Raw genomic sequence first — 72,089 nt, forward strand, 5'->3', positions numbered from 1 at the left:
TTGCCTTAGGGCTCGCCTTTGGCTTGGGTACCTGACTCTCAGTCAGACCCGGTGTCACCTGAAACCTAGTGACAGCAGCAGCAGTCATGGGGAGACCATCCGAGATCAACCCCAACTCTACTAGATCGTAGCCTAACAAAATGTTAGCAGGAACAGTGTCCTGAACCAGGACAGGAAGCTTTACTGTCTAGTCTCCAATTGTAATGTTGACTAAGGCTACAGGTGATAGTTTGGGAGCCCCACCAGCTAACCTGAGGAGCACCTACATAGTCCTCTGGCTAGAGCAGGGTCCTGTCCACCACCGTCATGCTTGCCCCAGTGTCTCTCAAGCCAGTAGAAGGCTGGCCATTCAAGAAGACACTTCTCAAAACCAATGGTTGTTCTGTGGGATTATCGCCAGCACTTCTGCGTACTGGTCCCCAGCCCCAAGGGACACTAGGGAAATCTCTCCAGGAGCACCGAATGTGATTCCTGTATAAGAGGAGAGGACAGTGGCCTCCACCTCAGACATGGGGTAAGGGTAGGTCAGGCTGACAGCCGGGACTCCAAGTGCCTCACCTTTACACTTGGGGTCACCCTTTTTGTGATCCAGAGCCCCACAGTCCCAACAAGTGCCAGGAATGTGGTGTACGGTACTGGGACCACTGGGAGCCTGCTTTGTAGAAGGTGGACCACTACTCTTATTCCCACCCACATAGGACTTATCCCCACTAGATTTGTGGGTCTTCGGAGAGGAAGGTTTTTGTTTATTTGACTGTGGCTGCTCCTGTGACTCCTCAGCCTTCTGAGAGGTCCCCTTTTCTTTTCCTTGTCCTTCCCACTGGAGTCCTTAGGGGACACCCGGTGAGAGACCCACTTGTCAGCCAGCCTGGCCAGCTTAAAGGGATCTAAAATGTTCTGGTCAGCAACATACTGACGCAGCTCTGGTGAATAGGCTTCAGAAAAATGCTCAAAAAATAAAAGGTGGGACAATTCAACAAATGTTTTCATCTCTGTAACCAACAATCCACCCCATCATGTTCATATGTTCAACACTTTCCCAGTCAACCCAAGACACATGGGGCCTCATTACGAGTTTGCCGGTAAAACCGTGTTCATTACCGGCATGCCGGAATGAGCGGGTCCGTGCACGTATGAACCCGCCAATAGCGGGTGACTACGAGTGCGCGAGCACGTGCGTTCCCCCATGCCGGTAGTGGCAATACCGCCATGCCGGTAAAGGGCCTCCAAGCCCCCTATACCGACATCGCGGGGCCCGCCCATTGCGCTACAGCCTCACACTAACCCGTAAATACCGGCACGGTAATACCGGCGTGGTATTACCGTGTTCGCAAAAAATGGACCCGGAAATTACATCATCGCACAGGAACGGGAAATGGGCCGGCGGCCATCTTTAAAAACACAATCCATTGCAATCCTCCACAACCAACACTCCTCCCATGTCGTCGTGTGTCAGGAGAGCATCACCATGTCCAAGGCCAGCAGGAAATCCACCCAGAGGAAGAGGAAGCAGCGGTTCTCGGACGCTGAGCTCACCATGCTCGCCAACACACTGGAAGAGCATGCGGACGTAATACGCTGCACAGACCTCAAGCATGCGGCCCAAACCCGCAAAAAAGAGGTCTGGCTCGAGTTAGCGCAGAGGGTGACAGCAGTGGGGTGCGCCCCAAGGAGTGTGCGCGACTGCCGGAAGCGGTGGGACGACCTCCGCCTCCGTGTCCGGAGGACCCTGTCCGAAAATCGGAGAGCCGCAAGGGCGACAGGCGGTGAGCCACACTCCCCAGTCCAATTGATGCCATGGGAGGAGACGGCAAGTCGCTTCATCAACACCGAAAGCATTGAGGGGATCGGAGATCAGGAGGTCGGGCGGCAATCACCACAGAGGAAGGTGAGTGTACCATCACAACCACGTATCACGACACATGATGTGGCCCAACTGATGGGGAAGTTAGAGTGGGCAAGGCGATGCATCAACATACCCATAGATCAATCATCGTCACTTCCCGCACCACATGGACGCAGAGTGACGACCCCAATCCCAACAGAGGTGCCACATGACCCAACCATGCCCATGCACCCACCACACAGAGACCAAACTAATGCTACACCACCAGCCATGCATTGATCCCCCACATACCCCCTCAGTACACCCAAAGCAACAAACCAGAAATGAAATGATGGCTGAATGCATGGACACATCCCACCACAATACATCACAGCCGCCAATTGACCACATCACTGATGACCCGCATCTCTTCTATCCCCCAGGCACTTAGGATGAAGGTAGACCAGTGGACAGGGGTGCGAGCACGTCCAGTGCACAAAAGGGGTCCAGGGACACCCCAACACAACCGTCCAAGGAGAAGTCATCTGCCAAAGCCAGCATGCCACACAAGGCACCAACCCTGCAGGGAACACCTGCACCCACTGACCAACAACCAAAAACCACAACAGTGGTAGCCCTGCCGCAAGCCACCAAGGACGTTGTGTCCACAGAGGTGGAAGAGGAATCAGACATGATGCCTGGCACACCCACCCCAAGCCCAATTGCCAGCCCCCAACCTCTAGCAGAGTCTGAGTGCCTCGACAATCCGTGCCTGCATGATTCAGACCTCGGTGAATCAGACACTGCGCTGTTCGAGGACAGTGCCCCGGAGGATGGCTCCGCGCAGCCGCCTACCACCACCCTGCAAGGCACGACTCTGCCCTCCTCCACTCTGCCCTCCTCCACTCTGCCCTCCTCCACTCTGCCCTCCTCCACCCTGCCAGCAACCTGCAGACCTGTGGACGTCACATCATTCGAGACCCGCCTAACAAGGGTCGAGGCCCGGCAGGAGTCCATGCTCCAGATCATGCAGCAGCAGGTAGAAGCAAGCAGAGAGGCCATGAGTGCCATCGTGAGGGCAATAGCAGCCAATACTGCAGCAGTGGAGGCATCCACGCGTGCCTTCCAGGAGTGCATGGGGACACTCACGGAGGCCATCCGTGCAGGTAATGCTCCAATGCAGCGGCCACACCTTGACACAGGCAGTCCATTGAGAATTGACACTTCCGCCACAACTACCCCTGCCACCTCGGCCCAATCCAGTCCGGTGCGTCACATGAGGAGGAGCGCACGACGGCCGGCCATGGCACCACCCAACACCAAGATGCAAAAGAAATGAATGCACGGACAATGACATTGTGGCAGGACACATTGTGGAAGGGAGCACTGTATGATGCACAGATGGGGACACTTAGCATCTGTGTGGAGGGAGAGGGATTTCACTGGGGTGTTTGGAGGGTTTGTGGGGTGGGAGGGGGGGTTCACTGGGGTGTTTGGAGGGGAATGTTAATATTATCACATGTATGTGAATAATACACCCGTTGTTTGCAAGCAATTCAATGGCTGGACATTCTTAATTTTGTGAATGTACATTCAATGTGTGATAGCGTACGGTTGTGAACTGCTAAGTATACAAGTGTGCATGCCCACATGCAGCCAGTGTGTCACTGGAACATTCCTTTCATGGTCCGTGCGTTTCAGATGTACACGTGGATTAGTGCTTGGCGTACAGCATGGCCATCCCGTGCATCATGTACTGGCAGGGGGGCTCCTTCGCCTCCGTCTCTATCCCCTTCATGGTCACCCGGCCCATGCATGTCTATGTCAGTTGGCAGTGGTACATTCCTCCGGACGCACATGTTGTGCAGCATGACACAGGCCATGGTGATATTTGCCACCCCCTCAGGCCTATATAGGAGTGCACCACCAGAACTGCATTGGCATCGTAACCGCGCTTTCACAGGCCAAAGGTATGCTCAGGCAGAACACGGGTACGAGTGTGCACGCGATTGTACTCCTATCCATGCCAGTTCAGCGGTTACGCATTGGGGTAAGTAGCCACGGCCTGAAGGTATATCCTCCATCACCTGCAGGCAGATTGGAATAGTTGTGTGTCACTCTGACTTGCCAACTTTCAGGGCACTCAGTCATGGCGGCAGCTATTTGCTGTGTGCATGCACATGTCCCTGTACGTATACGCAATAGTCACATAGATGCTATGGATACTGTAATGAGGTGTGGGACACTGGATGTGGTTTGATAGATGATGCAGGGTGTAAACATGCATGCTGAGGCAGATGTGCTGTGTTAGTGCGGCAATGTTTGGCCTCCAATTCATGATGTGTATTCTATGCATGCTCACAATTATGCATGCTCACACTGGCCACATTGCCAGGGTTACCATCCTGTTCAGTCCTGCATTGCTTGACATTGCCATGGTGGCCTGGTTGTGGCTCTTACTTGTCGTCATCCATATGCATAGTTTGGCATTTGTGGCCCAGTGATGTGTCGGGTTCGGTTTGGCTAGTTCAGGTCTGGAGTGTTTGGCTCGGCATGCACTCTCCACTCACTGGCTACTGCCACCCAGGTGCACTATTCCCCCCTTGCCACCCAGGTGCAGTAGCCTCCCCCTTCTGCATCTGCACTGATCAGGTCCCCACAGCACAGCCATGGGACAGTTGTGCAACTCACCAGGCTGCCAGGCACGTGGTCCAGCATGCGTGAGAGTAGTGGTTGTGAAATGCCATGCAGCTGGTCCACTGTGTGTTGGTAGGTGCCTGGGGCCAGGAAGTGTTGCACAGTAACCACCTTTATTGGTGGGGGGATGGCAGTGCGTATCTCGATGTGGCTGGCAATGTCATTCTGTGTCATGTGGTGGTGATGGTGTCACGGTCCAACCGGTCCAGGGTGTGCGTCTGCTCAGGGGTTGGTTTACATGGGCTGGGTCTGGTGCAAGGGATTGGTGGCTGCCTACATGGCACTGATGGCTGCGCTGGTGGTGATTGCTGGCCATGTCTCGCCCTCCTTCTCCTCCTGCGTCTCCTCTGTGCTGCCTGTTGTTGCTGCTGTGGTTGTATCACTATGGGCGGGTCCTCCTGCACCATGTTTGATGGTGCTAGTGGTGGCATTTTGTTGTGGGAAGGGGTGTGGTGTTTCATTGTGTGCCTTTTGTGATGGCCAACTCTGCATTGGCTACGCCGGGGGGGGTTGCGGTGTGTGGGTGTGCTCAGTTCATACTGGCACAGCCTCCTTTGACTCCACCTGTGGGCATTGTGTGCACCTGTGGCAGCTGCCTTGTATCTTGGTTGCTGTTTGCGGGTGGTCCGCGATGCCTGTTTTTCCGGCATCATGCAGCCCGTTATTACCGTGTTCACGATGCCGGTATTTGCATGTTTGCGTGGGTTGTGATTGCCCCCTATTACCGGCATGCCGGTATTTACTACCTGAGGAGGCGCGTGTACGCGCCTATGCCGCTATTAGCGGCACCGTAAATAACGGTGCCGTTAATACCGGGTTTGTGGGTCAGAATGCTACGGAACGTTAAATGATGCCGGTATTTACATACCGGCATCATTTTTCCCTTACCGGCATAACTCGTAATGAGGCCCATGGTCTCTTTTCTTAAAACTTTTCTTAAATTCCCTGAACGTTTTATGGTATTGGGTAGGTGTCGTGCCAAACTTGGCAATCAAAGCAGACTTCATGCACTCATACTGACCCCTTTCTTCCACACTATGTTTCAGAATACAGTCATATCCAGTCTGATGCACTCTGCTTAACAAACACTAGCCTAATCTCTCTTATCAACATCATAGATTCCACAAACCATCTCAAATGCAATGCTTCAATCCATAGGAGGATATCAGAACCCTCCACATACACACCAACCAAAGCTTTCATAAACTTGGTGGCTGGGGACCTGGCACTCTCAACTGGTTTTGCTGGAGTCTCCACTCTAGCTTTCTCTAGCTGGATTTTCTGACATTCAGTGTCCTTGTTTGTAAGTTCAAGATCTGTATCTTTGAGTAACACTTGCTGTGCCAACACCTATTTATTAAGTTCAGCTTCAGTTTCCAACTTTCTATATTCAAAGGCCGATTTCATCCTTAATAAATCAAGCTGCAAGGAATTCCCTGAAGAAACATTGCTGGAGGTTGGAACAGAGGCAGCAGAAATGGTGGCATTCCCAAAATCAGATTCAACAACACCCCAAGGGGTTGGGGTTACATCCCCTACTTCAAGAGCTTCACAATCAGTCTGGTAGTCCACCAGCGCAGCTATCAGCTCAGCCATAGATTTATCCTCAAAGTCTAACTCCCTGGCTTCACAAGCACTCTGGAGAGCCTCTAAGCTCGTCCGAGTCAATTTACCATTTGCAATAGATCCCATTGCTTGTAATGTAGTTACCTTGTACACAACTAAACCTCAGTTTAACAAAGTGTACATATTTTGTAAGTGGCAAGGTCACACACTGATTCTTAAAACCATAAGGCTGGCAGCCTTTCGAGTGTCTGACATCCAGGTAGCTTTGGCAAAAATCAGCTGGTGCACGATGGTCGCTCATAGCTCGGAAAGAGGTCTCCTGGCCAGGTCCTCTCTTGGATCAGTTCCTTGAAGGCAAAGGACTGCAGCAGCGGTTCTTGTTCTTCAAGTGGGCTTCAAAGTTAAGCATCAGTTTCAACTTCAGCTTCTGAACGATTTCTAGCAGTGAGAGGTCCCCAGATATACTGTTTGGACTCTCATCCATTCTGCTGGGTCACACTCAGGCAACCAATCACTGAGAAGGGTATTAAGCAGGCGGGCAGTCAATCAGGCTCACAGGGCATTCAGGGCATTTTCCTCCCTCTCAGACACTCACAACAAGGAATGTGTATTGCGACAAGTACCCAGCCATTCAGCCCTACACACTGCATTCATACCAGTTTCGGGCAGTGCTGCCTCAGTCTTTGTGTCACATACCAGAAACTAGACATCCATAATAAGAAGTGCATATTGGTCATCCACTCCATTCACCCAGGTCCCACCCACAGGGTGTACCTACAACATGCAGTCACTGGGAAGGCTCCAGCAACCTGGCCTGGACTTCCCCACAATACAATGTATGGAACTTCCTCCCAACACCAATCAGGGGAAGAGACAGAGGCAGGGCTTCCCAGGACTTTGGGAAGAACAAGGTAACAGGCAATAGAAAGCAAGAGGCCACAGGGGTCATCTTGTTTCCTATAAAGAATCAACTGATTCCAATGGCAGGGCCTGTGTATACCAAAAATGAAGGATATTCAGAGCACCTGTCAAATTCAGCATGGAGCTACAATTAGCCCATACCCTGCTCGGTGGGCCACACACAGGTGCCCAAAAACATACACTAGGGGCACAGGGTTGTACCCCCACCCTTGGGTGCCATATGTGATCATACATACACTAAGGGAACTACCACTGCTAGACACTTGGGATCTGAGCAAGTGTATCCCCTCTCATTACAGCCTCCAGAGACACACCACCACGTCACAAGAATGAAAAGGTTCTGGTCACACATGGAGGGATGGAGAACGTAACATACACACCCTATTCCCCTCATTGGGTCCTCCAGTGCCAGTATACTTATCAGATTCCGGAGAGATTGGACATGGAGGTGGTGGACTCACAACAATCCTGTTGGTTCCGGCAGGTAAGGCAGCATGACAAAGACATAAAACACTTGATAACCAACGTGTTGCTGAGTGCCACTTAGAACTTAGAAGCAACTGCCTTACTCTTGTGAGAGCACGTATCCTCACTAAATTGTAATGCTGCAACATTCTACTTATGGGCACCTTTGCTTCGAACCTGGCCAAACTACAACTTTTGCAGAACAAAGCCTTGCGCACCACCCTAGGCCTACAATGACCACATTTCAGCAACCAGGCTAGAGGCCCACTGGCAACCTATCAAAGCTTGTACCGTCTTTAAAACACTGACTATTGCCCTCGTTGCATCTAAAAAGAGGCTCCACTCTATCTCTTTATCATAAGCATAAGTAGAGACAGCTGAGGACTTAGAAAGACACACAGATTCACCCACTAACCGATTGCTGCTGGAGCACCCTGCAAGAAAACCATCCATCTTCCTTGCTCCAGACTCCAGAAACTTGGCAGGCAGAAAGGCCCATTCCATTAGTTGAACCATTTTCAACTAGGCCTTGAATTTCCAGAACCAGAAAGAATCCCACAAAACCTAACGGGAACAAAAGAAACAGCTAAAAGAATGATTACCAGAACCAAAAGATCCAATCCCGTTGTGCTGTGCTGTGACCAGAGAACCATTGCAGACCCGATCCAGTCCTGTGCCGAGCTGTGACCAGAACCATTGCAGACCCAGTCCAATTCGGTGTGCCCAGCAGTCTGTCCCAGAACCAGAATCCCTGACCAGAATCCCTGACGGTTCCGTTTGAAACCCATATAGTTAATATCCATAGATAGAACTGTGTCACTAGCATATGTACTGTCCATAGTAATCCCTGTCTTAAACCCATCCTCTCTTGTATTCAGAACCGGTAGGTTTAGGAGTATTTTTGAATTGTCAGAGTGTTTTCTGGCGCTAAGTTTCTCTCATTTGTTTTCTAAAATCATAAATCATTAGTATTGTGAATAAATAAATTGAATCCCAGAAAGAAAGTGAGTATCCACCACATGAAGGGTCTGTAGCCAGGTTCTGCAGATTCATGTGTGGCATTCTCTTTTTCTATAGTCATAATCTAGTATAAGAAATCCCATTTGTCTTTTAAAAGTGCATCCCTGTTTTCCCATTCTTGCGCCTACCTCAGAAAAACGACCTCCATTAAAACATCCATAACTTTTTTTATGCTAGAAACCAAATTTCAACTTCTGCTTGTAGCTAACATCCACGGTTTTCCATAGAACCAAAAACCGCATTCCAAATCCATATAGTTCTCCCGTAATCGCGATTACCGCACGCGGAAAAGTTTGCCGCAAATTTTCATTTTGGCAAAATATTAAATGTGTAAAACAGCTTTAGATTGCACCCTAGCTCAATTTTAAGATTTCACATTCCTTATTAGTATTAAATCATTGCTAGTCTTTGCCTGTAACTATCTAAAGCGGCTCCCATAAGAATTTAAACAATTTCAGCAATTTAAACCATATTTAGTGTTTTACCCAATCCATTCTCAAGATAACTTTAAAACCAATTTATCAATTCTGTTTCTCTCTTGTGTTTGCTGGGGGGAAATTGGGATTGACATTCTGTTTGAATTCTGCATTCCTGAATACGTGCTCTCTCTACTCCTATCTCTTTACATTGCAGTAACCACATTGCTAGTTGATTTGAACAGACACACACAAAAGTATTATTTCTGTGCTGAATTGTTTTGCTCACTATTGCTCCTTATGATTAAAAAGATTGCTTAGTGATACATCACCCCATTGGTGATTATTGTATATCCATTAAACATAGAGTGATTATATTGTGAATACATAAATAAATATTTTAACTTTGCAAACCAGCCTGATTCCTGTTTCAGTGTGACCAGGGGGGGGGTATGTTCCAAGAGAGGGGTGTGATAGAAGTGGTACAGCATTCACAATAAAAGAACTTTTAGACACAATATAAATAAGGATTTCAGTTGTGCATTACACGCTAGGCGTTGACTTAGGCGAAATGCCAGATTGAAATCACTTACAGAACCACAAAACATACACAGTCTGTTATTTATTCATCACTTTCTTTCCGCTTCCCTCAAGGGTCCTATTGCAGTACCAATCAGTTTGGAGGACTCATTAGGTACGGTGAGAGGTTGGAGTGTAGGCATGACTCTGGGCAAAACAGAGCGATGAATCCACTTCTCCATTCTTCGCTCTTGTAAATGAAAGTCGATTTGTAAGACCAATTGTATGAACTGACCTAACGTTGCATGGTCTTGGAACATGGGAGAGTTCATCTTTAAGTTTGTCTACAAACCCTTTGCGGTACAATGTGAAGCAAGCCTCCTCTGACTAAGTGGCTTGTAAGGCCATTTGTTTAAACTTGGTCGTATAGAGGAGGAGGTCCAACATTCCTTGTTGGAAGGGCAGCAATTCTTCCCAAGCAGTATATGTCTATTGTTCTGCACCAGATGAGGAAATGTGCAATCCACCCTAGAGTGAGTCAGCAGTGTACCCCGACTTGGCAGAGCAAGACAAACTGCAGACAGGCAAACCTAACACTGAAGACCGCCTAACCCCACTGGACTCTTACTGATAACAGTTAGCTGCATTGCCAACAAGAATAACCTACCCTCCTGGTAGTTCTTTTAAGTAATTTGTTCAGCCTTGAAAAAGACCTGAATTCAGATTGAAACACGATGTTTGCATTTTGATTATTTCAGTTTGATAAAATATTAAATCACATTTTCTGTTTAAAACATCTCTATCACGTGCATATTTGGCTTGGATATTTGGTTTCTTTTTCATGGTCTTGCTTGGGCCTCTAGGATGCAGGTCCTTCTTCCAGACGCATGCTGTGGAAGGTATTCTTACAAACCACTAGTAACATTAGACTTAGCACAGGAGATCCTTCAGTTCATCGCCCACTCTCTAGTTTAATACCTAAATAAGAACTGAAATGTACTCTTTTTGTTGTGGACTATCATTACAAAACTCTGTCCGGTGCATGTTTGAGGAGGTGGCAGGGCTTGAGAGGTACTTTAAAGCCTCACTTCTGTATGACCCGACCCTGTGGATCGAGTAAAACAGACAGACAGGTGGGTGCCAGAACCAATGGGATGGGCATGAGGGGCATGGGTAGAATAAAAGGGAACAGAGGAGTATGGGATGTTCTAGTGAGGTCAAGAGAGGAGAAGGTGGGCCGAAAGACCAGACAGACGAACAAAAGTGCAGCAGAGCATGGAAGGGAATTTCTGAGAGGGTGTGCAAGGTAAGGCATTGCCTGGAGAGCGAAAGTGATCCTTGTGTGTGAGAGTGCATATATGGTGAACAAAGAGAGTGACTGAGGTTAAGTGTAAAAGTAGGGGCTGTACATGAAATACATGAGATTGAGTGAAGCAGGTGAATGAGATAGTAAAAAAAGGGTACTGGTCGAGAGCAGTAGGGAGAGAAGTGGAGAGTAGTGGAGAGGGAGTTGAGAGGGGAGTGGGAAGTAGCAGAGGAGGCAAAGAGTAGGAATAGATTTGAGAAGGAAGTACATCAGAGGGATAAAGACGGGAAGAGAGAGTGATAGACAAAAGAGAGTGGGAGAAAGAGAAGGGGGGAGAAGGAGGACATACAATCAGGATGAGCATTAGAAGACCATGATATGAAACGACTGAGTGGGACTTGCTTGACTGGAAAACACCACTTTATAAGATGATTTTACTTATGGGACCCCAGTTTAGGATCTACCTAGAGGATCCCCTAGTCAGTAAGAGTGATAAGGTAGATGCCTTTAGTTCCTCAACATCAGCCAGCTAGATCTCAGACAGTAGGGGTTACCAATCCCTAGTAATCAACTTAGGATCTAGGGAGGTCTGGGCTAGTGTGGATGGAGACCATGGCAAGATGTGAAAGAGGGTTGGCCCTTAGCAAGACCCTACTCAAACAGCAAGTAAAAATCCTTGAACTTTCTTCAAGAGTTGGTGTGTTCTTGAAGCCATCTGTGAATGCACAATCACTTAACCATGATCCTTCAGCCCTCTACTCCCCACTGACCCACTCTTAGCTCACTTAACTACCACCCACCTGCAACAGCCCACCCACATTTATCCCCACTGATATACCCTACCTCATCCCACTCTACCACCAACCACCTACCCTCCCATGGCCCTTCCCCACCTCTCACAACTCCCAACCACCAACCAGCCTTAATACACCCTTCTTTAAAATGTCACACTTCTCTACCACACACACATGTCCTACCCGCCCTCTCTACTTCATCCACCCACTGTACATTACCCCTCTCATCTTCACTCACTATAACTCAAGCAACATTCCCTAACCCCCTTTCTACCCTATGCAATGTACCCTCACCCATCAAACAGCCAATCAAACTACCTTACCCCTCACTACCCACTCCATCCCTACTCCTACTTGATCACCCTCCTTGCCTCGAAACCGCAGCGCTTACTTTAAAAGTTCCAAACATGTCTGCAAGTTAATGTATGCTGATCCATAACATTAGTAATATACATACTAAAAACATTACTTTACACCAGAGTGAAGAGAAATCTTTCTCCCATGTCCAGTACTAATGCTATACTTGGAATTACTACGTAAGTATAGTCCAAGAATTAAGTGCCTTCTTATACAGAAAATGTAAAATACCAACTACATTATGTACGTCTTGTTTCCATGCATCCTCTATTGTGCTCATTATTGGCAGGAGGGGACTTCTCCACTGCTTTGCACCTCCCCTTCCCTCCCCACTGCTCCGTCCATAATGGCTCTGCTTCACTCGTATTGTTGAGCTCCTGCTCTGCCAGCTGTGTTCCCACAGAATGAGGAACCAGAGAATGGTGCCCGTGTAAAAATGCACCTGAGCCCCATAAACAAGTGCAAATGCCAAAATTACAGCCTTTGCCAATCCTAGCTGTACTAGGCTGAGCTTCGACTCACCAAATAGTATGATACAATCTTGTTTCCTATGGCCTCACCATGATTCCGCATAAATATGGGGGTCTGTACAACTAGTATTGTAAGAAGATGTTGACAAGAAGACTGGACATGAAAAAGCCATCATAGCGTCTGCAGCTCCCTCTGATGGCATAGTGCTCACTGAGACCTGTGGTAACCAGACACTTCTCTAGTACAGGACAACACTCACTAACCCATCTCACCAGGTGCATCCTGGGTGCTACACCTTGACTCCTTTGCACCCTGAATGTCTTAATGGATTCACTGTTGACCTGACATAGACTCTCAAGAGGAGACATCACTGGAGTATATACGCATTAGCAGCTGACAGAGCCTGAAGACCTGCATCTGCCTAAAATTCTTGAATCTTGAGCTGGCCTGCCCCTGGTGCACACCCTCAAGGATTGCCACTCGTGTCTTACTTGCTGGAGTTCTCCTGTCCGCGTGGCAAAGTTAAAAACACTTTGAAGTCGCTATACACTGTGCCCCAGAGAGATAGAGTTCATACAGGATAGGTATAATTGCTTTTAATTATCCTGTTTTGTCACCTCAAATTTAGTTAAAAATAGTTACTAAAAACAAGGCTCGGGAATTAGAGAGCTGTGTACACCATGTGCTACAGTGTGGTCTCGTTAACACTGGGAAAACCACATGAACCACAAACTGGGCCGACCGGTTTCAGTGGTATGTAAAAATGTTATCATTTTCTTCAGGGCCACAGTACCATGATGGGCACCGCAAAAAAGGCTGGGTTGGAACGGGTAACTGCACCTCTGATTGGAGGAAACAGGGTAGGGGAAGAGGGGGGAGAGAGATAACAGTGCAGTTGTTACTCTCCCCTTCCAAAACATCCATGTGTAATGTGTTCAATCATTTAGGATGCTATGCTTACATCTTTACCCCAATGTGCAATACCAGATCATGTCTCAGCTCCCTTGGGGAGTTTCTGCCTCTTCAAGTAGGGACTGTTGAATAGTCCAGGATGCCTAAATACATTGCAATATTGTATTATACTTGATTGCTTGGGGCTGGGGGTCATTTTTTTAAATAAATTTACATTATTTAGCGTGAAAAGGCACAGTTTTATTGTGTGGGCTGTAAATCCTGCAAGAGCAGGTACGGAGAGGGTGTCTTCCCTCCACTCTGCCAGATGAGTAATTTCTTACCTTGGTTCTGTCTGACTTTCCAAGCGCAGGGTGAAGTGATCTATGTGGCGCTGTGGCGGCTAGTAATAATCCCTTCTGGGATATCATTCCGAGCGCAGTTTACTCTGGTAGCTAGGGCCTCCACCTTGGAGTGTCCACATGTTGCCTGTATCTTATGCCCGCATGGTCTTATTAACGGCAAGTTTTGTCACCCAAGCTAGGCCCACTGATGCATGTGTGTCCCCATGTTGTGCGGGACAGTCTTCATATCAGAAATAGATGTTTTGAAATTTCTGAAGACGAGAGTAACAGTTGTTCCTTAATTATATTCTTACTGGGGGTAAAGTGTAAAGTTTAGTTTTCATTCATTTGTGTGCTGACACTGTGCCTGGGCTGGTTTAATAGAAGGTGCTCAACCTCTGCTTCACCTCTGTGGTATACACAGTGGAGGCATGTCTCGAGGTTGTCATGGTGATACTGCTATGGTCTGCCTGTTGTAAGGTGGCTACTTATGATTGCGGTCTAGTATCCTCCCCCCGATCTGTTGGCCACGCTCAGCTAGATGTGGGTGGGGCCCCCCTACTCCTGGGGTCCATTTGTGTTCATAATTCAGAGTACCTCAGGGTCCTATGTCATTGATGATATTTTTCGTCAATCTGAGGGTACTGAATGAAAATGCCTCCATCATTACTAACATGTGCATGTTAGGGCCCATTTAGGCAGGGTTTTAGAAAGTAGCCACAGTTTGCTAGCTCTTATGTGCATTGAGGCCAGTTCTATCTGTGCCGATGAGGAAGATCCATAGTTGTTCTTTTCCAAATGGGGGTGGAGGTAGGTTACCTCCACTAGGTGGTACCAATATTGTTTCAAGAATTGTCCAGGTGAAGTCGGACTTGCCAGTGTTCTGCATTCGATAGCTTCAGAGGACCTTCTCCGGTGGTGATAGTGCGCTGTACAAATGTCCTTTAACATTAACATTAACATTAACATTAACATGAGTCCCATCTGGTCTCTGAATGAATTGATGTGGTACACATATGTTCATGCTGAACTTATCTGAATCTTTCAATGCTGTTGCCCACCCTAAATTCTCCCACCTGCGTATTACAGTTACCCATGCTTCTACAAGCAGTACAGTTGTTTCGATTCTTTCCTCCAGGCCACTTGCAGGTTGTTGGGGTCAGTTTTCTCTCCTGTGGGGTACCCTGGGACTCTTCCTTTTTGCCTGCCTACATTTAACATTTACCAGGCCCCGCTGTTCGATATCCTCATGTCATACCCTGTAGATGTGTAATCTAATGCAGATGGTATTCAGCTATAACATGAAATTACTAGTGTGAGGAATGTGTTTTCAGACCCCAAAACTGCCTTTCATCAACTTCATTAAAAGCAGAGTAACTTTCTTCAACATCAGCAATCTGAAGCATCTAGTGATCAGCGTCATAGAACAGAATTAAAGGGTCCCCCTGCAAGACCTGCTTGGGCCCGCTGCTGCCGCCAAGCTCCTTGAAGCAGCGCAGGCTCCGCCGTAGACTACCGGGCCAGCCTGGAGCACCATGTATGCACAATGTTCATGGTGATGCTGCTGCTGCAGGGGTGATCGTGACAAGCACTGCACTTAGTCAAAGATTTGCTAAGCTTTTACATCTTTCATATAGAGTATCAACAAGGGGGCAGTGTCTGTCCCCAGGATAAAACAACCATACTAGGCACCACTGTGCCTGGCCAGTAACATCAGTATACATATTCCACAGGTTGAAGGATGGCCAGATCCTAAGGCGTGCTGGCATTGTACGATTCAAGGTCAGGGACTGCAGGTAAATATTTAGGTGGAGGGGCATTAACATGCCCAACAAATTAATGCAGGCTAGGTTTTTGTCCCCTGAGAAAATATTTGCAATAATGTTGTTAAAAGGTACGTTGTCCAACACAAGCTTTGAGAAATATGTGGTAAAAAGTCATGCAATTTACAATTGGTTCTCTAGGTAGATAAAAAAAACAATCCAGCAAATGCCACTTCAACAACAATACACATGAGAATATAACATTTTCACGATGCCTAAATCACTTTCATGAAGCTGCAGCCAAAATGTTTGTCAGAGCTTCTTACTGACTCGTGATTCGTGGTTCTGTCCCTTGATTATAATCAAAATAGCATGCAAATGTTGCAGAAAAATCTTCTGCAATGCAGATTTTGTTGCATGAAACACTGAAACCCTTGCTTGTATGTTGTGCTGACCCCCTTCCTGGAAGTGGCTTGATGCTAAGCATCATGGCTGACACACTGATCTCCGATTTTAAATCAAAAGTGACAACACTGGAGCACAGCTGTATCCGTATGTCACCCTGCACAAATCTCTGGGCCTTTGGTATGTGTAAACCTCAAGTAAGCACTCTAAATGCAAATGTTCACTAAAATCAAGGTGAAATGTGAGTGTGGGTCTTCGATTCAGTAATCAGAAATATTTTGATATGGTGTTTTCTTTCAAGTGTAAAGATGCAATGATTCTGCCATAGTTTAACAGTGTTTCCATAATATGTCAGTTTAAGGTGATGGGTGTAGCTCTACAAAGTTCACAAATATGCCCAATTTTGGAGGGTATCAATGTGAGAGCCTAACACACAAGTGATCTTTGATCCCACTGCGAAAGGTTGCCATTTATGCTCTGTAAGATCACTGTAAATCACTGTCATGAAGCTGCAATCACAATCAATTCCCCTTTTTCGCCAGCCAAACACATGCATTCTTAAAGCATGCACATGCTTGCACAATATATCTGTCAGTCACCCAGGAACTGACTCAGATACTCACAGGCCACTGCAAGGAATGTTGCTGCACTAGGGAAAGTGGACACTCCTGCCTCCTTTATTTATTATTATTTATTGGTTATTTGTAATGCGCATATACAGCAAATGATGTTTCAAGGTGCCACAAGACACAAAAGAGGGCTCGGAGGGAACAGTGAAGAAAACAACAATAACGGTCCTACTAGGCTTTGTGTCATTCAAACCGTGCAAGTAAAATAACAAGACGTTCAGGGGGGAGGAGTAGGTTGGGGCAGAAGGGATAATGCTAGGGTGAGAGGAGGTATGCATGCATGGGGGAGGAGGAGGGGTAGAAGAGGGCCCATGAGGCTAGGCAAGTGCTAGGGGGAGGCCAGGTGGGCAAGTGCCAGGGGATGCGGGGAGAGCAGGACCACATGCTAAGTGCATGGAAGGGGGTGGAAAGGCTTGATAGGGATGCAACCCTGCCATGCTTGTGAGAGGAACAGGGGTCTGAAAGGGCAAGTGCAGGTTAAGGAGGGGGGTGGCAAGATGAGGTGCTGGGGTAGACTGGGCGAGGATGGCCTGGTGCCCTGTTGAGCTCAGAAGGGACCAGACAGCCAGTCAAAGTGACAAAGGCAGGCATTAGTGGGGAGGGGGGAGGGAAGGAAGAAGAGAAAAGGAGGGTCTTGAGAAGCTTCTGGGATTTAAGGAGATCTGATTTAAGCCTGAGAGTGGTAGAGAGGCCATTCCAGAGAAAGGCTCCTGCCGAGGAGAGAGATCTAACCCCCCCTCTCTGTTTGGAAAAGCATCTGATCTTCAGAGAGTTGGAGCTAGATGATCAAAGGGCTCTATCAGGGAGGTATTTAGGGAGAGAGAGTTGGATTTAGCAGGGTCCCTAGCCCCAGAAAGCTTTGTGGATGATGCAAAGGGTCCTGAACTTGATCCTCGCAGACACCGGGAGCAAGTGGAGAGATTTTAGGGCTGGAGAGATGCAGTCCCTGGACTTGAGGCCAAGGATAAGTCTTGCAACCCTGTTCTGGATTAGTTGAAGGGTGCAAAGGGAAGATAAAGGCAGATTGAGGAAGAGGCTGTTTTTGTAGTCCAGCCTGGATAGGACCAGAGCTCTGGAGACATTGAGTTTCTGGGGGAAGGTGAGGAGAGGGAGAATGCCTCTGAGGAGGTGCAGCTGAAAGTTTGCCTTCTTGGCAAGGTCCGCAATGTGAGGAGAGAAGGAGAGAGAGGAGTGGAAGATCAAGCCAAGGTTTTTAGCCTCACAAGAGGGTGAGGAGAGGGATCCCATGGAGGGCAGCCAGAGAGTAGGAGGGTCCCAATTAGAAGGATCTCAGTCTAAATGGCATTAAGGCAGAGATTGTTAGCTGCACACCAGGCCTGAATAGCAGTCAGAGAGTCAGGAATGTGAGAGGAGGAAGAGGAGGCAGTGGAGGGAAGTTTGAAGGAGAGCTGTGTGTCATCCACATAACACTGGAAGTGAAGAGAGAATGTGAAGATCAAGTGGGTCAGATTGGCAAGATAGATGTTGAAGAGCCACAGCCCCAGAGGGACACTGCAGTTGGAGAGTGTGATGGAGGAGATAAAAGGTCCCAGTTGAAACTTGGAAGGTCGCTCAGATAGAAAGGAAGTCAACCAGTCCAGTGCCAGGTCTGTGATGCCAAGGATATCACAGAGGGTAGCATGATTGACCATATCAAAGGCAGAGGAAAGATTGTGAAGAATGAGATTGGAAGGAGAGTTGGAATCTAGATTAGAGAGCAATTCTTCACAGGAGTTCAGGGGAGCAGTTTTGTGCCTCTGGCTGCTCTGAAGCCGGACTGATGTTCGTGGAGACAATCAACAGATTCAATGTGGTGGATCAGTTGGGAGATGGACAAATTCTCCAAGAGTTTGCACAGGAAGGGGGTAATGGAGATAGGGCAGTAGTTATCTGGGCAGGAAGGGTATGCAGAAGGCTTTAAAGGAGAGGGTGCACAAGGTAGAGCTTGAGAATTAATGGGAAAGAGACAGAGTGATTGCAGAAATCAGCCACGGCTGGAGCAAGGGAGGCAATTGTTTCCTTGATAATTCTGAAGCAGCAGGGGAGTACCTGTTTGGAGGGCACTTTCATAGCGAGGGCTTGTTTAGGGACCTCATCCAATGCAATGGGTGAGAAGAAGGAGAGAAGCAGGGAAGGGGGAGGAAGGGCCAAGGGAGGCCAGAGAGCGGGTGAGGGAGGAGGGAGGGGTGTAGAAGAGAGTGAGTACAGGATGTCCTGGGTTTTGGGTGTGAAGTGGGAGGCCAGTGCAGTACATCGGGCCTGGGAAGTCAGAGGAGGAGTAGATGATGCAGTAGGATTGACGAGTTCCTTGCAGATTTTGAACAGTTCAACTGTGTTATTGGTGGCGCCAAAGATGCAGGCTTGAATATGGGCCGTACTCTTAGAGAGGGTGGAGAGTCTGTATTGCCTTTGGAGCAGGTGGCAGGCCAGTCTGTCATTGGATGTGCTTGAAGCCCACCACTTCTGTTCAACAATTTTGCACTTGTGTTTCAGAGAGGATGGGGCAGAGTCATACCAGGTGTTGCACTCTTGGCGGCAGGCTTCATGCGGATCCTCATGCCAGGGGCAAGGATGTCCAGGGTATTGGAAATAGAGAGGTGAATGTTAGCAAGACCTGTGTCTGTGTGAGAGTCAGTGGCAGCAGTGGCAACTGACACTCGCTTAATTGGTTGAATGACCAAGAAGCAGACTGTCAATGCAGGCAGAGGCTTAGCCTGGGGACTCAAAAGATCCATATGAGAGGACATTAGAGCATGGTCAGACCAGGAGAGAGGTGTAGTTCTAGGGTTGGAGACTAGGATGTCTGCTGTGATGAGAGCATCCAAGGTGTGTCCGGCTGAATGGGTTTGACCAGGTGGAAGAATGGTGAGGGAAAGAGAGTCACAGAGGCTACGGAAGAATCCAGTGGACGCATCAGGAGAGTCAAGGTGAATGTTGAAGTCTATGAGGAGGAGAAGCCTAGAGGTGAAGGCCAGGGAGAGAGGAGGTGAGTTCAGACCACTACGAAAGGAAGAGGGAGACCAGACCAGGGCTCCTGTAGATGGTGGCAAGAGTCAGTGAGAGGATAGGACACACACAGAGCCTGCAGACAAGGCATTCGAAGGAAGAGTAGGACTGAGTGGGTATGATAGTATCAGGGACCCATTCAGGGAAGATCAGGGCCACTCTGCCTCCAGCCCGGTTAGGCCTCAGGGATGAGTATGCCAAAAGCAATGACAGAGCTGGCAGTGTACCACATCTCAGTGCGAGCAAGGACATCAATGTCAGTCTTCATGGAGGAGACAGATGTCAGAGCAGTGTTTAATGGCATAGCGAGAATTGAGGGTAGCTAAGTGAAGCTGGTTGCCAACTTTGAAGGTCTTCCAAGGAGGTTTAAATGGGCGGCCAAAGGAGATGCGGCAGGAGAAGGGAGGAAGTTGATGAAAGACGGAAGATGCCTATCAAGAAGGAGGAGATTGGTCTGAGATCCCTGGGCCATGACTGTGCCATCATGGTAGACATTAAGGATGCATCTAGAGGATGTGAAGTGTGCCAAGATCACCTCCCATCTGGTTTCACCATTAATGGGTGAAGAAGAGAAAGGGGAGAGGGCTGAGACCACCATATGAGGTGTCCATAGGTCAGGAGAGGGAGCGACAAAGAGGATGTTATAGAAAGTCTGCCTAGAAAAAGTATTGACGTAGGTGTCAATGATGGGCAGGCCTGTGCTGGAGACCAAGACATCTTTTTTAAACATTTTCCTTCCAGGCTTCAAAAGAGAGGTAGGATAGGGGATAGAGTAGCAGTTAGAGGAAATAGGGGAGACAGAGAGCACCATGGATTGAGCAGGCGGAGAGATGGACAGGGGCGAGACAGAGACTGAAAAACAGCACAATGAACTCACCAGGTGGCCTAGCAGCAAGACAGACACATACCAATCAGATGCATGATGTCCCACAGGTCACAGAAAATGGGTATTGCTCTGCTCAGTAGCAGAAGAGGAAGGAAGGCGAGTTTAGAGGAACTTCAAATTCTGTTCCCTGGATGTTCTTTACTTCTCTCAGGCAGCGGTTTCAACAACAGTCACTTGTGGTTTCCATGCTGTTACCCTGTCATGCTTTGACTCTGGAAGGAAATGTTTCCGCTGTTATAGTCAGTTTTATGCTTTTCTGGGTCGCTTCCCTATCCGCTTCAGTGACTTTCAGTGGTTTCCGGAGCAATGGTTAAATACATAATGCCCAGATTTGTTATTATTTCTGAGGCTAATTAACAGTTGGATCTGGATGAACCATGCATTCAGGTCTAAATTAACAATTCCAAGAAGGGGGTTGGGGTTGTGGTCAGGAATCTGTTTGTGAAGTCCGAAGATGGACTAAACCTCTCCTCTCAGCCCAAGTGCTCTAGGTTCCTCACAGTAGTCTTCAGTGGCTACCAGATCTATGCAAGTAGGCCCCTTGCTTGTTGTAGGCAGTGCTGGTGGGGCTCAAGGATGGCTGGGGGCCAGTGCTGCATCTGAGGCCCATTATCTAGTGTGTTTTGGAGCATCACACAGCCTCATTACTGTGTTAATGTGAAGGGCATGTTCATGCAGCTGTGCATGCAGAACCTCCCCTCGGTCAATTGTGGATGCAGGAATGGGTTCCCTGATTAAGCTGCCACCAGCAAGGCACCGATTAGCCATTCTTTGGCAGGCCTACCAGAGATTCACCCCCTGCTGCTGCTATGGTCTGTGCAGGCCAACCTCGACCTTTCAGTCTGCACTGTGCACTGTTATAAAGAATGTAATTGTCCCTTCCATAAAACGTAAGCAACGCTCTTTGAAGGGGTGCAATCCCACCTTCCATGACCCTTAAAAGAATTCCTCCCATCGAATGCATTTCAAAGGAAACATCCCATTTTGGACAAATGGCAATGGGTTGAAAAAACGTTTAAATTCATTTGAAATATAAAAAAGATGACAATAAGAATGGAGTACGAGCATAGTTCTGTTTTGATGGCGGCCAAAAGATAAGCTTCCTTATATTTCTATATTGTCTCCAAGCCCTGTATTAAGAGCTGCCTACCTTAAATGTACTCAACATATCTACCAGAGATGGAGGCAGGCTTAGTTGGATATTTTGGGGTTAAAACCTGTCATCTGAAAGCTATGTAACAATCTCATTGTCATGTGCAATTGCCCACTTCCATCTAAACATTTAATTGGGACCTCTGATTTGCATGCCACACACAGAACTTCACAGCAGGGACATTAACCTGCTAAGATGTATTAGCTTATACCATGTACCCAATAGCCTACAAACAGAACAGAGGTTTCTGCAGTGGGAAATAACTCCCTGAGTTGTTGAGTGTGAGTTGAGCCTTTGTGAGGCCTGCAGGTTACACACAGCACTCCAGAGCAGGCCCCTTACTCTCAGACATACTATAATATGATTGGAAGCATAGGCGCTCAGTACATTCTCCTAGAACAACAGGGGCATGAGTGAAATGTTACCCCCTTGTAGATAGTGCAACCATTAACCTAGAGTAAAATCTGAATTCAGCGACCTGCTCTGCTGGGCTTGGGCTTTGCGAAATGTTAGCATGCATCTTGGAAAATTGCAAGGGCTGCTCACCTGAAAGTGTGCACTCTGCCTCATTTTCACCTCAGTTTTGATGGGAGGCGTGGTGGGGAGGGGGCGAGCCAAAGCTTTTTGCAGACATGGCAGAAGAGTGGAATCCTAAAGCAGAATGTTGCAATCGCAGCTCAGTAGTTCAGGCGTTTGGTACTGAGATGTTAGATGTTGAGACCAGCCTGTAAATGCTTTGGCTTTTTTCCAATTCCTGTTGCTAAAGGTGCTGTCAAATGTGTATTTGGCCCTGGATATGATATGATATGATATGATAAGGCATTTATAACGCACCTATACACAAGTGTTTCAAGGCACGATGAGGCAAGGGAAGGGGAACAGAGGGAAGACAGACAACGATCACACTAGGCCAGGTGTCATTCAGATTGCGCAAGTGCATGGGAAGGGGGAATTGGGAAAGTGTGGAGTGGAAGGGGGACGGGACAGCGCAGTACATTGGATAATAGAATAAATAAGCAATAAATAAAAATACGGACAGCAGGTGGCAAGTGCAAGGGTAAGTGCAGACATCGGCTGTCAAGTGCTGGTAGTGGGACAATAGGGATACATAAACAGACCCCAAGTGCCTAGGTTGCCAGTCCAGGTGTACGATTGGCGGGGGAGGGGACTTGGGCCCGAGATCAGAAGGTGGCCAGGTAACCAGTGCAGTTTCAGCCAGGAAGTCAGCAGGGGAGAGAAGGAGAAAAAGCAGAAACAAAGAGAAAGGTTTTGAAGTGCTTGCGTATCCGGAGATGATTCTCCTCAAGTTTCACGGAGGCAGGGAGGCTGTTCCAGAGGGAGGCCCCAGCGAAGAAAGAGATCTACCACCAACTCATTACTTGGAGAAGCGACTGACCCTGAGGGAGTTGGAGGCGGATGAGCGAAGAGCTCAAGAAGTAAGGTATTTAGGAAGAGAGAGTTGAAGGTATTGAGGCCCTAAGCCCCAGAAAGCCTTGTGGACAATGCAGAGGGTTTTGAACGTAATCCTAGAAGCCACTGGGAGCCAGTGGAGAGATTTCAGTCCTGGAGAGATACGATCCCTGGGCTTGAGGACAAGGACAAGTCTTGCAGTCCTGTTCTGGATGAGTTGCAGAGGGCGGGGAGCAGAAGCAGGCAGATTTAGAAAGAGACTGTTGCAGTAGTTCAGCCTAGAGAGACCCAGAGCTCTGGAGACAGTGATCATCTGGGGGGAGGAGAGGAAGGGAAGAATAGCTCTGAGGAGATGCAGCTGGTAGTGTGACTTCTTAGAGATGTCAGAGATGTGAGGAGAGAAGAGAATGTGGAGTCAAAGATGACCCCAAGGTTTTTTTCCTCACAGGTGGGATCAGGGAGAGGGCCAAGAGAGGCCGGCCAGAGAGTGACAGGAAAGGAGGGAGCGGGTGTGCCGATGAGGAGAATCACTAATTACTGGAATTAAGGCAGAGATCATTGGCGGCACACCACTCCTGGATGGTGGAAAGACAGTCAGAGATGAGAAAGGGTATCATCCGCATAGCACTGGAAGTTGGGAAAGAGTGCAGCAATGCGATGGGCAAGAAGTGCCAGGTATTGGTTGAACAGCAAGGGAGAGAGGTTAGACCCCTGGGGAACACCACAGGTAGAGATAGAGGAGAGGAGGGACACAAGATGAAACTGAAAGGGTCGATCAGAGAGGGAAGAAGTCAGCCACGACAGAGCATGACCAGTGATACCCAGGTTATCGCGCAGACGTTGAGCAGGATGGCATGGTTCACCGTGTCAAAGGCAGAAGAGAGATGAAGTAGCATGAGGACACAAGGGGTGTTGGAATCAAGGTTGGAGAGCAGGTCTTAACGGATGTTCAGGAGAGCAGTTTCCATGCTTCTGGCAGCTCTGAAGCCAGACTGGTGATCATGGAGACAACCACAAGATTCAGTGTGAAGATTGAGCTGGGAGATGGCTAGCTTTTCCGAGAGTTGGGCCAGGAAAGGAGTAATGGAGAGTGGGTGATAGTTAGCCAGGCAGGACGGGTCGGCTATGGGTTTCTTAAGAGGAGGGTGCACAAGGGAGTGCTTCAGGGGTGGAAGGGAAGACTCCAGTGGTGAAGAAGTGGTTGCAGAAGTTGGCCAGAGCAGGAGCCAGGGAGTCAATGTGGTCCTTGATGGGTTTGGAGGAACAGGAATGAACCTGTTCTGACAAGACTTTCATAGATCGGACTTGTCTAGAAACCTCATCAGGTTAGAACAGGACAAAGAGGGAGCAGAGGTGGCCAAAGAAGGGAGTAGAGGGAGGAAGGGAAGAGGAGGAGAGGACATGATGTCCTGCGTTTTAGAGATGAAATTAAAAGCCAGTGCTGTGCACAGGGCCTGGGAAGGTAAAGACTGTGGCTGGATTGGCCAGTTCCTTGAAGATGTTAAAGAGTTCAGCCGAGTTGTCAGAAGCCGCACAGACACAGGCTTGGGCTGTGAGCTCTCTTCTTGGTGAGGACAGAGAGCTGGTATTGGCTTTGGAGCAGGCAGCAGGCCAGTTTGTCAGAGGATGCACATGAAGCACACCATTTCCTCTCAGCCATCTTGCGCTTGCGTTTAAGGGTGACGAGGTCTGAGTCGTACCAGGAGTTGCACTTGGCTTTGGGCTTCAGGCGGATCCTCATGACAGCAAAATCATTGAGAGTATCAGATATAGCAGAGTGGAGCATGGAAAGGGCTCTGTCATGGTGTGAGTCAGCCAAAGGGGGAGGGAGGGGTGAGAAAGCGGTGGCAAAAGCCTCAACTGACACATGCTTCATGGACCGGATGACCAAGAAGCTGGGCGGCAGTGATGGAGTTGGCTTGGCCTGAGGGGTAGAGAGGGTGAGCTGGGAGGAAAGGAGAAAGTGATCACTCCAGGAGAGAGGAGTAGTGAGAGGGAAAGAAAGGGGAGGGTCTGGGGAGATCAGAACATCCAGAGTGTGCCCTGCAGCGTGAGTTGGGCCAGAAGGGAGAATAGAGGGTGAGAGAGAGTCACAAAGTTTGCAAAAGAGTCCAGAGGAAGGGCAGGAAGCATCCAGGTAGATGTTGAAGTCTCCAAGAAGGTGGAGTTGAGTGGTCGAGACCAGGAGGGAAGAGGAAAGGACCGCCCACTCAGAGAGGAAGGAGGAGATCTGACCAGGTGGCCAATAGATAGTAGCCACAGTAAGGGAATCGCTAGGAGAGAGAGAAAGCCTGCAGATGAGGCATTTAAAAGAGGAGTAAGCCTGCGTAGGAATGACAGACTCATGAATCCACTCGGGAAAGATCAGGGCTACACCCCTCCCGAACAGTTGGACTTGGGCGCGGAGAGGATCTTGAAGCTGTCAGGGAGGAGAGTGTCAAAGCTCGTGACAGAGCTGGCTGTGAACCATGTCTCGGTGAGACTGAGGACATCGAGGTCAAGTTCTTCCAGAAGGTGGCAGACATCGGAGTAGTGTTTGACAGCTGCGCATGAGTTAAGAGTGGCAATATGCAGAAGGTTGCCATCCTTGAAAAACTTCTGGGGAGGGGTACAAATCAGAGGTACGCCCTGCGGAGGTGTAGAAGAAGCCAGAGGGGGTGCAGAAAGGGAAGGAGGAGAGGGCAAGGTACCCCAGGAGGAGGCAGCAGGGGGAGACGAGGAAGCCGTGGAGGGGGAGAGGGAACAGCAGGAGAAGAAAGGAAATTGATGAGGTGTGGGAAGCGTCTATCGAAGAGGAGAAGGTTGGCCTGGGGGCCTTGGACCAAGCCGGTACCATACAAGTAAACAGTAATGATGACCTTAGAGGAGTGGAAGGAAGCCAGGAGGGCCTCCCACAGGGTTCCACATTAATAGGAGAGGAGGAGATGGGAGCGAGCACAGAGACTGTATGTAGCGTCCATATATCTGTTGAGGGAACAACAAATAGGATGTCAGTGAAAGTTTGCCCGGCGGAAGCACTGGTATAGGTGTCAGCGATGGAGAGTCTTGGGTTGGAGACCAGCATGTCCTTTTTAAACCTCTTCCTACCAGATTTAGTGAGGAGAGCAGGATAGTCGATAGAGAAGCACTTAGAAAAGATAGGAGAGACAGAGAGCACCATAGAGTAGGTAGGGAGAGGTGAGAAGAGGAAGGGAGAGGGAAGGGGAGGACACTAGGGAAGGACACAGTGCAGGGTACAAGCAGATGAGACAGAGAGAGGTGAGACAAGTTGAACAATTGGACAAGATGACAGACACTCAGTCTAAAGAATAACACAATGACATTTTAAAAACAGGAGAAAAACAGACCTAAGTTTGAGAATCCTGACTAGAGGGTAAAAAGTCCAGGTTTCACAATGCAATTTTTAAATACTTTAACAGTGCAGTTTAAATATTTTCACAATGCAATTTTAAAAACAGGAGAAAAACACACCTATGTTTGAGAATCCTGAATAGAGGGGAAAAAGCCTAGGTTTCATATGGATACTTCTTGGTGTGGGAATGTCTGCCCTGTTGCGAAAATCCAAATTTGTTTCTGTCCCTGTAGCCAAAATCAAAGGTTGTCATCCATGATTGGAAGCTATGATCTTTAATGCAGATTTCCAACAATAGGATTCTTCAGGCATTGTCTGGCCATTCTCCTTGCCACTCAGGTCTTTATCCAGTCAAAACCAGAGTGCCAATGTTTATTCCACTCATTTATTTTTTACCTGTGGGTCACTGCAGAGGTTGTTCCTGACTGGTTCTAAACGCTTGAGTTGTGCATGAGTTTGTAGTGGGTAACAGAAGCCCACCCTTACATCCCATACCTTGCATAGCACATATTGCTATGCAGAGGGCAGAATTTATTGTAAGGAAAAAACTTTTCAGGGGTGGGTGTGATTCATACTGAAAACACCAGGAGGCATTGATCCAGTGAGGTGTGTTCTAACTGCACATTTATTGAAAAGAAAACAAAGATTTTTCCATTGAAAATGGTCTAAATTGAAAAAGCAGAATCTATAACTGCACTTAAGTTAACCTGGGATGTGCACTTAACGCAGTGTCATGGTCCGGCCCAACCCCATCAATTGTGGCGCTCTACCTAGGGCTTTCACCAGCAATGGACATGCATACAATTATATATACTTTCACACAGGTGTGCACCTAGGCTGAATGTTTGGGCAGGGGGCGTTAAACCTTCAAATGACAGAAGGAGGGCTAACTTCAGAGACTGTGGGGGTGGGGCATACTTACTTGTGTGGGGGCATATAACTTCTTTACACATTCTAACAAGACTATTCTGGTGCTGCTTCAAACTACAAGCTCTCTCCTTCTGTCTGAAACCACACACTTAAGAACTGCAGTCTCTTGTCCCGCCACAAACTTGCAATCACCTCACTGTCATGCAGGTACTAACACCACATACAGATTTCCCTACCCTTCCAATAACTCCCCTGACATGCAAGTATTAACCCCACCTCACAATTTCAATTGCCTAAAAATGTATGCACATAAATGCAGTGATGATCAATGAAATGCTTTACGTTAATAATTGCTGGGCCTTTGTTAACAGCACAGACACTGTTTATTCTTTTTCTCCTGCCACAGCTCGCTAGGCCAGCCAGGTCAAGTCAACATAGCCCAAAATGTCAGTGGCGAAGGGACAGCTAGAGCCCTATCTGATCCATGGTCATAGCACCACTGCTTGCACACTCCCAAACACACACAAATACAACATACAAGTCTTGGAACACACTGAAACAAACATACATGCACGCATATACGATGGACACTCACTTAAACATATGTACATGCACACAGACACACACTACAAGCATTTGAACACACTGAAACACGTTCAAACATACACACACGCATCTACAACTACTAGTTTTGATTTAATTTACCTCAATTCCCTTGATTATTCAATAAACTCAGGGTCCGTGCAGACAACTTCAGCTGCATGCTCTCTGCTTTCTGTTTCTCCTGAACAAGTTGGGTCCATGCGCGGAGCAAGGCCTTGGTTGCAGAGCAACCATAAAAAATATGTGCTGCTTCTGAAGTCAGAATTTTCAATGAAAGACAGTGTTTAGGCAGGGGGCTGTGATGCTGCTCCTTTAAGGGCTGCACGCACGCAGCAGAGTGATGTTGCACTCCGCCGCGTGCAGTACAAATAAAGGGGGCATTCCCGGCCGCATAGAGTGACCTTGTGAAGTTTTCTATGATGCGGCAAAGGAGGCCCTCCATGACTACTTCCTTCCTCTGACAAATGCGGACTATGAGGTTCATCATGGGCGCCTCTCACCAGAAGGACGATGAAATGATGGACACTTTTTATGGGAGACTGCATAGGTTTGCGGTGCCCTGTGTGTGGGACAATCCAGAGACAATGATTGGGGACCAACTGATCCAGGGGTGTGCATCTGGAAAAGTGTGCAGGCAAGTCCTGAGGGAACCTCACATCTTGGAGCTGGGGCGATGCCAAGAGGTATCTGAACTACGTGCATCCCGCATGGAGGCTGGGGTGCGCTCCGGTAAAACGGAGGACATCTGTGCGGTGGGCCGTGGCAGAGGGGCCAGATGCCCGGGGAGTGGTCCACGTGAGAGAGGGTCAGACCCAGTCAACTCATGCTCAAAGTCTGGGTCTGACCTGCCTCACCCTGCGGAGTGCCCAGCTGCAGGAAAGTCCTGCGTCAGGTGTGGTGGTGTGGACCATTACGCCCGGATGTGTATGGCCCCACCAGTGGTGGTTCCAAGATGTCCAGTGAGGGTGGGTTTTTTCAGGCAGCAGTGACCATCGGATGTCGCCTAGATCGATCAAGCCAAGGAAAATTCAGCTCTGGATGACGAAGAGGAAGAGGAAGAAGAGAACGTATTCTTTGTCTCCAGTGTGGGCGTCCTGAAAGCAAAATCAAGGCGACAACCTCAATGTCAAGTGCAAGTAAACAAATCCTCTGTTCCGGTCCTGGTGGACACTGGTGCATCGGTGAATGTCATGGCCCGAGAACACTACGATGCCATGGTATGTCCGCCCAGCCTGACAACCCCAAAGGCGTACATATTTACCTTTGGGGGCGCAAAGCCAATTCCACTGGACAGTGCTTTCATTGCGGATGTGAAACCTGGCGGGTCAGCGATGAGAGCCCAGTTCTGCGTCACGCCAGTCAGCAGCAACACCTTGCTGAGCTGTGCAGCGGCAGAGGCACTGGACATTGTGAGCTTTGCCTATTTGGTCTATGTCGAAGACATTCAGCTACTGTTGGAAAAGTATGCAGGGGATCGGGTGCATGACTGGTGAGCCGGTGAATGTGTACATTGATGTTTCTGTTCAGCCCATTGCCCTCAAACATAGATGGGTCCCATTTCACCCCCGGGACCTGGTGGGCTAGGAGTTGGACAACCTAGTTAAACAGGACATAATTGAGAATGTGGAGGGCATGACCCCCTGGGTTTCACCAATTGTCGTTGCCAGAAAACCAAAGCAACCAGGCTCTGTCCGGATATGTGTCGACATGCGCTTACCCAATAAGTCCATCAAGAGGGCGCGACACCTGACGCCCACCATAGATGATATTATCACAGAGCTCCAGGGTGCCTGGTTTTTCTTGAAACTTGACATATGTTCCGGAGATCATCAGGTGGTGCTGCATCCTGAATCGAGGTATATCACCACCTTTACCACTCCTTGTGGCTTATACCAATACAAGAGACTAAGCTTTGGGGTGTCTTCGGCACAGAGGTGCTTCAGAACATTTTCCGAGGGGCACTGGCTGATCTGGAGGGCGTGCTAAACATAATCAACGATATCCTAGTGTTTGCCTAGTCTGAAGCGGAGCACCTAGTCAAATTGGCAAAGACATTTGAATGCCTCCAGTCACTGGGTCTTACATTACACTGCGACAAGTATGAGTTCCTGAAGACTCTTATTGAATTCTTTGGTTTTGTCTTCAAAGAGGGAGGTGTATCGCCACACCCGCACAAAGTGAAAGATATCATTCACGCCCCCCCCCCTGAGAATGTCTCGGAGGTTAGGAGTCTCCTGGGGATGGTCATGTACTGTGGCCACTTCATTAAGAACCTGGCATCCCGATCTGAGCCCCTGCGGGCCCTCACCAAGAAAGATGTGACCTGGCAGTGGGGACCACTAGAGCAGGCTGCGTTTGATGACATCAAGGGAGCTCTCACAGCAGAGGACATTATGGCATTTTTCGATCCAGCCCTCCAGTCGGAGATAGTGGTGGACACCAGCCTTTTTCATCTTGGTGCAGTGCTGACCCAAGTAGATGTGAATCAGGAGGTCCGCCCCGTCGCATACGCTAGTAAGGCGCTATTGAAGACGGAACAGCGGTACTCCCAAATTGAGCAGGAGGCACTGGCTGTGTTGTGTGGCTACCGCCACTTCAGACTATATGTGCTGGGAAGGCCGGTGACGGTGGTAACAGATCACACACCACTGTTGCCCACATTGGCGGGTTCGTCCTCCAAACCACCGGTGAGGATAGAACGCTGGATGCTGGCTCTGTTGGACTACGGGGTGTCACTTGTGTACAGGCCAGGCAGTAACAATGCTGCAGACTATCTCACCAGACACCCCTGGGAAGACACCGTTGGGGCACAGTCCAGGTGTCCTGAGGAAGCTGATGAGCACGTCCGGCTCGTGGTGGAAGCAGCCACTGTCAATTCCATAACGGTGAAAGAACTGGAACAGGCGTCAGCGATGGACGAGTGTTTCCTGATTCTCAAAGCGGCCATCCAGCAGGACTCATGGAGGATGGTGATAGACTCTCTGGCGGAAAAAAAGCAAGTGGCCAAGTCGGCCCTGGAACAACTGTGGAGGGTACATGGTGAGTTGACCTTTGCAGAGACTGGCCTGCTGGGAGAGACTGTATCGTAATCCTGCAGAGCAGAACGCAACAGATGATTGAGCTGGCCCATCAGGGACATCAAGGCACGGCCAAGACCAAAGCATGCCTACACCAAAAAGTCTGGTTCCCAGACCTCGAGCGGTGAGTGGAGGAGTTTGTGGCGTCATGTGTCTGGTGCCAGGGAGCCTTAGATCGAGACCATGCCGTGAGGAACAAAGCCGTGAGAGGTGGTCCATGCAGACTTTGGCTCCACTTCAAGAAGCACGGATTTCCTGGTGGTGGTGGACGAGTGGTCCCGCTACCCAGAGTTGGAATTCATCGGGTCTGTAGCATTCGACAAGGTGGTGGTGGCAATTGAGAACATTTTTGCCACTCATGGACTGTCCAGGGTGCTGTACACTCACAACAGCCCACCCCTTCAGGGCAAAAGCTTTGCCAGATAGATGGAGGAGTATGGCATGCACCACCGCAAAGTGACTCCATTGTGGCCAAGGGTGAATGGTGAGGCAGAGAGAATGATGCAGACTCTAAACAAGGTGTTTCGCATTGCCCATGGGCAGGGTCAGTGTTTACAGAGGGCCCTGTATAAGTTCCTGCGGGGGTACAGAACCACCCCGCACACATCTACAGGGGTGACCCCAGCATAATCCATGTTTTCAGAGGTGCCCATGAGATCTGCTGCCAGATACAGGGGAGATGGAGCCCGCCGTGTTTGACAAGTCGAGTGGGAGAGAAAAGAGATGACGGAGCAGGAGAACATCTGGATAGGATTGAGACCTCAGAGGCTGGCTTGCGGGGATGAGGTGCTTTTTAGAAACCGGCACCCTCAAGGAAAGCTGTCCCTAACCTACGAGCCCGAGCCCCTGGATGTAGTGGCGGTGAAGAGGTCAATGGTGACCACGTCGGACGGAACTGTGTCCGTGATCCGAAATGCCAGTTTCTGCAAGCAGCTAGGCAAAGCAAGCACTGAAACTGCACCCAGTAGACAAATGTTGGAGGTACCGGACGAGGGTGGTGGTTCCGTGAGCTCGCCTGGATCTCAAGCCCATGAGTTGGTGGGTGAAGGCACTCCGATCTGGGAGGCTGGCAGGAGGTACCCCCAGAGGACTGGGCGAGGGTAACCTGCCCGTCTCACTGACTATGTGCTTGAATAGAGACTGTAGTTTTGGATTAAGAACATCCGGGGAACCAGGGTGGGTGTTATTAAAGGGGTCTCCGGGGTTATGTTTACAGTGAAGTTATATGTGTGGTAGGTAGTCATCCTTTGTTCATGTGTTCTGTTTGTTTTGAAAAAGGAGGAGTGTGATGCTGCCCCTTTAAGGGCTGCACGCACACGGCGGAGTGACCTTGCACTCCGCCGCATACAGTACAAATAAAGGGGCTGTTCCCCGCCGCACAGAATGACCGGGGAGCCCGAACAGGAAGGACATGTCCGTGTGCAGTGCAGTCGGTGAAAGGGGTGGGGCTCACTGTCACCCGCGAGGGCACGGGCTAACACACACAACGGGCTACCAAGGAGCTCGCTCTATTTTAATTTTTTTAAGCAAATTTTCTTTTATTGTAGCCAATGTACGCGGTCGGGGCCCCCCACACTGCAGGGGTTGTGGGGGGCCCCTCGCTACGCCAATGGGTGTGATATACAACATAGTAAATAAATTAATACAAAAAAATCGATGGGACCAAAGCCAAAGTCTTCTGTGGACTCAACCAGAGAGCGTCTCTCATCCGGATCAACCCTCCTCATCTCTTCATCCAATCACTTCTCCTGATCTCAAAATAAAAACTTTGGGAGTGTTCCTTGACGAGAAAATGTACTTGGTCTCCCAGATAAAAGTTGTAGTGTGCAGCTGTTTTTCCTGTCACAAAAACATAGGAAGTGTTCCCACTCCTCTCTCCCAGACATATGGTGTTGGTTGCCGGAGCAGCCATCAACTCCCAGCTGAATGATGCCATGCCCACCAGTTCTGGTGTTCATAGCTACCTCATTGGAAAGTTGCAGCAAGCTCACGGTACTGGTAGTATAGCTCAGTGGCAACGCGCTCGTCTTGGAAACAAGTGGATGTAGAGCAACACAGGTTCGAAAATCAGACCCGCACTTAGAAACCTCTTCGGTATTAAGCGTGTTATAAATACCCAATCATATCATGATGTGTCCATGTGCTACCTCTTTTGCCCTGCAAATGAAACCAAAACCTGATCCAAGAAGTCCATATTATTAGTTTTTGTTAAAAATGGAAATTAGAGTAGCTGGTTAGCTTTGGCACAGGCTGCTTTTCAGTGTTCGCAGTTTCCCACAAGACTTCATTAATTTGTCTCAAGGCGGACATTCAAATTAATCCCTTTGCCAATAACACTATCAACATTATCGCATGACCGAAGCACACAATACTTGCTGAAAATGTCCAGTAAGCAACAGTGAACAAATGTTACATGCATTGTTCATAGTAATGCTTGTAGCATTCGTGCACTAAGCAGGTTTTACTCAACAGTGGAATCATTTATCTCATACATGACTTGAGAGATTAGATTCTTGCAGCATCGGCACAAGTAGGATTTGTCTTCATTTATGGTACAGAGTTTTGGCAGAACGAGCATGGCACACTCGAGACCCTTCTCAAACAGCAGCTGGTTGACAGCATTACAGTTCAAGTGAGAACTCCAAAAGGAGGTGTTGAACACTTACTACTGGAGGACACCAGCTCTTTGGCCTTGCACAACAGCATATTGCAACCACTGTAGTCAGAAGATTCACAATAATAGGTCTGCAGGAAGCCCCATTTTTGGAGGGGGCACATGTGAAATGTGCATTCTCTCTGTAAGAGATTGTAGGAAGGAGCGTCATGCAGTTTTCTCTCGAAAGGTTCTGGATGGATACGGCCATGGTAAAAATGTGTTAAACTGTGCATTTTTTGTTGTATTTATTTGAAGAACAGGAATGCCAATTTCGAACAAAAAGGAATTACAATGACTCATTTACAGACGGCAGAGGCATTCCTACCAAGGGTGTCTCTACAATAGTACAAAGATGAGAACAGATGGTAAGCCAGTTTATGAGGGTGTAAAAAAGTGGGACATGTACCTGGACAAAACAAACAGAATATAAATATATATATATATAGGAAAACAGGTGGCTTACAAAGGTAACATTAACCTAAAGAAAGTGCTTAAAACTAGCAGAGTACTATTTCAATGTACACAATTACATTATTAAGAGTCACTGTATGTAGTTATAGGGTTAGGTAGAGAGGATGGGTGAGAGATGGGCGAGAGAGTCGGGGGAGTGCCCTCTTTAGCAAATAAGTGAAGTGTAAGCCAAACCTTGGAGATCTGGCTTTTATGGTTATTGGCAGAGGGTTCCAGTGCAGCGGGGTGAATAAGAAGAAAGACTTGGAGCGAGAGGAGGCACAGAGAAGGTATGGGATGGTAGGTTGAATGCACAGGAGGATCGGCAGAAACAAGAAGGTGAGTAAACTCAGATACAATTGGACAGGTCCTGAGGAGCAAGACCATTGGTAGCTTTGAAGAATTGTAGAAATAACTTGAAAAGAGAGCGTTTGTGCATGGAGAGCCAACCAGCATGTTGTCAGTAGGTAGAAGTGGTGGAGGATCTTGGTAGGCGCAGAGAGAGTGGGTAGCAAAGTCGGGCACTCCTTGCCCACCGCATCGCCGCTCTCTGCCCCAACTTTCAGTGCTATGCGGATGATACCCAGCTCATTGTCAGGCTACCCTCGGCCACCTCCTCTCCCTCCCTCATCTCTGATGGTCTGTCTGCTATCCAGGAGTGGTGTGCCGCCAAATGACCTCTGCCTTAATGCCAGTAAGACTGAGATTCTACTCATCGGCACACCCACTTCCTCCTTGCCTGCAGCTCTCTGGACGGTCTCTCTTGGCCCTCTTCCTGCTCCTACCTGCAAGGCAAAAAACCTCTGGGTCATCTTCGACTCCACACTCTCCTTCTCTCCTCACATTTCTGATGTCTCAAAGAAGTAACACTACCAGCTGCACCTCCTCAGAGGTATTCTTCCTTTCCTCTCCTTCCCCCAGAAGCTCATTGTCTCCAGAGCCCTGGTTCTCTCTAAGCTGTATTACTGTAACAGCCTCTATCTAAATCTGCCTTCATCTACTCTCCGCCCTCTGCAATTCATCCAGAATAGGACTGCGAGACTTGTCCTTGGCCTCAAGCCCAGGGGCCGTATCTCTTCAGGACTGAAATCTCTGCACTCGCTCCCAGTGTCTACGAGGATTAAGTTCAAAACCCTCTGCATTGTCCACAAGGCCTTCTGGGGCATGGGGCCGAAATACCTTCAACTCTCTCTTCCTAAATATCTTCCTTCTCAAGCTCTTCGCTCATCCGCCTCCAACTCCCTCATGGTCAGCCGCTTCTCCAAGCAACGAGTTGGGGGTAGATCTCTCTCCTCGGCTGGGGCCTCCCTCTGGAACAGCCTTCCTACCTCGCTGAAACTTGAGGAGAACCATCTCCGGTTCCGGAAGCACCTCAAAACCTTCTTCTTTGCTTCTGCTTTCTCTACCACTCTCCCCTACTAAATTCCTGATTGAAACTGCATTGAATCTGCACTGGGCCACTCTCACTGTTCTTGGTCCCTAGCCCAGCCACTTGCCCCCTTCTCTGCCTCCTTGGCAACCCCTGCACTGTGGGACTGTCTCTGTATCCCTACAGCCCCCCTCCCAGCACTTGTCTGCACTTACCTTGCACTTGCCCCCAGCTGGCCCTTATTATTTATCTTGTTATGCTACTACCCCTGTACCGCACCTTCCCCTCTCCTTTTCCCCTTGCACTTTACGTTCCCCTCTTCCCATGCACTTGCGCAATCTGAATGACACCTGTCCGAGTAAGATCGTTGTCTGTCTTCCATTTGGCCCCCCTCCCTGCCTCGCCACGCCTTGAAAAACTTGTGTATAGGCGCGTTATAAATGCCATATCACATCATAGCATATCATTGAGGACTTTGTGTAGCAAGAAGAATGAGTATATAGGAAGTCCAAGGCTTGAGCAGTAGTTAAGTTGGCTGAGCACAAGAGTGGAGATTAGAGATGGAAGACAACTCAAGCTGGCCCAGCATTCAAATGTTTTTCTGTGTGACTTGGCTTCAAGGTTGCCATTCTCTGCCTGTAGTCCCTTCACATCATAAATATGTTCGTTTGGTTGCATGCCCAGAACACAGAAGAATTGAGTAACCAGCCCACTGGATCAGTGATAAATAGTACGCTTTGAGGGATAGCAGAGGGCATGTATTAATCTGCAGAGGGGGCAGAGCAAGCCAGCAATTGTATGATGGCAAACAAGAATCACCATGATCGCCTCCTCCCAACAGCAGTGATGCACTTAGGCAAACCAGGATGTCTGACCAACAGCATAGCTACAATGGAGTGGCACTGACAGCCAAGGTCACTGAATACTTAGCTGTGATAATCATTCCAACCCATGGTGAATACGTGTGTGGATGTGAGTAGGTGAAGTCATGGGATCTACGGACAGATCAGGACCACCAAGAAGTTGATCACTAGTGACAATACAATACAACCAGCCAGCCTGTTCTGCCATATTTTAATTAGCAGGAAGGAGCCATGAAGTAAATCACATGCAAGGCATCTAGTTTTGGCAATGGCAGCAATATGAGGTGCACTCCACTTACTGCATCAGCCTAAGTTCAGAAGGTCCTCCACCAATGGTGATGGAGATTAGGGGGATTAGCACACAGGTGACCGACTCTACAATATCTGTAGCACCACAAGGATGGCAGATGAGCCTCCGAAGGTGTCAGTGGAAGAAAGCCGACATGAAAAGACTTTTGCCTAGATTGCGGGTGGTGCAGTGCCCTTCTGCTGAGCCTACAAACAGGAATTCATCTGAGAACTAGATATTGAGAGACTGATCCGTTCAACAACTGGACATCACACTTACTTGTCATTGTCCAATGTTTAATATTCTAGGATTGATTGTTTATTTCTATTGAAATGTCCAATTGTAAAATTGAGAAGGTGTATATTGGTACCATCCATATTTCAGACCTAGCTAAGCACATACAAGAATTCAACAAGTAAAATGGCTAGAATTAACATGTAATGTGAATATCACTTTACAGGAAGATATACATAATTGGTAAGAACAAAAGAACATTAAAATCACATATTGATTAGTTTTATCAACACAAATAGGTTCACTGGAAAGATTGTATTACTGTTGGTGCATGGAACTTGAAAATATGAAGGATCATCATGACACACACTACGTTCAAGATTGAAGTAAAAGCTAACAGCAGAATAATGGAAGTCATTGTGAACCATTTTGAAACCAGCTACACTATTCACACCAAAATCTGTCAGCTTCAGTGCCAACTGGTACAACGTTAAATACCAGCTTAACAAGTATTACAATAAAAATGTAGACAAGTGCCAACTGCCAGCAAGATCTGTACTGGCGAAACAGTGATAGGTAATATACACAACACCTTTCATGTATATTGAAAAAATTAGTTTGTAAATGAATGCATTAATTCAAAGGACACCAAGCTCAAACTCATGCAGGATCGTCAACAAACAATGAACAATTTGTTCTACTTTATGAACTACACTATAGTAACCAGTAAGATTGTATCAAATGATCTTCCCATGAAATCTCAGCCAAACATATTAAATAATAAAATGATAAGATAAACCCTGGTTGGAGGTCTTTGAATGTGCAGGCCCATTTATCATACTTCCAGAGTTCCCCAACTAAACGTTTAACAATATATGGATTTATGGTCAGAAGGAGCAATAAATTAGCTCCTTCCAGATGATTTGCTATATAAACAACCAAGGCCAGTCTGGTTTTAACATTTTCATTTTATTGTAACAGGAATAGACAACAAGGTTAATACAATTAAAGAAACACAACCATTACAAACCGTGTGGATCAGCTGTAGAAGAATCCAAGCATAATGAGTAGTATCTTCACAACATCAAACTAAGGTGAGTGGAGAGAGAGAAAATACATAAACACATAAAATAAATAAATAAAGGAATCCCTGTATAATATGTTGCACAAGTGTCATGTATAGTACCCACACAACAGGATGCTATTGTAAAACCAGAAATGCAACCTCAAACATATTTGTCAAGCATTTCAAGGAGCATTTAAATAGCACATCAATTAGCCATAGGTATCCAGGAACAAACCCCAAAGATCATTGCATTTATCAGGCTCTCCTCTACATTTGACAATTGCCGTCTCATATGTGGACAAGATCAGCAAATCCTCCACCCATTCATCAATGGTGAAGCAGTTGGGGGATTTCCACGCACGCAGGATAATTCTTTTTAGCAAGCATGCAGCTTCCTAGCACCCAGACATTCTTAGAAAATGACAGATATTTTAATGGAGTTACATCTCCAAGAACCAAAAGTGAAGCCTTTCTAGGAATTGAACACTCCAACACCAGGCCCATCCTCTCACATACCCCTTACCAGACGTCTGTTGTCTTTGTGCAAAACCAAAGTAAGTGGCTCAAAATACCCCCTGACTGATTGCATTTCCAGCCTTGGTCATTATCTGAAAGGTGTCTCTTAAACATTTGTTCTGGTGTCCAATAAGCCCCAAAAAGTAGTTTAGTATGAGAGGCCCTCAGACCCCAATCCATGCTTGTCAAGCTGACATTGTTACAGTACCTCTGCAAACAACCAGGGCTAATCTCCTCACCAGCCCAGCCATAAGCAAGTTCAGAGTCCCCTTTTCGATTGGATATAAGGACATGGTGTAAGGTGGCAGCCGGATGGGCTGCTCAGGCACAAAGTTCCAGCGTTGACCAGGCAGCACTCTGTGTGGTAATCTGAGGTGCAAGCTCAAGTTTAGCAGATAGTAGTCCTCTCAGTTGTCTATATTTGGCATAACTGCAGTCTCTCAAACCGAACTCCATGAGTAAACATGTAAAGGGAATCCAAGTTTCATTTTCAAACCCAGTCTGATAGTCTACAAAACAACATCCTAGTGGAGAATTCTTTGTATGAAAGGCCCGATGAGCAAGTTAAGCCACAATTCAAAAACAATTCATTCATATGTCCAGCTATATTTACTTTTACCCATTTGTATAATTAGCGCAAAGCCATTTTCGCAAAGGTTCCTGATGTAACATCTTCCAGGTCTATAACATGTTAATTAGGGGAGGGAAATTATCATAACTTTCATATTAAACTGGGATAACAGCAGTTATGTCATTCCCATTGATTTATGAAAAATCATTCACAGGTCATGATAGAATGCTAGTGAATCATACATTTCAACCAATAAAGCGTCCAGACTATTAATCTAGTTAAGTAGAATGAATATTCTCGAAGAATGGCATAACGCACAATACAATAAGCTGTATTTTCAAATACCTGCCCTTTGCTGTGCATTGTTAAATTGACATTGCTGAGAATAGCTGTGAATAAAATCAATTAGCACATGGAAGTGATTATTGGCATCTTCTCGGCCAATCATATTGTTCGAAGTGCAGTCAATAACTGTTACTGTGGACTGCATTCTGAATATTCTGACTTCAAAAGCATACTGTGAGACAGCAATGCAACTTCCAGGTATGATCTTGGTTAACAAAACACCCCCACTCTGGAATGATCTCTTTTCCCACTGCAACAACCAATTTGCTGCAGCAACGAGAAAACATGTGAAGCGCTTTCACTTTCTTAAAGAGAAAGGGTTTCTTTTTGCATTACACCTAACACATGTGCTAGTTAAAATAAACCTTTTCCAGTTCAACCAGTTTTGCACTTAAAATGCTTAACTTCTGAAAATACTGTTGTTTTTTAGGTATTACAAAATAAAAACAAATTTCCTTTGCTGACACAGTTTGAGTATTTGTTTTACTCACTAGTAAACTTTTCTATTCAACAACCACACCTCTGAAACCTACTAAAAGGCTTGTAAAGTGCTTTGAAACACATTGGGGCTGATTCATGGAATTTTTATCGCCGAAAAACGGGGATTTGTGCGCCACTCTGCCCGCAAATCCCCATTTGTTAAACAGGGATTTGGGGGCAGAATGGCGCAAAAATCCCTGTTTTTCGGCACAAATAATTCCATGAATCAGCCCCATTGTGTATAGGTGCTATATAAATAAAGTATCATGTCATATAATTATCGCTTGGATTAATAATCCTGCCCCAATGTAGCGCCCTCGGCTTCGCCTTGGCCCATAACTTGTACGCAGGTCATTATCCCACGTTAATGACCCTTCCCTCGATCTATAAGGCTTAAGGCTATATTACATTCACTTAACCAACAGCCAAAATGGAAACCATTACTATAAACAATCAGTTATCTCTGTTGCTTCTGCAGTGAAACGAATACACAGAATCGAGGCCTAAATCAGAAAACATGAAACATTAATCAAAAGTGTGCAAGTTCACAAACTCGCTCAACACATCTCCGACTAATGCGAGTTTGGTAACACATCTGTGACTAATCCTTGAAACACGCTTTCTTTGACTTAAACGGTTCATGCGAAAACTCAAAGCAGCATGTTACTCGCTGCCTGGCTTCTTTGACTGTATCGCTCACAATGGCTCCTTCTTGGCACTGTGTCACTGTGTTTCGATTTGATTCCTTTGTTTCTGCCTGTTGATTTCTTAAACATGGGCTTAGTCACCTGCGTGATTTAAATTGGCACACACACCCACAATGTCACACATCACAGCGGTAAATTAATCATAATCAAAGCAATCAATCCTGCGTGTTAGTGGCTCTTTAGGCGTGTTGGAACCCGTCTTTGTAATCAATGATGCTGTGCCTGGTAGTCAGCTGATAGACATGTGGTGCACGAATGCCGCCCTGCAAGCAATCCCACTCTTCGCAGGAGCTGATGTTAGCATCAATCTATTGTTAGGGGGAAAACATCATTTGGAAAACCTGCAACGTCTGCCTCCTTTAAAGAATGGAGGCAACCATAGATTCTTTTGTTTTCGCATCAGAGAACTTCTTTTGATAGGGAAAGATGTGTGATTGTCAGCAGTTTGCTTGGTATAATTCTCTCTGATTATGTAGTATGCCTTTGGCTGCCTGGCGTTCGATGCTTTCCTATGGAGACTAGGGTTTAAATTTGCATCCTAATAGCCATCAAAGAATGATGTCAAAAGCACTTAACACAGACACATCAACAACATTTTGTCATCATTCACATTTCGAGCAGCAATGCAATCATCAATAAAACTGAAGAATATAGGGCGCTATTCATGGAATATTTGACCGGTACAAAGTGACTTTGCACTGCTCAAAAGTGACTTTGCACTGCTGACACAAACCCTGATTCATGGAACCGTGCAAAGTGTATTTTTGCAGTGTAAAGTCAGAGCAATGTTGTTCTGCAAAAATGACTATTCACTGACTTCGCCCGGTCTTTGCATTGCAAAAGTACACTTTGCATGGTTCCATGAATCAGGATTTGTGTTGGCAGTGCACAGTCACTTTTCAGCAGTGCAAATTCACGTTCAACCGGGCATATATTTCATGAATCGGACTCTTTAAGGGAACAATTACAGACTAGAATCTCTTAGTACCTTTCTATGACAAGATAACAAAAGATACTGGTGCATTGCAGGATTATTGTGCGGCTCACAACATAGCATTCACTCATGGTGCGGAAGTCCCCTAAAATCTGCATAGATGCAACAAGTCCATCAGGAAATGTTCACCCAGTTCTGTTTTCTTCTCTGCTGTCAGGCGCTTGCAGGTTTGATTGTTGCTGTTATAAATCTAGCACTGCGTGTTCCAATGTGCAAAGAAAGGACCAGGACTAGAGGAGCAAGCCCTGAACTACAATGACTAATCCACCTAACTAGCGTGAGAAGGGGGTTTAGATTCTGTTAAAGACAAGGAGGCGAGTATTATGCATTACAATCTTTACTCTGAAACCACAGCAGCAAAGAAAACCTTTTACAAAACAAAACGTTTCAACAACAGAACAAAACAGAGTTCAATGTCAATGTAAGGGGGAACTCACCAATCCATCATGGAGGACGAGTCATGCCCTGCAGGAGACCGATGAGCAGGGACCCCGTTCTATATAAGTCCTTTACTCTAAAACCAACTCCTCTTTCTGTAGCTGTCTTGAACCAAACTTCCACTGCACAGACCCAATGATGGAATATGGAGACAATATCCAGCGAAGCTCCCAGATCACACACTCTCCACCTCTTGAAAATGTGACCCATGTTCCTGAATAGAATATCTCAGCCCGAAGCTGTAGGAACAACAAACAAAGAAGGGTGGGTGGATAGGAAAAACAACAAACCAAAGAATGTTCTTCGCTTGAAACATCTATATATATATAGGCGCGCTATAAATGTAATATCATACCATATAAAAATTGTTGGTTGGATAATAATACTCGCCTCCCTTACTTTAATAGACTCTAAACCCCCTTCTCACTCTAGTGAGGGGGATTAGTCATTCTATGGCAAGACAGGAGGCTCCTATTATGCAAGTTTGAAGCTCTTGCATTATATTAATTATAACATGAACAATACAATAGAGACACTACAATAATAACAGTAGAAGAAGTAATTTAAAATGTTTCTATTTTGACCAATCAACTGATTGCAAAAATGTATTCCCCCAGGCTAAGCTGCCCCAAAAACTGTCCTATAAGGCATAGCCGTCTTAACTGTAAAGAAACTAGGAAGATGTGCCAAATACAGCGCTGCTTACAGGCCACCAAATCCAACTAGTTAAAAAGAGAGGGGGCTGGGGGAACCCCAGACAAAAGTATTCCTATAGTAATAGGCAGGAAAAGGCATAGGAGTAATAAGCTCCTCTCTCTTCAATATCAAACATTTAAAACACTTAAGGTCATATCATTTTATGGTAACCTAGATAGTAAAAGTAAGAGGTTAAACACTTAGTTCTCCTGGAGATAAAGAGAATCCCCCCCCTCCTCTGAGGGGTGAAAGCTATGTTGGTTCCATCCCAAGTGTTGATGAAAGAAAACCTATTAGAAACCAGACATATCACATGACTACCCTGGAGAAACAGAGTTGGAAAAGCAAACCTTTGTTAGAAGGCCCAAGCGGGAGTCAAAAGGGACACCTGATTACCATGTTATAGGACCACATATCTTAGATAGAGCTTAAAAAGCAAGTGACTTGAGGACCTTGTGCACCCAGAAGTGTACCCCAAAACTTGTCCTTAAATACACCATTGTCTCCAGACAAATGTTACAACTGTATACGAGTAACCTTTCTAAACCCAGAAAAGTATTACGTCTTCTGGAGGCAGAAGCGGGAATAGAAGGGCCACACCTGAAATCCAGCAGATAGGTGCTAAATAACATCCTGACTAAGAAGAGCCCAACCAGGGGGCACTGTTTACAAGAGATATTCCTGAAAAACCTTGAAAAACCCCAGGAAGAGTTAACTTTGTCAAGCCGAAAAGACGGAGACCCTCAGACCTCCTGAACCCTTGAAAAAAAGGACTCTGCTATCATGACCATAGGGAGAAATTACCTGAACCTGACCCTTAAGAGACAAACTTGGCAAAGAGAAACTTATCTTACATCCCATTGCTCCCATATAGCGATCCATGAACTCCCTGCTAGAAGCGCCAGGTGTTTGGACCAATCCGCATCCCCAAGGTTGAGAAAAATCCCCTATGGGAACATAAACGAACCAGAGGACCACTAAAACCCATAGCCTTGAGAAAGACTCTATACTGCAAGGAAACTGATCACTAAACAGTTAAAAATGAATCTTCTTACGGAGGAAGACTAACTTTTGTCTTAGTAAATCCAGATTATCTAGACACCTCCAGTACACTGCTGACACTTTATTCCAGAACAATCTCCAGCGGGAACCAAAAAGGTCTACCTGCCCTGCAGATGACTTACAAAATGTCTCCCTGCCCTTGAGCAATCGTACTGACAGACACTTGTGGGGATGGCTAATGCTGAGTCGTCAAAACGCCCTGGGATAGAGAGGCAGAAATAACTTGGTTGGAAGATGAGCACCACTCCCAGACCCCTGCAACCCAGAAGAAGAAGGAGAAGGATACAAACCCCAAGGTCCACACTGAAGCCCAGAAGTTGATCCGCTTACACCTCTACTAAAACTATATACTCTTGCACTTAAACCCCCCCCCCCCAAGACCGTGGAAGGGGCTCGCTAATTCCACTGGGCTAGAAACCCAGAACTTTAACCAAAACAAGGAACCAGTATATCATCCGTACCCCTTTTGACTGAAGTGAACCCGCAGCGGCTCTGTTTAAGTTAGTGAAATACCAGGAAAATGGTGAAGGGGAAAACAAACAGACGTGAGGCAAATGGCCAGTGCGAGCTCTGCACTAGTCAAGAGCAAGAACTCCTGTTAAAGGAAAAACACATGAAACCTCAGGTGTTCCTCCCAGAGGTGTGAATTATGATGCAACCCCCCTTAAAAGGGTGTCGTGGGGGGTTGTGAGGTAATGACATTGGGATAATTATCGTGCCCAGTATTGAAAAAACTATGAAGCAATATTGGGACCACCGTCCCAACAAAAGTGAGACTTGGACCTCTGTATGCATACAAGGGTGACTGGCCTCTCCGGAGATCAGGGGAAAGGAAAAAAGAAGAAGCACATTGTACATAATAAAAAAAAAATAGCACTTATATAATGTTACAAACCCTCAGGATCTGAGCGCTGCTAATTATTACTATCCACGGTGTGTGGAGTTCATTTATTGACCTCGGAAGGATGAAAAGTTTATTTTTACTCTTACTGGATTTGACACCTACGTCAGCAGGCTCTGCACCGCTGTTAAGGAAAGCACTCTATTTGCTGCGCTGAAAGGTAAAAAGAATGAACATAAACGGCCACTTATAAACTGCAATGGGAAACAACTCCCTTGAGGGCAAAACTGGGCTTGCACTCCTCGAGCAGAGGAGAATTGTATACACCGCTAGACGTAGTAGCGGGAACAGACAAAGCCTTGGGAGGAAATTATGGAGGCGTGCTCCAAAATGTTATTGTTTGGTAACCATTCTCTCTGATACCAGCAAGTGTTTCCTAAACACTGCAACAGGGTCAGAACCTGGGAGCCCAACGTTGTCTTGCTAACAAGACGAAACAGTCACCTTTGAGCAAACCTTGTCCCCGCCAATGGATAAAACTGAATTGATCTATACAATATTGGGACAATAGTAAGGGAAATCCTGCCACCCTTTAAGGAGTGAACTTGGTGTTGCTGAGCAGGCAAACCCATCTGTACATCAAGCTCCGCAGCTCTTGCACGTCAATACGGATATTAGGGTTATTTCCCGCTTCAGCAAGTATATTATAGATCTCCAACTATTTGTATAAGAAAACAGTGGGGACTGAACTGCCCAACGAAGCGGAAGGACTGAGTTGTCCTGTAACTAACTAATGTAAGGGGCCCACAAAATTAACTAAAAGACTAATGCTAGCGCGTGAGAGATGGTTAGAAAGGAAGGTAGGGCCCCCTAAGGACTTTTAACAACCTCCTCCAAACTCCTTTTCTTTGAAGTATTAAATAAATAATGAACAAATAATTAATAAATAATAATAAATACAAAGTAATCCTTCCTAGGAAGTGGGGCTACGCCCGAACAGGGCCCCAAACGCTGGGTCCTTTTATAAAAGCTGATGCTTACTGATCCATCCGGGCTACTGCTGACAGGAAATGTTAATGTGCTGCACACATAGCTTAAAATATTGTTTAAGAAAGGAATACACTGAGCAAGTGCACCTCAAACTGCTCACCATAGCAGGGTGTGGTGACCAACAGTACACAAGGGGGTAGCCTCGCATTATAACTCAGGCAAAGCCTGAAACCGAGCAGGTTATGGCACCTACAGTGAAGGCAAATCACCTGAAGCATGTGCAGCGCCTAAATAAAGCTGCCGACTGGCAGCGTATCAGGCTCTTCAGTAGGCAAATCATCACCAAATAAAACTGAAAAATATCAATTTAGAAAGCAAAATTAAAAATGATCTATTTAAAAATATATAAATATACCTATAAATATCCATAAACGTGTACACGGGACATGGCGGGAAGCGAATCCAGGTCCTACCGTATGATAAACCTGCAGCCTTACTATTGAGCCATCTCACTTCTGTGCTGAAGCAGACGTTTTCTGTATATTTCCCAAACAATTGAGGCCCATGCACGCCGTGCTAAAGTTAAACATATGTACATATATACATAAATAAACATATATAAATAAACATCAGATCCATAGTGAAAGAAAATATGGAGGAGCAGTTCAAATCATACAGATGCCCATGCGTGCCAGGTCTGAAGCAAAATCTTCCAACAGACCGGCACGCATCGGGACAATAGAACTCATATTTAAAAGACTGTTACAGCGGCATATGTGTACTGTATATATGCTCAATTAAAGGGCTTACTAAATGAAATGAGGGTCACACATGTAGAAAATATGTTGAATCCAGTGGTGTTAAAAGAAAATAGGGCTAGGTGCTGAAAACGCTCACCAAAGCGTGTTAAATGAAAAAGCGAGCCACGCGCGCTGGATCTGAAGCAAAAGCTTCTGCCAGACCGGCACGCGTCACTGTAAATACGCTAAGTGAAAGTGTGTTAAATGAAAAGGTGAGCCGTGCGTGCCAGGTCTGAAGCAAAAGCTTCTGCCAGACCGGCACGCGTCGCTGTAAATACGCTCATCAAAGCATGTTAAATGGAAGGCGAGCCACGCGTGCCGGGTCTGAGGCAAAAGCTTCTGCCAGACTGGCAGGCATTGCTGTAAATGCGTCCAACTTGTGCCAAATTAAAGGAGAGCCACGCACGCCGGGTCTAAAACAGAAGCCTCTGACAGACCTGCATGCATGCTGAACAGCATGTTAAATGAAATGAGGATAAAAATAGTTGTATAGAAATAAAGATAAAGACGCTCTTAATACCCAGGGGTTCGCAAGCGCGAGTGCCACCATTCTAATACCCATTAATGGAAAGAATAACAATGGTCACACGCGGCCTATCAGCTACAATGATATTAAAGCAGAAAGGTTCCCAAAGGCACTATACTATATATTATAAAATACATTAACACAATTTAGGCCAATATATATATATATATTTATATATGCTATCGAAGCCTGCTACTGACTAACATGCAAGGCACAACTAAATTAGGAGTAACTTAGCTGTGTCATTGGCAGCGAAGAAAGAGGAGTTGGTTTTAGAGTAAAGGACTTATAAAGAAAGGGGTCCCTGCTCATTGGTCTTCTGTAGGGCATGACCCGTCCTCCATGATGGATTGGGGAGCTCCCCCTTACATTGACATTGAACTCTGTTTTGTTCTGTTGTTGAAACTTTTTGTTTTGTAAAAGTTTTTCTTTGCTGCTGTGGTTTCAGAGTAAAGATTGTAATGCATAATAGGAGCCTCCTGCCTTGCCATAGAATCGTGTTTCGCTCTGAGTTTTGCTGTGTCTGCATAACCTGGAGAAATGCGCTGTGTCATTAATTTCAAATGCAAGCTATTTGGCCTAGGATTTTGATATGGGAATGGGGGATCTTCCTAGGGGGCTGTGATAAACCAGGTTCTGACCCAGACTAAATAAACGCAATCCAAATGTCTGCTGAGATATCTAAACAGGATACAGCGCCACCAGCTGTATGTTTAATGTCCATTAAAAACGACGAAGATGCAGGCCAGTTGCGATTATAATACCTCAGGACAAGGAGATTATTGACAATAACCCCCAGAGTCACATTGGGTTATATTAGGCAGAATGCATGGGTGTCAATCCTCACACAATCCTTTCATTCATGTTTTCTTTCCCTTTCTGCGTTTGTTTTACTACCAGTTTTACATTTTGCCACATTCATGTTGTATCATATTTTTCCAAACATTTTTCTTACCTTCTCTTTTTACATCATGCAGTATGGGATGTTCATAGCACTTATCTGATTTGCTCCCTCTTCCTGTATGTATTACTTGCTATGCCTGTTCGAGTCAGCATTTTGTCTCTTTATGGGTCCCTTTGTTTTCATGCTGGTTTCTTTTCGGATTTTGTCTGCTTGTGTCCACTTCTCGACCTTTTTTGTTGCACTGCTCTTATTCAGTTTTCGTGCTGTTTTATGTCCCTCCCGTTTTGGTCTTTTTATCTTGTCGTATTGTTTGTTTACGAGTTGTCCTTTTCCTCTTCCCTGCTTCAAGAGATCCCAATCCGCTAATCCAGGGCAAATACATAGATCTGTGGGGTCAAGTGAAACCTGAGAACACATGAATTTCTATTCCCTTTGTGAAAAATTACATTAAGAATAATAATACATGTCATTTCTTCACTCTGGGAGCAGGCGTTTCATATCGTGTGACATCTTAGACATGCAAAATGAAATTATAAAACAATGCAGATTGATACAAGCAATATTAACCTATGTCATGTAACATGTAATATAAACCCTCCACTCAACTGCTCCTCCTAGGTGACTTTAACCTGGGTTTTTATGACCCAGCAGACACTGATGCCACATCACTATCCAAGCCTTATGTTGCACCCAACTTGTTATCAGCCAACCCACCCACACCCATGACCACATCTTTGACTGGCTTGTGGACCACAACAGCAACATTACTACCACCTCCAACCACCCATGTCCCTGGTCAGATCACCACATTGTTTCCTTTGCCATCTGTGTCCCTTCACACAAACCAAGTCTATACCGAACCCAGCGATCATCATGGCTCGCAACCGCCAAAACATCACCAGCAAAGGATGATTCCCCCTTCTCAATACAAACATCCCCCCTTCACTGGACATTACAATACCCTGTTACGCATGACGGTCAACCACCTAGACCCCCTCAAAGCTAACAAAGCCAAAAACGGGAAGCACCTGAACTCCTGGTTCACCTCCAGCCTCCGCTCCATCAGAGCCACCAAAAGAGCAGCAGAGGCAACTTGGCGCAAAGTACCCTCGGCCGCCAACAAAACCCTCCTCACTAGCGCCTCCCACCTTAAGCCATCCTGACACCCAAAGCATGCATCTACAAGGAACTTATCTCTAAAGCCACCTTGAGCTTCCATGAACTCTTTGCCATACTCAAGGAACTTGAGTACCCCACAACCCCCTGTCTCCATCACAAAAAGATAACGCATGGTGCGACACCATCCAAGATACCCTCTCAGGAAAAATGTCTCTCCTGCAAGCAAAAATCAGAGCCAAACAGGCATCCAGACCAGCCTCACCCCTCCTCTCCCACCCACACAAGACCCCAACGGCATATGACCCTTCCAATTCCAACCCGTCACTACCCAGACCCTCACCAATATCATTAATGGCCTCAAGCCCTCTCTCTGCAAGCGAGACGCCTGCCAAGCCTCACTGTTCAAAGAATGTGCTGAACCCCTTCTCCCCCTCATAACCACCATAATCAACTCCTCCTTCACCTCCAACACAATCCCTTCCTCCCTCCAAAGAATCCTGGATTGCACCGTGCAACAAAACACTGGACCCAGAAATCCCTACCAACTACTAACCCATCACAACAGTATCTTTCCTCCTAAACATCATGGACAGAGTCACCTACCTGCAGATCCAATCCCACCTCGAACACTTTCACTTCCTTGCAGCTCGCCAATTGGGCTTCCGCCCTAAACATGGGACCAAAACAGCCCTCCTTGACCTCAAGAATCAGCTGGATGTCTTCAATGACCAGGGCCCCCCTCTCTCTCTCTCTTTCCTCCTGCTCCACCTCTCAGCCGCCTTTAACCTTGTAGACCACGACATCCTCTGCCAAGCTATCTCACCCTCTGCCCACTTCTACAAAGAGGCCTCCAAATGGATCTCCTCCTTCCTGACTGACAGATCCTCCAGAGTGTTCACTGGAGAGGCCACCACCACCCTCACACCCACCTTCTGTGATATCCCACAAGGCTCCTGCATCTCCCACTTTGACCTCATGGATGCTCTGGGTGTTTCGTATACCAACTATGCGGAGGATACGCAGATCCTCATCCCCTTACAGGTGACCGCCCTACCGACAACCTCCGAATCAACGCCATCTACGAAACCGTCCAATCCTGGTTGGCCCCACACAGCTTAAGCCTCAATGATAAGAAAACCGATCTCTTCCTCATAGGCCTCCCAAACTCCATGATGCCTATAAAGCCTTCATCATCGACGGCCATACAATACCAGTTACTTCTTCCGTCAAGACCCTAGGCGTTTACTTGGACTCCTTGCTTTCCATGGAGTGACAAATCAACCACATCTCCTCCAGATATGCAACCAAACTCATCTACACTAGCAAACCATTCCTCACCACCCAGAACTGCCTCGAAATTGCATGTGCCCTAATCTGATCCAAACTGGATTACTACCATGCCCTACTCTGTGGTACATCGGAAAAAATAATCTTCAGAAATTGTAAACAATCCAAAACAATGCCATCTGTGCTGTGCTGGACATTAGCAAATATGCCCACAACTCTGAGGCAAGAAAATCCACTCACTGGCTACCGGTCAAGGACAGAATCATATTCAAAGTTCTATCCATCACCCACTGATGCCTCTCCTATGACATCCCCCCACTCATCTGGCTAACAAAATCTACCTACATGCTACAAACAGAACAGTAAGATCTGCTTACTAGTACCATCTCATGACACACAGGTTCAACAGAAAGAAAGCGCAAGGGGCTATCTTCCCCGTCGCGCCCCCTTGCTCTGGAATGAACCCCCCACCCCCTGCTCTGCGCAGCAAACCTTCCTACCAATCTTTCACAAAAAAACGCTTAAAACCCATCTCTTCAAAGGACACTGACCCTCAGCAACATTTCTGGTCTGCAACTAGCGCCTAGATGCCAGTGGGCCTTGCACGCTTCCAACAAATGTATAAATAAAAAAATAAATACATATACCTAACATCTGCCAAGCACGACTCACCAAACAGGTAGGTTGCTCGTAGATTTTCTTTTGCTTCTGTGAGGTTAGGTAGGACCTAACACTGGAATACTTTTGGTACATTATACTATGACATGAGACAGAGGCTATCTATTTTGCAAACAACGCTTAATTTTCTAAGCAGTTATAAGAGCACACAGTTTACAAAAGGGAAAAGCTACAAAACTCACAATCATATCTGGTCCTGCCACCACTCTCTAAACGTCCATCTGTATATATGATAGCCCTTGCTCTTTTTCTTTGTGATACGAGCATCAGTCTTCAAAAGTCCTTAGCTGTAGAAAGAACAGCATCACCAACACTATCCACATCCAGCAAGGACACCAATAGGACCTGGGGACTCCCTCTGTAAAATGACTAGCCTGCATAGTATTCGTCTGTTGAAAGACATAAAGAATTAGGGACGCGTCCTGAGAGGGATAATATTCGCCTCTGTGCCATTAATAGAATTCCGACTCACTGCCAGATGCTCCGAGCAATCATCTTTCTATGGCATTGCTCGGAGACATCCTATTGTGTATGTTCAAAGCCCCTCTAACACAGCTCAGAAAGCATGCACAATAGGTTTGCATTTAACATCATTAAAAGATTGCAGCATTAGCATTTTGCAGCATCCAAAGTTGCCTGCAAAATGTCCTCCTGCCTATCCCCTGCCCAAAAAGGCTGAGAAACAATAGCCCTTCTAGTTGGTTGGTCTCAAATAATATGATTTCATTGCCTTCCTGGTCGATTTATTTATTTAGACATTTGTATAGTGCACCAAACCCGAGGCATCAAGGCGCTGGTTACATTAAGTGCATTTTGTGAATAATACTTATGATATAGATTTGCCTATGAGTAATACAGTTGCAGGATGCAGTTACATGGATGCGTGGATACAGTGCATGCAGTGTTGCTCCTTTATAGCTCTTGTGTAAACAGCCATGTTTTGAGGCATTTGCGGAAACTCCAATAAGAGGGTTCGCTTCTTAAGGGTAGTGGTAGTGCAATCCAGTGTTCGGCGGGTCGATAACTCAGCGCACCCATCTGCTGGTACATGATTTGTAATGGATACCCTTCTTCAAGGCATACAGAATAAAACATGAGCAAACAGTATATAGCACAAAAATATATGTGTAGATTAGATAGTCTAAAAAAGTCTTGGTTCTGTGATAGGGAAATAAGAAATCATGAGAAAACGAGAAGCCTCAAAGTCAATATTTTTCTTATTCAATCAATCAGTTTGATAATATAACATTTGTTCTGTGACAATAATGTTAACAATGTACAAAAATATCTGAAAATAATGTTATAAAAAATGATAATTCCGAATAGTTCACTATATATATATTTATTCAAGGAAGAAACTTAATTTGCACGGATGTTAAGGTGAGAACTTAACACAACAAAACCCCTGAAATTCAGCTAAAACAACTTTAACTTCGCACCCCTGTAACGCAGCCTGTGACCACAATGATGACATCACAGATCACATCACTGATTACATCACTAATTGCATGTTGTATGAGAACACCGATGACATTACAAATCACCTCACTGATGCCATCACTGGTGACAACGCTAATTACATTGTATACAACTGATTATATCAATAATGGAATTAGATGTAACATAATTTCTAAGTTAGTTCATGAAATCATTGATTACCTTAATAACAATTTAAGCCGTGGACTTGGCCATGACAAAGTGTTGGGTCACTGGCCAGCACCAAAGGGCATGGCTAGTGGCTGGTTAGTGTTCAAAAATACCAATGTGCATGGTTAACTGCCATGCCTAGTAGTCTGTCACTGTTATAAAATATACAGTGGGCAATGTTGAAAGCTGTATTCAGAGTCCATGGCTAAAGGCTATAGCTAGTGCCCATTAATATGTCAGACTATACAGTTGGTACAGCCAAAGGCCATAGCCACTGGCTAGTATTGTGTTAAAGACCATGGCTAGTGGCAGGGTAGTGAATATAATGCACAGTGGGCACAGCCGAAAGACCATCACTTACTGCATTTGATTATTTTAAAATATACAGTTGACATTGCCAAAACATGTACAAACTGCTCAAGGTCAAAGGCCATGGCTAGTGGCCCATTTATATTTTAGAATATATAATGGAGACAGCCAAAGATTGTGACCACTGTCCAGTATTGTGATGAAGTCTATTGCTAGTGACTGACCAGTACAGATAACATACAGTGGACACGGCGGAAAGCTGTACCCACTGGTAAAGGCCAAAATCTATATTTGTTAGCCTGAGTGTTTTAAAATAGTCATTACACATGGCTGAAGGTTGTGACCACTATGCATAACTGAAGGCCATGACTAGTACCCATTCACAAGTTAAAATATATTTGTCCATGCCCATTGACCATGGCGGCTGAAGTTCATGCTTAAAGTCAATTACTATTGTAATGTAATGTAATGTAATTAGTGAAGTCATCAGTGATGCGATCTGTGATGTCATCATTGTGGTCATAGGCTGCACAACAGGGACGTGAAGTTAAGGTGGTTTTAGCTGAATTTCAGGTTTTTTTTGTGTTAAGTTCTTACCTTAACGTCCCTGAAACTATAGTTTGTTTCTTGAATTTCAAGGGTTTTGTTATTCCATACATAATTGACGTTAATAATACAGGGAATTGGGCTAATGAAAAGGATGTATCATGTGTACAAATTAAAATAAAAAGCAATTGTGCACCCATATTCCCCCAAACAACCCTATTTTTAAAAATGTTTTTTCCATATTAAGTGTTTGCAATAATATGTACTGTTTAGCAATAGAAACATATTAAAGTGTTACAGTAACTGTGTACAGAGTTCACTCAATGTATCTTAAAACACATTTTTACAACACAACTGCCCACATACATATGTACAATAGTTTTTTTTTAGAATAGTTTTATAGCCACATCTAAAGAGCTGGTTTAACCGCAAAATGGCGTCGCAGCTTCATGCCTTTGCAGCTTTTTCACCTCTTTCTATTGGCCAATCGCATTTGAAGCTACTATGTTGCGTAGCTGCATCAACATTCAAGCCAATGGCACATCGAGATGCATTTATGCAACTATGCCCACACCATTGCGTGACATCCGTGCACGCATAATCAACCAATTGCACGTTGAATCACCCTACAGCCATTCATTGAAGCCGCAACCTCCGTGCATGCTGTAGAGGAGCAGCTGAATGCCTCTGCAGGAAGTCCCGCCCCATCCTATATGCTGGAAGCCAGAGATCACAACATGCACAACACCAGTGATTGTGCCTATTGCATGGATAGCCTTCGAGAAAAGGTATCCATTGAGAAAACCCTACACGATGTATACCCTATATATATATATGTATATACAAACTCTTAGAGGAGATCCCTTAAGGAATATTAAGATGAGAGAAAGAGAAGGGGTGACATCACAAGAAGCGCGCATAACACACTGAAACGAGTGGCTGAAGAAGAGGATGTACAGACTTTTATGGAATCTGATGACGAAATAAAGGATCGAGTAAACTTTCATATGCGGAATGAATATTGCACGTGTGAAGAGCACTGCTGAAAATGAAAGCCATTTTATAACTGTACTGATGCAGCAACGCAAGTAGACTAAGTGACCTTAAGGCTAGCTGTATGTAGTCAATAGATTGCAGGTGGTGCCGCCATTATATAGAATTCTGGATATCAGTGTCACATATTTAGTAAGCTCAGACCCGGAAGAAATAAGGATTCGAAAACTGTGTTGCAGCAACATGAAGAGCATGGAAAGGCTTGGAAGAGCTGTCTGGCCTGGTGTCAAAGGATAAGGTAGCCAAGAACTGGTTAACTACCTGAAAAGAACAGGAACCGTGAGACGCTGAATTGCCTTTTGTCAAGGTGCAAAGAAAGAACACCATGAGTGCCAAGTTTGTTAATTGAGGACAATGAAATGCAGAAAAACAGGCCAAAATGCAGTCTCCAGTCACGTGAGCCAAGGACGGAAATAGGGGTGGGCGTGTAGACCAGAACTATTATAAGAATGTGCCTATACTCCCTTACATTCCCAGGAGCAAGAATAATTTTGAAGGCCGAGTTCAAAGACAATGTGAATGGCCGAAGGCATGAGTGAATAGAGATGTTGGGCTAATTGGGGGGGAGACACGGTCAAGTCTACCCACTAGCACCTGGAGTATCATCTTATGTGCTGCTAGTGAGCCAAAAGTTCCAGAAGGGTACAAGAATGGCAACCAATTATAGAGGGCCATGTAACGAAGGGCCTTATAGTTTGAGAGCCAATTGTATACTGTGTATCTAATAACTGATAAGGATGACTTGTACTAGGGGTGTGCATAAGTTGTCCACCTGACTGTAGATACCCAATCATAACCTGTCCCTATATAGAAAGTATACTTAGATGTTCCTCTTAAGCCAGTCACATCCCCCATAGGTTTTTCTTGCTTCCCACGTAGTATGACATCTCGTATGATGAGTTTTTGTTATAAAAGTATGATTTTTTAATGAAATGTTTAAGCGCTAACACAAGCAAACGTCCGTTGATGTCCGCTGTAACTTCTTGTTTTAGAAAATAGATAATAAAACAGTTAGAGGAGACATTTTGCTAACTTCCTGAGTCTGTCTTATTTTGTGTAAGTGTTATTCTGCATCCGATCCATGCATGATGTGTTACTGATTTATGAACCCCCGGGTTCACATGGTAGTATTGTCAGATGGTTTTATAGAAGACCCATCAACCTGTTGACTCCAGAGCTTTGAAAGATAGGATATCCTCAACCATCTTGCCAGAAGATTGATGGGTTAAAAGGCCCAAGAGTCCTACGCCAAGGGGTTTTTGAGGAGGTGGTCTCACAATCCAATAGAAGTAATTTAGGCTATGTGCAGAACAGGTCTGCATAAAGTGACAATCTAAACTCTGTGAATTAGGGGCAGAGAGGGAAGGTGATCACCAAGGTTTTTATGTAAAGTCGACTAGTCGGTCTGTTTATATATTTTTGTTGAATTAAGGTGTTGAGGAGAGACACAAACAGTCATGCGAGAATTGAGAATAAGTTAAGAAGTTATACTATCTATCGAGGGACATGGTTGGTACCAATCCAGAGGTAGACAGAGAAAAATGGAGAAAAAAAAGGCTTCGAGCAGCGATTGTTGGAGCACGCTCATATTTATTGTTTTAAGAATCGAAAAAGTGGCAGGGGTATTTTTTAAACTCTGGTAAGTATTGACAGTCAATTGAAACTTGTCACAATGTGAGATATCACTCCTCTGATGCATTTATGTAAGACATTGCAAAACACATGCCAAAGCTCAAACAGTATAGTATGAAATGGGTGAAAGGCATGGCAGATACCAGACCTCAAGAGGAACCAAGGGTTGATGCAACTATAGGAGGCACATTTTTTTCTTTTTTTGTAGACACTGGGGCTACTCGTACATGTATACGACAGGGAAAATATCCAATGTCAGGAAATGTCATGAGTGCTCAAGGGTTCTCTGGAGCTGCGAGCCACGTTCCTTTTACTGATGAATTACCAGTCTCTATAAAAGAGTGTGATATGTCTGTTCCATTGTTGTATTCTTGACAGACACCAGTTAATATTTTGAGAAGGGATTTGATGACAAAACTTAACATGACGATTTACTTTACTGATGATGGGATAGTGTGTTCCACTCCTGGAATACATTCCATAAATGTGGCCAAATTTATTTTGGCATTCAATGGGCAAGTGGCTCTGCAAGGCGTTCCAGTGGAGCCAGAGGTTTTTCTTTATGGGGTGAGCATTCGATTGACATGGCTACCTGGCTTAGTGGGAAGAACAATGAGAATAACTGACACATTGTTGTTTAGACCACAGATACCTATGGACGAAGAGGGAGGACAGACCATCCCTATAGGATTAGAAGCAGCCATAGTATGAAGGGAAATGGTGATTCTTGAAGGAACAGATGACAAGTGCAGGCCATGGAGAACAAGTGCAGGCCATGGAGAACAGTGATAGCTATCAAAGAAGGGTACAGACTGACTGATGTTAATGATGATGATGATATGTTTAGAGATTACCCAAAAGGCGATGAATTAGTGTTCTTTATGAGCATTACATATTGGATAAAAATAGAGAAAATGGAAATCATACAGTGAATGGTGACAGTACGGCAGCATCCAGTATTTTTTGAAGACCTGGAGATGATGCCAAGCGTCTTACGGACTACAGGCCCTTATGACATAGGACTGTTAAAGGGAATAGGGGAAGTTAAGATAAAGCTGAAACCAGGAGAGATGTTACCTTGAGCAAGACAGTACCCCATGTCTCGAGAGGCAAATGAGGGTATTTTCAAGACTATCTCAGCAGTGATGCAAAAAGGTGTTCTGGTACCGTCAAAATCATTGTGCAACACTATGGTGTACCCTGTGAAATAGTCAAAGGGAGGATCGTGGTGATTCATAGGACATGAGACTGATTAACCAGCTTGTAGATGCAGAGTTTCCTTTAATTCCTAACCCGGTGACAATACTATGCAGTATCCCATTGATTTGAAAATTGCATTTTTCTCAATCCCATTGCACAAGGACTCACAAGACTTGACTTCATTTACTTTCCGCCAAACTCGTCTGAAACACACTAAGCTGCCCCAAGGGTACTGTGAGTCCCCATCAATCTTTAATAGGGTTCTGCAGATGGACCTAGGCAATATTGATTTGAAGAGTGCTGTGATACAGTATGTAGATGATATTTTAATTTGTAGCACCACAGAAGATGAGTGCATGCAAGATTAGATTCAGTTGATGACTATCCTAGCAGGCAAGGGATACAAGGTAGACAAGGAAACATTGCAAGAAGAGGTGTTGTACATAGGACAGTTGATTTCATATGAAGAAAAGAAGGTGACACATGAGAGAGCTGAGGCAATTTTAAAAAACTGCAAAAACACATACGGTAAAGCAGATGCAACAGTTTTTGGGACTATGTAATTACTGTAGAACCTGGGTGTTTCACTACAGTTTGTACACAAGATCCCTTTTGCAGGCTTTGAAGAAAGCACAGGTGAACAGTACAAAAATAGAATGGACTGGGGATGTGGAGGAAGGGTTTGAAGAGCTGAAGAAAGCAATTAGTACGGCTTTTGCTTTAGGAATGTCCAATTATGCTGAGGAGTTTTTCTTATTTCTGCACATAAATAGGACAGTCATGAAAACAGTGCTCACACAGAGGACTACATTGGGATACACGCCTCTAGCATATTACAGTGGGATTCTAGACCCAGTTATGAAGGGACAACTTCCTTGTGAACAGTCACTGACAGCCGCTGTGTTCACAAGTGAGAAGTGTACAAGCATTGTACTGGGTTGTTCTATGACTCTTTTTGTGGAGCATGCTTTGTTTGCCATTTTAGAGAAACCCACAGGTACATTGACATCCCAGAGAGCTTTTGCTTATGAAGTGGGTCATTTTGAACCCAGCAATTAAAATTGTCAGGTAGAAAATAGTGAACCCTGACACATTTGGAGCTGAGCAAGTGGCAGAGGGATGATATACCGCACGTGAAAGAAAACACATTGTCAGGATGGGAACTCCTCTTCACTGATGGTTCTTCAAAAATGTATCAAACAAGTGAAGAAAGGCATTCTGGCGAAGCTGTAGTGAGGCATAGAGCAAATGGTGAGTTTGAGGTTGTGGCAAGTGCAAGACTACCATCTCAGTTTTTGCTAAAAGCGGCAAAATTGCTAGTGCTCATTGTCATGCTCGAAAATCATGAAGGGTGGGAAGTGACAGTGCATAGTGACTCTGCCTATTTGACGTCAACCGTACATGCAGGGCTAGCACATTGGAAAAGTAGGAGCTTCCTCTGAGCTGATGGTACTCCAGTGCAGCATGCATCATTATTGGACAGGCTTATTAAGACACTACAGCTCCCAGTAGCCATAGCGGTCATTAAATGTGCTGCCGACACTAAGCGCACAGACTTTATTTCTTGCAGGAACAAAGCTGCAGAGGCAGAATCCAAAAGGGTTGCATATTCACCAGATATTTCAAGTTTTGATATTCCAGATGTCAAAGAGAAACTAGTCACAATTATATAGTGAAAGAAGGATTTAATAATTTGCCAAGAACCCAATTAATCGATATTCAAGGAAGTTCACCACAAAGAGAAAGAAGTGGGTGTTCTATATCCCCCACTGAAGCATTATGGCAACACGATACCCCTGGAAAGCTGGTGATGCCAGTAGCATTGTTATAGGTAGCGCTTGAACAGCTGCACTACCCTGCACATGTAACTAGGGAAAGTCTTGCTGCAACTATTGCAGAAGAATGGTTAATTGCAAATTTGTTATAAAACGTTGCATTTTATGTAGTAAACTGCATCGTATGTCAAAGGTGTACCAATGGGCATATACTGAGAATGATTAGAGGAGTAATTCTTCAACCGAATGGTCCTTTTCAGCATTTACATATTAACTATGTTGATATGCTGCAAGTGTATACTGGATACAGGTATTTGACAGTGGTGGTGTGTTCCTTCTCCGGGTGGATCAAAGCAGGTCAACGTACACACCCTGATGCCACTTGCCCAGCAACATTTTTAGTATGTGAAGTCTTTCCAAGATGGGGAGTGTCTAAAGTGCTGAGATACGATAATGGGCCAATTTATGTCAATTAAGTGTTTGAACAGAAAGGGCTAATGTTGAGTTTTATGCTTAAGTTTTCTTCTGCTTATCAACTGGAAGCGAACGGGATATGTGAGAGGCTCAACAGCCTCCTTAAAGAAAGGATTGCCAAACTCAAGCATACGTTGAAACAGGGATGGCTAGATTGCCTGCCCTTAGTTTTATATGCCCTAAGGAATCAGTCTAGTTCGGACCATCACCTCACACCCCATGAACTACTGACAGGGCCGCGAATGAGAACACCTTTGACTCCTCCATCGAGGAGTAGAAGTGATGCCCAGAGTACAGCTAAAATATTTGGAAATTAGTTATGTGATTATTTGACATGTATGACCGCTAGTATCTCTCTCATTTCAGAACAACTCACGTGCCGGGGGGGTCGGTTTCAGAACATCGAGGAAAACCATTCAGCAACCAGATCAAATTAACTTTTATCAGTACCAAGACTATTTCATGGTGATGCTGTGCTAATCAGAAACTTCACTGGAAGGAGGCAGGAGCTGAGATTTAACAGGCCCTTTGTTGTAGAGGATGTCTCCTTCAGCAGTAAAAGTCCAAGGCAGACAAGCGTGGATACACCTGAACGACATTAGGCTATATGCCGGCGAGACTACATCAGAACCAGCCATTGATTCAGAAGCAAGACAAGAAGAAGAATTCCAGAGTGTCCAGAGTGTGCAGACTCGATCGATGACAAGGACGATAAAGTTGCTGATTAATAAATGCAGATTTACATTTGGACTGTGGTTCCCCTTGGACACTCCTCATAGATATCATAGCAGGCGTGCAACTCTTTGCTTGAGCCACAGGAATCTTTGGCTATGAACTTTAGAGAAATGCTGATGTATCACGATTTATGCTTAAACAACAACACTTGGTTAAGAACTGGGAATGTGAGCAGTACCCCGATTCATTTCCTACTGAATACTTGTTTGGCTGAATTTATGGTCCTCCCAGAAAGTGATGTGCATCATCTTTTGCTTGCTGTTTTTGTGTTTATTCTTCAAGCTTATCTGGCCCTTCTTAGAAGAGACATGGACATGCACAGTTTTTTACAGGACCCTAAGAATGGCCATGTAATTACAAGGCTGCAGCTACTCAATTCATTACAGTTGCTGGAGTAAAGTGTGTTTCCTTCCTTCAAATTGTAGTCAAAATGAGAAATGTTAAAGATGTCAGAGAATGAGCAAGTCCAAGAGATTCCAAAATGGCACAAGTGGGGATAAATATGTTGGTTTGCGATATACATATGCACCGTTATGCTTTGTGTCTTTTTGTTTCTCATGATTCACCTTTTTTATACTTTTGATCCAAATAAGGCAGAAGTCCCTTTGATCCTCCCCACTCCAGTAACTCTTGTTGATCTGCCCATTATCAATTTTGAGAGGGAGCGACAGGAGATACAGGAGAAGTGCAGAAGAAGACAATGATGGAATCAACACATATCTAGATAATTCAGTACACATGGGTAATAACATGGTATCAGCACTTGAGAAGGGTAGGAGAGAGAACATCTAAGGAGAGCTGCTATGTGTGTTCTCGGATACCATATGCTATGGGAACCTCCAAGATATTCATAGCTACAGAAGTACCAGTGCAAAGAGCTCATTGACTGACGTTTCTCACAGTTTGCCAGACAAGAGGATATTTTAAAGGCAGAACAGCATAACTAAAGAGACATCTCAAAGAGAAGATAATTATGTGCAATATTTTCAAAAAAAGAGAGTAGCCAGAAACAAGGCATCGGGTAATCAGATATGAACAGCCTGGAACAAATGGAGCAGGAAATGGGATGCAAGAAAACTAGATGATAAATTGTCGAGGCAAGAATAAAGAAGAAATACAGAGATGCTGGGCAAGAAGTCAATTGAAAATCAAAGGAACAGTGCTGACTCCAGAAGGATGGGCTGATGGCCTTATTTTGTGTAAAGCAGCAACATTAATTGGATACTTCAAAACCAGTTATAGATACTGCAGATAATTATTGCAATATTCATTGGTCGAAGATTACGAAATTGCTCACCTGGGTCAACGACAAAGGAGGACCATTACAGATACTACCTTTAAAAAGTGCATCCTTGTGTTTCAGAAATAATGATACTGGAAGGTTGGAGAAAATCACCAGTGTGGCCGAGTTTTTGATGTACCAGGCATGAAGGGAGGGACAGTCGTCCTAATGGATCACTGCTGGGCTTGTGGGGCCAGAGCCTACATGAAACTGGGCAAAGATTGGGGAGGAATGTGCTACATAGTTCTTATTCAAGTTCCAGCATTAGTGACTCCTAAGAGTGACCTGAACATTGGTGAATATCTGAAAGCAGATGCCATTTGAGAAGATCACTTGAATTTCTCAATCGAACAAAGAGGGAGAATTATTTCTCAGCCAAATCAATAGATGTTATTCCATACGAGCACAGACTGTCAGCAAGACTGCTTCAATCTTCACGACTATCTTTATGTCTGGGATCCAGATGATGGCCAATGCAAAGTTGTTGCAAATCACTCACTGGGAGCTCCTGTAGACAATCAACACTACCATAAAGGGATTCAATGCTATCAAGGAGGAGTTGAGGGCCATACGATTGTTGACTCTCCAGAAAAGATATTGCCTTGATATGATCACAGCAATGGGTGGAGGAGTTTGTGCTAAAATCGGGCCATCATGTTGCACGTTCACACCTTCTCATGATGACGAGAATGGGACCTTGACAGAGGTCATAACGTTGTTGACGAAACTGTACAATCAGATGGAAGATGAGACAGAAGACATTGTGGATGATGGTTTATAGTGAATATTTCGAATTACATAATTTCGAATGCCAAAATGTAGAAAAAATGTTACCGAAAAAAAAGATTTCAAATGTCTTTTTTTGTTATTTTTTGTTTGAAATGGGGGGTTCCCCTCGAAACCCCCCCTCTTTTTTTACCCTTTCTTTTACTCGTGAAACAAACAAAAAAACATGTAAATTAAAAAATTATATATTCAATTTTTTTTTTCGGTAACATGTTTTAGACATTTTTGTCATTCAAATTTTTTTTCCCAACATATTAACTGGATACCATGGATGATAGCTGGTTTGCATCTATCTTCTCATGGGTTCCACAATGGATGGTGAATATCTTTAAGCTTCTTGGAGCTATACTGCAGATGATAATGTTTGGATTCTGTATAATCAGGATAATAATCACACAGTGTAAGAAGACAGTAAATAAGGCAGTTGGAATGAAGATCATGATCGATGTCGAATCAGGGTTTGGACCCAAAGAGTTGACAGATGAAGTGATCACAAAATATATAGAGGCCAGCATTTTAGCACCTGAGGGAACAATGTTCCTGCATCCAAGAAACCACAAGAAGTATGTCCCTGAAAGATGTCATGATGATCTGCACTCCAAAGAAGCACTTCTTCAAGAGAGGATACCAAGATGTGAAGACTGATGGAGGAGCAGCTGAATGCCTATGCAGGAAATTCTACCTCCATACTTCCTATATGCTGGAAACCAGAGATTGTGACATGCACAACACCAGTGATTGTGCCTATTCCATGGAGAGCCTTCGGGAAAAGGTACCCATTGAGAAAACCCTACACAATATATCGCCGTAGAGATGAAAATCTCTAAGAAGATATCCCTGAAGGAATATGAAGATGAGAGAAAGAGAAGTGGTGACATCTCAAGATGAGAGCGTAACACACTGAGAGGAGTGGCTGAAGAAGAGGATGTATATACTTTATGGAACCTGATGAGAAAATAAAGGATCGAGTAAACTTTCATATGCAGAATGAAGATTGCATGTGTGATGAGCACTGCAGAAAAGGCAAGGCTTTTTTATAACTACAGATTCAGCAACACACCTAGATTAAGTGATCTTAAGGCTAGCTATATGTAGTGAATAGACTGCAGGTGGTGCCGCCATTATGTAGAATTCTGGACATTGGTGTCACATATTTAGTAAGCTCAGATCCACGAAGAAAGGATTGGAAAGCTGTGATGAAGCAACATGAAGAACTGATTATCTATTTAAAAAGAACAGGAACCGTGAGACAGTGAATCGTATCATGTCAAGGTGCAAAGAAAAAACAGCATGAGTGCCAATTTTATTGATTGAAGACAATTGAATGCTACAAATCACACCGAAATACAGTCTCCAGTCACGTGACCCAAGGATGGAAATAGGGGTGGGCCTGTAGACCAGAACTGTGATAAGAATGTGCCTATACTCCCTTACATTCTCGGGACCAAGGATACTTTGCAAGGCCTAGTTCAAAGACAATCTGAATGGCCGAAGGCATGAGCGATGAGAGATGATGGTCTAATTGGGTGGGGAGACATAGTCAGGTCCACCCACTGGCACCTGGGGTACCAGCTTACGTGCTCCTAGTGAGCTGAATGTTCCAGATGGGTATAAGCGTGCCAACCAATTATAGAGTGCCATGTAACGAAGGCCCTCATAGTTTGAGAGCCAATTGTATACCGTGTTTCTAATAACTGATGAGGATGACTTGCACTAGGGGTGGGCATAGGTTGTCCACCTATAAATAGCCTATCACAACCTGTCCCTATATAGAAAGTGTACTTCAATGTTTCCCTTAAGCCAATCACAACCCCGTAAGATTTTCTTATTTGCCACCTAGTATGACCTCAAGTATGACCATTTTTTGTGATCAAAGTATGAAATGTTTAGGAGAGAAAACAAGCAAACGTCTGTTTCACAAGCAAATGTCTGTTGATGTCTGTTGCAACTCCCTGTTTTACACAAATGATAATAAAACAGTCAGAGGAGACTTTTTGCCAACCTCCGGAGTTGTTCTTATTTGGTAAATAGAATTATTCTGCATCCCATCCATTCATGACATGTTACTGATTTAAGGACCCCGGGTTTAGTACATTACCTTCCAATCAGCAGGAGCGGCAGCCTGTAGCCGTGAATAATCACCACACTCACAAACAAAAGAAGTTTACATTTATCATTGCTTTCTGTTCTTGCCAGTGAAGGGGTTTGTGAGTGACTGCAGGCACTTTTGACACATTACCCCTTACATTCTTGATCCTTTCTACACAGTTTACCCGAATCCAATGTTCCTTTGTCTTGTGATTTGTTCAGTTTGTCTATTTTTTGTTTTACTTTTTTTTTTAAACATTTTCGTTTTTTGGTGGATTGTCTTTTTTGTGTTGTCCTTTTTATTGTTTTACATATTTCTCACCGGTTGGACATTCCAACATGTCCAACCACAAGAGTAGCAGCAGTGATGATTATGTCATCATTTGGGATCCGAATCCATCGCCACCCAGGAGGAAGGCAAGTGGACCAAAAACCACTGCAGACATTTGGCACTTCTTTCAAGTCAAAAAACAGTGTACCCGAAAAGAGGCAGAGGAGGTACATTTCACAATCTGCAACACAATTCTACGTCGTGGGCCTTCCAATGTTCCTTCTCAAAGCCTGGGAACATCTATTATGATTAATCATCTAGTGCGAGTCCACTGGGATGAGGTTGATGATGAGTATCAAAAAGCACATGAACATTATAAAGGAAACATGCATGAGTCCCATGTCCTGTGTCATCAGCACCACCTGCAGCAACTTCATCCACCAGTGCAACAACATCACCAACTGGAAATGAAGCCTCAACTTCAACAGTGTTGTTAACTGCACAGACTCTTGTTTTACCAACTTCTGATCGTTCCATGATGCACGGCATGTGTAAATAATTACTCAAATGGATATTTGAGGGAGATAACACAATTGAGCAATGGCAGAAGAAAATCGCTGAATATTAGATTACCTGTGATGCTTAGTTTTTTTTTAATGGCCTTCTCCCCCCTTTTCTGAAAAATATTAGTTTTAAAAATATGTTGCTTTTATTTTAATTCCTTGTTATATGCTTCAGCCTTATTTGTTTTCCTCCCCTATTTCGCCCCCCTCCTTCCCTCTTTCCATCCCCCAAAACAGCCCTTTTAAGGGACACCTTTTAAGATATAAATACAGATAAAATTGAAAACAAACTGCAAAAATATATTACAATGTCTTTTGCAATATATTTCATGCAGTTGCATTAATCAAAATCCCCCAATTGTTTGTTTGTCGCCGCGGTTACACTGCTAACAGGTGAAGCAGTTTAGCTGTGAATAAAAGCATTCCAGTCATTGCTCGCTTTAGCCGCGTAAGCAAAATACTGCAATTCATTGGCTGATGCCATGGCTACAAAAAATAATATTACAAAAAATACTGTGTATCTGTATTTGTTTGTTTGTTTTATTTGCTTATATAGAGCGCTGAACCCTGGGGTAGATAGGCACTTAGTCTTGTGGACGGTTGCATACACGTATGGTTACAATAAATACAGGAATTTACAGGCATGTTAAGGCATGTTTAGTGGGGAAAATTACATAAGTGAGATTGCACAATGATAAGATATGTTACAATATTAAAAAATGGAGACAGTAAAAAGGATACAAAATACGAATATACAAGAAAATACAGATGTTTACAGATAAAAAGGGCTGAGATGGGCAATGAAGACGACTTTGTACCGGAGCTTGCTGACTAGTGGGTGTTGATTATAAGGGAGGGATATTGGAGAGGAGCCATGCTTTGACTTTGAAGCGGAAGGCGAAGAAGGAGTGTTCATCTTTTAGTACTGGGGGCATGGTGTTCCAAGTTTTCGCTGATAGAACTGGGAAACTGTTACCACCTGATTTTTGGAGTCTGTATTTGGCGATGATGTGGCAGTGAGCACATTTGGCTCCGGTGGGTCTAGAGCATGTCCTGGTGCAGAATTTGTCAACAAGGTATTTTGGAGCGGTGTTTTTGAGGCATTTGTGGGTGATCATGAGGGTTCTGAAAGTGACTCTGTCTTTTATTGTCTTTTATTGGGAGTCAATTGGCAGTCTGTCTTGTCTGGGATATGTGATCAGTGCATGGGATGTTGAGGGCTGCTCTAAGAGCATTGTTTTGTGCAATTTGGAGTTTGTGGATGCTATGCTTGCTAGTCCCTAGATATTGGGAGTTGTAGTAATCAGGTTTGGATAGTATCAATGCTCTTGCTAACGTGATACAGCTTTGAGTAAATAGGAACGGTCTACAGGCCATTATTAGTTCAGTCGTGTAGGCCGAGGCGGACACAGTGGCATTAACCTGTCTTGAAAGTGTCAGGGTGGAGACAAGGTAGACACCTAGTGTTTTGGCATTTTTGGATACCTTGATGAGGTTCCCATCGATATTGAATGAATTGTATTTTGGGTTGAGTGTTGAGACATTGTTTGTATCTAATGTGTAGGAGCTTGGTTTTGTCATTGTTTAGACAAAGCCCATGCTTTGCCATCCAGTCTTGAATCTTGCTATAGATTTCATTAAAGTGATCTGAATCCTTATCATATGAGCCTGCGAGCATGATGAGGATCTGCGTAGCATCAGCGTAGTTGGCGTATAGTACTTTCATGTCATCCAGGAAGTCGAATAACATCTTAGTAAAGATGTTATAGAGGGTGGGGGAGACGCAAGAGCCTTGGGGAACCCTGCATGTGATAGGTGATGGGTCTGGTGAGGCATTGTCTGAGAAAACTCTCATGGATCTTTCGGACAGGAAGGATTGGATCCATTTAGCTGCATTGGGTGAGAAGGAGGCTGAGGTGGTTAGGTGTGCGGTTAGGATGTTATGGTCAACCAAATCGAAGGCCGCTGAGAGATCAAGCAGTAAAAGGAGGGATGGGTGGCCTTTATCTCTGGCCTCATCCATTTGGATTTTCAAATATAGAAGAGCTGTCTCAGTGCCGTGTCTAGGTCTGAAGCCTGATTGGCAGAGGCCAAGAAGATTGTGCGTTTCAAGGTGGTTCTGGATTTGGATGTAAGCTGCTTTATTGAGGATTTTTAGCAGGACCGGGATGGTGGTGATGGGATGGTAGTTAGTGGGAGTGCTTGGTTCTAGAGTGGGTTTTTTGAGAAGTGGTTTGACTCAGGCGTTTGAAATTCTTGGATACCGAGCATGAGGTGAAGGAGGTGTAAATGAGAGTGGTGATGAAGAGGAGAAGTCTTTGGCTCCTTCTTTGATGATGGAGGCAGGACAGATGTCTCCTTGGCAATTTGATGGTTTAAGGCTAGCAATTATTGATACAACCTGTGTAATGGTGACTGGGAAAAATTCAAATAGATCAGAGTTGTTAGGAAGCAATAGTGCCTTTTGGATTTTAGCGCTCCATGTGGCATCATTATCACAAGTAGATTGGGGGTTATGGGTGATTCCTCTTCCCTGAGGATGGTGAAGAGTTCTTTCACATTGGATTTAGCATTTTGTATTCTATTGTTGAATGTGTCACTTTTGGTTTTGATAATGGCTTTTTTGTAGGTGGTGGCAGCTATCTTGAAGATATATTTATTTTGGGCTGATGTTTGTTCTTCCAGTTGGCTTCAGCCGATCTTTTAGATTTCCTCATAGCTTTTAGTTCTGGGGTGAACCATTTGTTGAGATGATTGGGTTGTTTAGCTTTTCTAGTTTTGATGGAGGTGATTTGGTCTAGTGCTAATAGTAGGTTTTTGTTGAACATGTTAACTAGAGCTTCTGGATCTAATTCAGAGGCGTACGATGGGTTGATGATGGGTTGGATGAGGGGGCGGATAGTTTCCATGGTGACGGACTTGTTGTTCCTTGTCGATGGTGATGGAGCTTGAGCAGTCGCAATGAGAGTGTGAATGGGAGAGTCTAACTTGAAGTGGATGATGTGGTGGTTGGACCAAGCACATGCTTTGTTCGAGAGTAGGTTCAGATTGCAGTTTAAGTTAGCAACCCAGTCGACGGTTGTGCCTTTGCAATGGGTAGGTCCTGACAAGTGTTGTTTGAAGCCTAGTTCAAGGAGGTATTGTTCTACAGTTAAGGAGTGAGAATCTGAGGGGTCATTGTACACTAAGTTTAGGTCTCCTAGTAGTAAGATTTTGGAGGTAGGTCTGTTGTTGTTGGAGAGTAGGTTCGAGATGTCTTCTTCAAATGTGGAAGTGGGACCTGGTGGTCTACAGATCAGGTGAATCACTATATCTGCATTATAGATTTATGTATCATATTGATCAAATTACTTACCAAATACCTTTATTCGTGTTCTCTTATTTTTCCATATTAGTAATCCTGAAACAAAATTAAATGTATTTTATAACAAAATGAATACAACATGATTTCTCTTTTTCCCCCCATAGTGGTACTAATTAAATACTGATTGTATTCCCAATACACCGCCATTACCAGTTTATAATAATAATAATAATAATAATAATAATAACGATAATACTATTACTACTACTACTACTACTACTACTACTACTACTACTACTACTACTACTAATAATAATAATAATAATAATAGTTGCATTCATTAATCATTCTATGGGGGGAAAACCTCTTGTTGGAGAGAATAATAAAACCTATCTTCAGTTTTTTTAACTATTTAACAATAATTATAGATACATATACACATTATACAATAGCTCACTTTCTACAAGTATATGTATATAATAACATGTAAAATGAAAATGTAAATCATTTTATAAAATAAACATTGTAACAAAAAATACCCTTCATATAATAACACTAAGAGCTGCTACAGTGCAGTATAGGAAAGAAATGCATTATTATCACTTCAACTATACTAACCATTTATGTAACTACAAACTTGGTTTTGCATCAGCAAATTCTAAAATGATTTGCCCACAACATCAACTGTTTGTACACCAATAAAGCCATTTCACTAAAATGAAGATATGTTGAAATAATGTACAAACATGATTTAATATTATATGATGACAAATTCACAAATTAATTTATGCAACCTTAACCAGGAAACTAAGCCATGCAGCCTAACTATGTCTTCAGTTTTATGAATAAATAAAGGAAGACATGCCAACAGTGTAACATTATTTTGAGTATTAATATTGTTAAAGTATAGTCATACCTATCTTTCAACCTTTGTGTGTAAACATATGAACACTTAGCAAAATCTCCACTAATACGCTAACAAATGTAATTCCCATACTTCTTATAACATCTGTGTGTACCCTTTGTTTAGCCACCTACACACATGAGAAGTAGGTCATGACATTTTATAATGTACACATACATTTAAAATTTCTTCAAAACAAATAATTCTTATTTAAATTTCTATTGACACTGATAGTTGTACACAGTGTGAAATACTTTTTTTCCTATTTAAATATGCATTCTAGATTATACAAATGATATCAACATTGCCATTTAATAACTTCTTTCATAATTTGGTATGCATCCGTTTTTGTCCACCTACACACCTAAGAAGCTAAAGACAATTCTCTTAAACCTACCATACAGAATAGAAAACATGTACAGTTTAATGATTGGATACATTGGACACCTTTTCTGGAAAGTTCACACTGCATACAGAACATATTTAAACATTTAACAAACTAACCCCTTTAGTAAGGTATTTGAATTTTTGATTTCACTTAGAATACTTTTTAAAAATACATAGTGTGCATACTAATTTTCACCACCTGTACACATAAGTAAACACAGTATACCTACATGTTCCCTAAAACTCTTATCAATAGTTGCATTTTATTTATTCTTCAAACATTGTACTATATGTTTTTTGTATCTCCAGCCTACTGTTTATTTCATATGTAAACAATCATGCCTTTCTACACTGCTTCACACTCACACTAATGTACATGAAACCATTAATTTAACCAAACACTTATAATGGACACTTATACATATTAAAATATACAGTGTTTTACACAATAAAACAGAAGTGTACTGGGAACGAGTCGGAAGCGGCTGTGATTGCGAGTGCTAGCGAGCGACAGTGCGGCTTGACTATGTGGACTCTGTGGTCTCTGCAGGTCCCTTTCTCTAATCCCTCTAATCCCTAATCCCTAGTTCGCAGGAAACGCAGTGCTCTGAGCTCCGAGCTCCGAGGCTCCGTGAAGGCAGAGGCCAGCTGTGAAGTTGTGAGGCGCGGGAGCCGAGACGCTGAAGCCCCGATTAAGCGGCAAGTCTGTCAAGGCAGCTGTGTGCGCAGGAAGACTCCAAGTAGGTCTCGGGGCTCAGGGCGACTGGAAGCCGTGCCGAGCCGAGTCGATTGGGAGCCGAGAGCGAGAGTGTATGAGTGTGTTGCTCGGCAGCGGTGGGTGTTGAACGTAGGTGCTAGGCTAGGTGCTGGGCTAGTGGTTCGCGTCCTGGTCCAGACCTAGGGCTAGGACCATTGTTGGACTCGTGGTCCCTGCGGCCGGACTGCCGAACTGCCGGACTGCTGTTGAGGTTCTTAGTGGTGGCGTGTTTTGTAGCTTCCTGCCTCTAGCCCCCAGCAGTGCCCTTAACATCCTGCGGTGCCCCAGTGTCTTAGTGCACTGGCCGTTGTGCCAACCACGTGTCTCATGACCATTTGTTCTGACTGTCTGAGTGTCTGTGTCGGAAGCGGCCTCACTGTGTGTGTGGTGGAAAGCGAGGTGCGGCTTGACACAGGGAGGCAAGGAGGAAAGGAGGCTCCCTGCATAGCTGACCTGCAAAACACTGATTAGTGGCCTACTGTACTTGGCCTCAGGTATTCCGCAGGTGCCCCTTACCTACCTTCTCTGACTTGACCACTCACCACTGCACTGTCGTTGCACCTGCCGGGAGGACAGCGAGACCAGCGCAGGAGTGACAGCGAGGAGTGGGAGTTTAGAGGTGGGATCAGGTGGGGGTAGTGTCCCTTATATTCCTGATAAGCGCTCCCCTAGGATACAGGAAAACAGACAGTAGGGGTGTGTGGGGAATTGGAGGGGTGCAGGGCAGTTGGCACGTGAACTGCTCTGACCCTCTGCACACCCGGCATTGGTCCTGGAAGTGACCGCTTCGGGGTGGTGCACCGAGTAGTACTGCTATCATTGAAGTAGGACTCTGACAAAGAAACTTCCTACGGATTGTGTTGTCACTTTGTGGACATGCAGCGGGGGAAAAGAGCTCCCCAGTCGAATTACAACTTGCGGAAAGGCAAGATACAACCTTTAAAAGAAGGCAAGGAGATCAACAAGAAAGGCAAAAAATGCAAGAAGAATTCAATAAATCCAGTGCCTGTGGCACAAGGAGCTATCACAGACTTTTTTGGTGTGAATCCACCACTGGAAATAAATTCAACAATTAATGAGGAAACAGCTGTACTAGGCATTAATGGCAGCATCTCACTAAACTCCACGAACTTTGAGGACATTGATAACAACTCATTACTTGACCTCTGTCTGAGTATTCAGAGAGGAATGGCATCACAGAATCCACAGAGGGCAGCTAACAATTCAACTCATCAAAAAGAAAGCATTAGTACAACATTGGAGGTATTTAATTCCGAGGGCAGTTGTGGTCGCCTATCTGCTTCTCCAAATCTAGCGATGGCCTCCGTGGAGGACGGCCCCGAAAACGAGGCCGAAGAGGATAACAGCCCGCACACAATATTACGGCAATAACCGAGCTCCAATCGTCAGTAGCCTCTTTACAATTTGCACTTAAAATACTCTTGCAAATGTCAGGGCGCATATTGATAAATACTAATACCATCACAAGGGCATTGGAGCTTAAGGACTTCCCTCGAGATGAGGTGGAAGTGAACCTTTCGGATGCAGTTCATATTGTGGAAGAGATGGAAGAGCCGGAAAAGATTACTAAGGAAGCTGTCGAGCATCCTGTCCCCAAGGACAACGCCCTAGTTGAGAAACTTTCAGTAGCAAATGTAGAAGATCTAGAGATTGCACAAAGTCCTGGGGCCTTTCCCAAACGGAAACAACGTAGACTAGCAAAAAGGGCACTCAAAAACAAGAAAGCAT

Source organism: Ambystoma mexicanum, chromosome 5p (assembly GCF_040938575.1).
Source record: "Ambystoma mexicanum isolate Mex_15411 chromosome 5p, UKY_AmexF1_1, whole genome shotgun sequence".
NCBI classification, from domain to species: domain Eukaryota; kingdom Metazoa; phylum Chordata; class Amphibia; order Caudata; family Ambystomatidae; genus Ambystoma; species Ambystoma mexicanum.